At 38.6% G+C, this 72089-nt stretch overlaps 2 protein-coding genes across 2 annotated transcripts in view; both read left to right on the top strand.

Annotated features, from left to right (window-relative positions):
- The first annotated feature begins 15457 nt into the window (after positions 1 to 15457).
- Positions 15458 to 40676, top strand: LOC149193527 (uncharacterized). The gene is made up of 2 exons (XM_089407346.1): positions 15458 to 15991; positions 40497 to 40676. Exons 1-2 carry the CDS (start codon positions 15458 to 15460, stop codon positions 40674 to 40676), a joined length of 714 nt encoding a protein of 237 aa, XP_089263472.1.
- A 21132-nt stretch (positions 40677 to 61808) lies between these two features.
- The window catches only part of LOC149193526 (replication factor C subunit 2-like), a 326348-nt gene continuing 316067 nt past the window's right edge, over positions 61809 to 72089 (top strand). The window contains exons 1-4 of the mRNA XM_089407345.1: positions 61809 to 61933; positions 62138 to 62237; positions 62327 to 62405; positions 62551 to 62630. Of these exons, the coding sequence (XP_089263471.1) occupies positions 62194 to 62237; positions 62327 to 62405; positions 62551 to 62630 (203 nt within the window). The 5' untranslated portion in view covers positions 61809 to 61933; positions 62138 to 62193. The remainder of the gene's footprint in view (positions 61934 to 62137; positions 62238 to 62326; positions 62406 to 62550; positions 62631 to 72089) is intronic.

Genomic DNA, 72089 nt, shown 5'->3' with positions numbered 1-72089 from the left:
CTTCTTTGTTCCGATCTAGCTTTATGCATAGGGTCTAGTATTTCAGGAACTATTGATTCATTGTGTGGATTACTTTTCCTTCCCCATTTGACCTGGTTATAGATACAATCTCCTATTCCTTTTCTTGGTCAAACACATCAACAAAACTTGTCATGTCACAATTGTTTCAATCTACGAGAAGGGTAATATATAGTCACGCATTTAAGATGACCAAAATCTTAGTTTTCATCTTTGGTGTTGCTTCGTTGCTAGCAGGCATGTTTAGTACCCCAACGGAGTCACTACAGGAACACAAGATTTGCTTCATTGCCAGAGGGTTTGTTTAGTACCCCGACAAAGTTACTTGTTTCACCTCTATGCACATGAAGCCTTTCTCTTCTTTCACCCTTTATTTCTTGTATTTCAATATGCTCATTGGCATTTTTATTGATGTTTATATCACCAAGGTGAAAGAGAGATCCCAACTTATTGAGAGCAAGAAAGGTTGTTCCTTCAAAGGCAGTTATATATACCTCTAAAATTGATATGCTCACTATGGATTTTCCCCTTTCCCTTATCTACTTGATTGGATTGGTAATAAAACACTATTCAATTACTATACTGAGTCAAGGAATGAAGATCCTAAAATGGATGTAGACAACATGGTTCTACTTAACTCCTTCCGTTCAAATGGATCGTATTTTGCGTTCATACATCATTGCCCTTAAAAGATGTGTAGGCCAAAACAAAGAAGCAGAAGATTACCTTTTAAAAACTTTTCCACATCATCTTTTGAGCCAAATGAGAGCAGTTTTCAAGCATAGTCTTATTACACAAAACCAAAAGAAAAAGGCATGACAAGACAAGAGGGACAAAAGTAAAAAAAATAAGCAAATGCAAGACTAAGAAGAAAAGAAACATGCAAAGCACGAAGTAAATATGAAGCAAATGCATAAGCTAAATGCAGGGCAAATGCAAGGAGAATGCAATGCACAGGAAAACTAAATGTAACCAGGCCTACTCCTAATCTAATAGGCTAGAAGGTCAAGGTTAAGTATAGTGAAATTTCCAATGTATCCACCAAAGTTGTCCCTGACCTGCAAACAGAAAGATACAAACAATTAAAAACAATACAAGGAAATGTCCAAAGCTAAAGATAAAATCCCGAATACCTTGCACAGGAAAATGAAGTTCTCTGCTAAAGGCAAAAAAATGTGCCATGACAACTAACCTTAACCAACCTGCATCCTTACCTTTTGGATCAGAACAACAATAATAGAAACATTGAAAACCTCTTGTGAATGTACCTTCATTTGTGTTTTCATTCTTAGCAAACAACATGAAAGATTGAAATTTATTATAAGTGACAGAGCTTGTGAAGTAGGATGTTTCCATCCAATCATAGATTCGATCATGGAATTCAAAACAATCCTTTTGAAGGCCCTAAATTTCTTGGGTGAATGAACTTTCAATTAGGGTGCTCGAATCATGCGAAGAATCAACAAGATCAATTGATGTAAGCCAACTTTCATCAAATGTAGTAATCGGAAAATGATTCATCGAGTGAAAGTTGTTAAGGTTGGTGTTATGATTAGATTGATGAATTGGAATATAAACTTCTCGATTCTCCTTTGGTTCCCTAGGTATCCTATTATATATTATACCAACAATATGGACAACAATTATTGGCATTGTAAATTCGAGAAACCAATTAGGACACCAGGTTGACAAAAGATTAGAAGCATGTGTCGGAACAACTCTAGTATCCATATCAGCATAAGGGTTTTGACCCACTAAATCATTCAAGCAAATAACACTACTCAAAAGGATTGATTGGGCTACAAAAAACTTGATTAGCTTCACAACATTCACAACAAATATTAAGAGTTGATTGTTCATGAAAAAGTTTGACAGGGAGGAATCTTTTAGCTAGTGATAATATTTGTTTTGGTCACCAAAATGATAGGCTTCATAGCATTGTGCATCCATGAAAGATATACATTCCGGTCTTATATCTAATACAAGGGATGTGCATGAATAAGAATTATCCAAACATGAATCTTTTATCGGACCAATGATCTTGTCTTGAGAATGAAGAGAATCAACTTGAAAACGTTGAAAACCCTTCAAGAAAGTGCTTACATCCAATGAAGCAGTGCTAAAAAATAATTATGTGATAGAATTATAATCTACCTGACATAACCATAAACTAAAGTTGAAGTGCCTCGACTTCCTGACAAGTCCCTGAACTTTCAAATGTTGAATGATTGAATTTTGAAAGCATGGTTAGGTCAACATTTGTATGAAAACAACTATCACTTGTTCTTTCAACAAGGCGATTTCATCAAGTGGAAACTACTAGAATTAACAATTTCATCAAATTATAAAAATTATAAGAGAAATTTTCAATGATGATTGCATCATCTTCTTCATCATGGGTAACATTATCACCTTGTGTGGATTTCAAATTTAATTCATTATAATTCAGATTAGAAGAACATGATATATCAATTGATTCACTATACACATCTCCACATAAGATTTGGTGAGTTGAGGAAGAAATTCCTATGAGAAAATCTTCTATAATTAGATCAAATTTTGTTTCAAAGCTTCGAAAATCCAAGTCTTCTTGTGAAAGGAAAAGATCATCCAATAGACTTAGACCCTCATCATCATGCATATTAGCGATATCATTGTTATCCAGATGGCGGTTGCCCAAGGTTTTAGATTGATTCATCATCTTGATTGCATTTGATTGACTATCAAGATTACTATATTCTAGACCAGTCAAGAATGAAGGAACAACATATTGACATAGAGGATTTTGAAAAAGGAAAGAGAGATTAAAATCATCTCCACCCTTTTGTTCCTCTACCAGTGAAGTGTGACCACCCTATACTTGACTAAAACTTGGACCAGCGAACTGAGGATCAAGAGTATTTGAAGAACATGTTGGTGGAGCATATTGATCAAGTGAATTAGCGTACAAAAAGCTATGAGATGTAGATGATGGAGGATAACAAATTTCCTATGAAGATATCATTATTTCATTAAAATCATATTAAAGTTTTAAGTTATGGGTGTTAATGTCATCTTGAAAAATCAAGGGAGTGGTCTTCACCGTAGGCTTCATGAACCATTCCAAGTTTTCCTCAATAGGATCTAAATCATGGGAATTGGGTGAAGGTTGAAAAGACAAATCAACAATTTGATTCTCGTATTTCCCAAATTCAACATCATCTCAAGGATGCACCCATATTAGTACTAATAAAGGAGAAGGAGAAGGAACAAGAGGAATAGTAGGTTCCTCCTCTACAATTAGAGGTGTCTTGTGGTTAGCAAAAGTTGGGAGAGCACAATCACCCAAGGATTTAGATTCACAATGTTTCAAGGAGATTTGAACCAAATTATGAAAATTTTCTTTTAAGAATTCCCAAACCACATTCTCTTTAAGAAATTAATAACATAGGTGAAGAAATATATTGGAAAAATATTCCACTAATTCATCAGGCTTCATTCTAAGTTGATTAATTATCTCATAAACATCTTGGTAATCGTACCTGTCAAAATCTAGATGAAGCTCCTTGAAAAATTGTTCGAATGAATGAACGGAAGCAGATGGTAAGGTATGGCACCATCACTTAAATTGAACTTCAAATGCAAGGAAGAAAAGTACACAAGCAACATCTTCACAATTGATTTCATGAGAGTCACAAAACTTGAGAAAAAGAGATGTATGCTCAACTATGGATATACCACCCTCGTCATCTTAATTAAATTGAGACAAGTTATGAAAATGTTTCACGGGGATTAAAAGTTGACAATTGGACTTATTATAAAAACATCCCGAGAGTATGATTTGGGAATGAGCCATTGAAGAGAAGAGATTCGAAACATACTCAATGGACTTAGCTTGTCATCTACCCTCCTTCTATCACCAATTATTTATGGTGTTGGAAATTCATCAACCAAGGAGGTCTCCCCAATATGAAGTCCCAACTAGAACTCACACCGTTTGGAGTAGGATCCCCAATTGGAAATACAACTGGTTTCCATTGCTCATACGAATCTTCCTTGGTTGCAATTGTTAACATAAGATATTATAAAAAATATATATTTGAAACAAGCAAGTTGACACTATGAGGCATACAATCGCAATGTATATAAGGTGCTTTGACCAAAAGGAAAGAGAGAGTGAGCCTCTAGAAGAAACATAATAATACCATCCTAAAAGAGACACATAGAGCATAAGGGGATCATGAATATGACACATATGAAAGCAAAAGCACACAGAAGTGACAGTTGGGGAAATTCAATGGAATGACGATACATTTGCAACTAAGAGTGAGAGAATGGTTGACTCACAATATTACATGCTCACTATCAACTAAGAATGTGCACTAACTGTCAACCAGAATTGCACAACCATTGTCTGTATGAATTGCGCAGTCATTGTCAGTAAGGGTTGTGAGCTTACTATCATTGGGAGTTGTGTAGTTGTAGTCAATGGGCACTATGTAGTCACTGTATCTAGGGATTGTGCAGACACTACTTCCATAGACTGTGAAAGCACTACTTTAAAGGATTGTGCAATACTTGTTTTCAAGGACAATCATTGATTACTGAGCTTGTCGAAAGAGGGTGCCCTTGAGAATGCATAAAAAGGCTAAACATGGGCAAGAAAGTGGTAGCTACAATTGGAACCTTAGAAGAAAACTTGAACACTTAGAAAATCCTCAACCAACCATGAAGTGACTCTCATCGTCTTGGAACGACTGATCATAGGATCACAAGTAGGCTCCAAAATTCAAGTGTGAGAAAAAATTTGGAGGGTGTTTGTCGTAATGACAAAATGGTACTATATATTCAACTTTGTCACTACTCAATACAACTAAGTCTTGTTTCCTGCTCATTCATGTGATCATAGAGGTTCTCAAACAAATACATCCACCTATTGTACTTTTTCCATCAACGTCATTGCCTACCCAATCTGAATCTGTGTAGCCCAATAACTAAATATCATTACCTACAACGTATTTCAGACAATGATGTGTAGTCCCACGAAGATATCTCAAAATGTGTTTGGCTACTATCCAATGATCATGCCTTGGCTCCATCTAAAATTGGCTAAGAGTGTTTACCACAAAACATATATATGATCGAGTGTTCACAAGGACATCAAGGATCCAATCAATTGTCAATAGGATGCGGGATCAACAAAAATTGAGTTTGAATTCTTAAACTTCTTTAAATTAGTGATCATAGGACTTTTCATAGGTTTACTATCCATCATACCAAATTTCTGCAAAATCTTGATCACGTATTTTTCTTGACTAAGATAAATTTCAACAGGTTTATGCCATAGTTTAAGTTCGAAGTAATAGTGCATTAGTCCAAGATCTTTCATATCCAATTTGGCTGCTAGTTGCTTCTTGCATTCAAAAATATGATGCTCCACACCTATTATTAGTAAGTCATCCACATAGAGTAATATGATCACGGGTTCTTTCTTACCACCTTGATGTAGAGATTTTGATCTATAGAACTTCTGACGAAACCAAGTCTTAATAGATAAGCATCCATTCTAGCATGCCATGCTTTATGGGATTGGTTCAATACTTATAGAGCCTTCTTCACCCTGCAAACATGTGTTTCCTTGCCACGTACTTCAAATCCTTGGGCTTCCTTAATGTAGACCTCTTCATCAATTGTGCCTTTTAGAAAGGTTGGTGTTATGTCCATTTAATGAACGTTCCATCACACATTAGCTACAATAGAAATAAGGGATCTATTAGTTGTGTATCTAGTTGTTGGAGAAAAGCTTTATTTGTAATCAATTCATTCTTCTTGAGAGAATCATATTTCCACAAATCTAGAATCCTATTGCCCCAAATCTTGCCTTATATTTGTCAATACTTCTAACAACTGCATGCTTGATTTTGTACACCCACTTGGAAGTCATAATTGATTTGTATTTGGGGCTAGGAACAATTTCCCAAACATCATTATTCATTATATATTGTAATTCTTTTAACATTGCATTCTTCCATACTTGATGTTCGGTTTCCTTTTCATAAGTGGTAGGTTTTGCTTCAATAAGTTTCATCATGCAAGCTACATAACCTGGATACCTCTTGGGTTTTTTTCTTTTTCTAAATGTTCCTTTTGTTACTGCATGTCCTTTGACTTCCTTTAGAGTTGATCTTAACGAAGCTCGTATTTTTCGAGTTTCTGGAATGATGACTGGTTGTATGGGTTCACTCAGTCCTTCTAGTTCTTCATGATAATTAGTTGTAGGTTTTGGAGGATTGTCTTGCCTTGAATTCTCTTCAATGGGAAATATAGGTTCTTCGTCTTCATTAGATTCAATGGGGATATCCTTGGACTTCTTGTATGTAACGCTTTCATTGAAGGTAACATCTCTGCTTACTTCAATACATTGATCTTCCTTGATGTAGACTCTATATGCTTTGGATGAGGTGCTATATCCAACAAAGATACCATTCATACCTATCACGTCCAACTTCTTCATTTTGTCCTCAAGAATGTGAATGTAAACATAACATCCAAAATTTATGAGGTGATCAACATTCGGCTTCTTTCCTGTAAATGCTTCTTTCGAGGTCATGTCATCAAGAATTTTGTAAGGACTTCTATTTTGTATGTAGAATATTGTCGCAAAAGCTTCTCCCCATAAGAATTTTGGAAGGTCTTGGTCATGTACCACAGCTCTTACACATTCTTCAATGGACTGGTTCTTCCTTTTGGCCACAATATTTTGTTGAGGATTGTAGGGGACTATTAGCTCCCTCTTAATTCCTGCTTCTTTGCAAAAGGCCATAAGTTCTTTAGAAGTATATTCTCAACCATTATCTGACCTTAAGGTTTTGATCTTGTTTTCTGTCATATTTCCACTTCTACCTTGAACTCTTGGAACTTCCATAACACTTTATCTTTAGACTCTAAGGGGTATATCCAAGTCTTTCTAGAATGATCATTAATAAATGTTACATAGTATTTATGACCACCAAGTGAATTCTCTAACATGGGTCTACAAACATCATAGTGTATTAGGTCCAAAATTTCCTTGGATCTTGTGTCACTGCTAGTAAATGGCTTCTTCACATTTTTACCAAGCGCACATCTCTTGCAAACTCCTTCATGCTCTTCTTTTAATTGGGGTATACTAGTAACCATTTCATTTAATGATGGCGACATCTTGTAATGGAAATGACCATACCTTGTATGCCATAACTCACAATGGTTAACGTCTAAAGGAACTAGAGCTTGAGGAGGAGGAATTAAACGTCTATACAACCTCCCATCATGAATCCCAATAGTCCTTGAATTTTATATGCTAGATCCCTTTACCCAAAAAATAATTTTTCCATCAATAAGTGCTACCCTATCTCCTTTATCTTCTAAGCAATAAATAGAAATCATTTTTTTTCCAAACTTGGAACATAGAGGATATTATTGATATGAATATTCCCACTGGATTCCATCTCTAAGGAGGTATATCCAAACCCTTTGACCAGGTAGTTATTCTTGTCTCCAAGTTCAACTAAGTGAGAAGAGTTTTCCGTTGATAGGGTTTTGAGTTGACCACGTTCCCCTATCATATGCTTTGAAGCTCCACTACCAATTACCCATGTATTATCATCTTCAAATGAACTTGTAAGAGCGGAATAAAGACTTCCATCCATGACTTCTTTAGATATCTTTGAGATGGAATTGGTGATGCATCCTTTAATGGATCCAAAGAGACTCCTAAGAGTATTGAGACCTTCCTTCATATATCTTTTGATTGGAGAGGAAGAGAGAAGATGGATGCTACAAGATTGTCTTCTAACAAGAATGCCAACAAGATGTGATATTTAAGCTTCCTCCCTTCACCTTAGCTTTGATACCATGTTGAGAAACCAAAAGCAAGTAGATAATTTTGATTTCTCTTAACTTGATAATTGCTTGTAAGTATTTGTTGGTCTCTTATTAATATTATTTTATTTTCATCAAACAATTACCAAAACATAAAGATCACAAAGAGAAAAAGAACACGAGAAATTAGGCTCCAAGCCACGGAAAAAGTCCATAAGGGGGGGAACCCCAAAATCATGTTCTTATAGAATCAGATCAAAGTGAGATATCCAAGAACCAAGACCAAGGCTGCCACAAAGACCCGTGTCAACCCTCCTTCAAATCTCCTCCAACCAAGTCAAAGTCAATGAAAGACAATGTTGGTCAAACCTTGTCAAATCTAGTGAAATCACATAATTTATGTCTTGAAGTTTTGAACCTATAATTTCATAGATTTGCCCTAGTACCTTCGCATGTGTGAATAGAAACAAGCCAAACATATGAATTTTGTCTCTGCTTTGATTTTTATTCTCTCCTTTTTCTTTGTTGTCTTTCTTCTTGTATTTGGCACAAAAATCAATGTGTGTGATGAGTGAGTGAATGAGGTTGAAGTGTCTTGTATATATAGTTGTCTAGGGGTCGAATAACTGCCCCTTCTAGGCCGACTTGTCTAGGTAAGGCCGACTTGTCCAGGTAAGGCCGACTTGTCCAGGCAGGGTTGACTTGGTCTTATGGATGATAGATTGACTTTTTGACTCAAATAAAATATATTTTTTTGTTACAAGAAGTCCAAATGGGACTTTGACTCAAATACGTTTCTTTGACTGATAATGCATTTCTTTTGACTCAATAAACCCTATAAGCATGAAGAAGATGCTTTGACTAGAAATAAAATAATAATAATGAATGTAATAAATGAATACAAATAGTACATCACTGATACATTTGAATTACATTATGAAGACTGACACTAGTTACATTTTCAACAATAATAAGTACAAGATGATAAATGCATTTGAATGAAACTAAAATGTAACTTCAACCAAAAAATAATTAATAGAAATGAACATAATAGAAGCTTTAATGGGATGAAAATTAAAACACGGTGATTAGTCAAAACTCCATATTTTTTTCCATGTAAATATTATCATCAAGATTGCATTTGGGGAATACAGCAACCACTAACAACTCCTACAAGAGCTAGACCGGTTCTACTTAATACTTGTCATAGTGTTTATGGCACATACACCAACAAGCTAGATACCCAATACAAGAATGGATAATCTAAAGTTTTTTGTGAGTTCAGAAAGGGAATATGGAACCATTAAACCAACACATAATTGCTTGTGTCACCAACAATAAGAAATATGTAGGTTTTTAGTAAAACAGCTAATTACAACAAACATAAAATGATATACTATAGTATCATGATGGATACATTTCACCAAAATAGTGTTTTGAACCCCCTGAATATATTCCTATTATTTTTTGGTGCCATTGAATCATCTAGAAAACATATATAAGTGAATATGATAAATTTCTTATAATCTTAGGAGAGCTTTGCATACGTTGTGCTTATGTCATATATTTCTCTCACTGTTCACTTTATATTGACTTTGATGACAAAAGGTAGTTATCAATTGTTTCTTTGAAATAATGAACAAATAAACCATAAACTACTTTTTAGGATGAAAGCGTGACAATAAAAGAAAATATAATAATATCCAAGGTTCATGGCAGAGGAAAAGTCAAATAAGGTGGACCCACCGTCAAGCACAACTTAAAGTACCATACACTACCATGGGTTGTGACATCCTCGAGATGTATCACAACCAAATGTTGGAAAGAGAACATCACAACCATGTTCCCACCAAATTAATGATCACATGTAAATCACATGATACGTACCTCCATTTCAAAACTAAATAATGATATTATGTTCATGACATCTAAAACATTGCAAGATTCAAAGTATCCATAAATAATAACCTTAAATATACATATCCAATATAAAAGGCCACGTAAGGTGTAGAAGGTGCAGGAGGGGGGAGGGGGTAGTCTATCATCCCAAAGGAAAAATGAAAGTAACCTACACTTTGGGGTTTTGAAAAAACTTTGAACAATATAACAGAAGCATATGCACTCTTGCATGGTCTTTGTCTGGCTAAGGAAGCCAAGTTTAGAGCAATAATGGTTATCAGGAATTCCTTGATGGTAATTAAATCAAAGCTAGGGATAATATCTTCGTTGGATATTAGGATTGCATTAACCATCACGCTAAAAAATAAGGCAAGCATATTCAACAAAACCTCATAATATCATTGTGAAGCGAGAATTGAACTTAGAAGTTGACCTATGGGATAAGAAATCTGTTGAACTAAGTTTAGGAGAATGCCAGAAAAATGGGGAGGCAATCTCATTGCAGCATCCGTTAAGGTTTTGGTATGGGTAATGCACGTTAATAGGCATTAATTTTTCACACAATCCAACATAAAACACATCAACTTTATTGCAATGGGATGGGATTAACAAGGACATTATTTAGTCTTTGTAGCATGTGAGCCATTGTCATGGCTCTCCTTATTGAATTCCTTTGTATGTTCCACCATCAGCTTTGTGGGATAATGGAATGCTTGAGATTTGGAATTGGGGAAGAATACAGATTGGATCTCAAGTTGACTGACCTCCCAGTAACTTCTATCTCTGCATTTGGAACGCCTGTCTATTAAAGATTATTAGAGGAATGTGGCAAATGCTATCAATCTAACTTACAGTGATGGCACTCTCAATTCATTTAGGGGGAAGTGTTTATGAATTTTGGTATTTGTCTCCATTTCTATCTCTACTCTTCCTTGGGACTACTTTTTATTGAGCATATCATAGGGAAAATAAGTTATGATGATGATGAAATATTTAGACCTATCAAGAGGAGTAGTGATAGACTCCCAAATATAATTATGAACCAACACAAGAGGGAAAGAGGCTTGTCCTCATATATTTATCGGAAAGGAATCATGATTGGCATTATCCTATCATGCATCCTTCATAAACAACACAAGGTGGTTGAATCATGGAAGGCCATATCCATCCCTAGACAACTCATATGATATAAGTCACAAATTAGGTATGACTTAGTTGTTGTTGGCATAGTTCACTAGTGTTGTCATCCATGGACCACACTTTGTTGGTGTTTCCTTGAAAACTGGGATGGGAGAAAATTAAGAGAAAGAAGAAGTGTGCTACGCTACCCTATAAAGTAGCACAAAACTACAGAATCACCCTGTAAGTTACCAAAAAATAGACAAATATGCTAAGAATGAGGATCTCACTAGTGAAGATAAGGAAAAGAAAAGAAAAGAAAAAAAACCAAATGTTAGCCTCTTTCTCATAGACAATCATGGAATCCTAGTATGCCACCTTTATATATTTCACATCTTGGATATTCGTTTTTATCCTAAGTATTTTTCTATATCCAATTTGTCTCATCCCACCTTATCACTTTGTGACGTGTCAACGTGAGAGCAATTGATGTGGTTTCATAATTGTATTATATATTTGTACCGTTGAAGATGAATACTTAATGAGATAATGTGAGAATAGAGATTATGGCTTGAAGCCTTTTTTCCAATCTTCTCTTCTCTCTTGTGAGCTATATTTTATCAATTGGTATTAATTATTGTTACAAAAATAGGATGCTAAGAAATGCCCAATTTCATGTACGTAGCCATTTTAAAATTTATAATATAATGTTGTCATCATAAGAGGCAATAGAAATATTGTGGTTTTCTTTAATATACTCTAATCCAATTCTTGACATCTATCACAAGAAGAGTATAGAAAGATACCTTAACCATAATCAAGAGAAATTCACCATAAGTAGAGCAAAAAAAGTGTATATGACCTCGAGTAAAATAATATATGAATTCACTTGAATGATACAATTGTTACAAACAAAGGATTTGTTGTAATTGTACCACTCCATTAAGGTAAGGTGCTAACCCTAGGGAGGAGACTATGTTGAGCTTACCTTAAAATACAACAAAAATGTGATTAAGTGTAAAATGCATGTAAATGACCCACAATTCAACATGGTATGTGGCCACGAGGGAAGTTTACACATATGTTATTAACACTCACAGCATGTTCATATATAGTACATCCTGAGATATTTTCTCATATTCCAATTTATGTATTTTTGTGTTTATATAATTTATACTTGACACATTCAAATACGGTAAATAAATAAAAAATGAGTAGGCTTAATGCTACGCATTTGAGAGAATGACAATGAAAACACTAATTAAGGTGTTGTTAATGTTTCCTTCTATGATTCTATATGGAAAGCAAGGCTAATCAATAACTTGAAATGTAATAACAATATATCTAAGATATAAAATGTAAAGATAATAAATGCAAATATCGTAAACACATTTGAATGAAGTTAAAATGTAACTTCAACAAAAAAATCATTTAAAAGAAATGCACATGACAAAAGCTTTAAACAGACAAAAATTATAATAGGGTGATTATCCAAAACTCCATGTTTTATTCCATGTAAAGATTATCTTCAAAGATTATTCAGGGAATATAACAACCACTATAAATTCCTACAAAAGCTAGACCAGTTATACTTAAGACTTGTGATGATGTTTATCATACATACATGGACAAGCTGGAGACCCAACATGAGAATGGAGAAAATAAAGCAATTCCCGACTTCAAAAAGGGAATATGGAACAATTGGACCAACACATAATTGCTTATGTTATCATCGATAAGAAATAGATAGTTTTTTAGTAAAAAACTAATTCCAACAAACATAAAATAATATACTAGAGTGTCATGAGGGAAAGTTATTGTAATCTTGGCAGAGCTTTGCATACCTTGTGCTTATGTCATTTATTTCTCCAAGTCTTCACTTCTACAATGACTTTGATGACAACTTTTTGTTATTAATTATTTTTGAGAAATAATGAATAAATAGGACAAAAGTGTGGCAATGAAAATAATAATAATATCAAAGGTTCATGGCCCAAGAAAACTCCAATAAGAGGGACCCACCAATGGGGACAACTTTAAGTACCACAAACTACCATGGGTTGCGACATCCCCATGATGTCTCACAAACAAATTTTGGAAACAAAAAATCATAACCATGTTCCCACCAAATTAATAATTACATGTAAACCAAATCATATGTATATCCACATCAAAACTAAATAATAATATGTTGTTAATAATATCCAAAACCATGTAAAATTTAAAGTATCCATAAATAATAATCTTGAATATACATCTCCAATATAAAAAGTCATGCCATGTGTGTAAGGTATGATTGGCGGGGGTGGATACCCAATGATCCCAAAGGAAATGAAAGCCACATATGCTTGGGGTCTTGGACAAGCTTTGAACAATTAGGCGGAATCATATGCATTCTTGCATAGTTTTCATCTAGCCAAGGAAGCCAAAGCTAAAGTATTAATGGTTATCAGGGATTCCATGGTGGTCATTAAAAAATAATTAGGGATAATATCTCAGTTGGATATCAAGCTTGCATTGATCATCACTTAAGCTAAAAAAGAAGGCAAGTATATTTCATAAAACCTCATACTATCATGTGAAGTGAGAATTGAACTTAGAAACCGACCTATGGGCTAAGAACGGCAATAAACTAAGTCTAGGAGAATATGAGAAAAAATAGGGGCGGTAGTGTTGCAACATCCCTAAGGTTTTGGTATGGGTGATGCATATTAATAAGCATTAAATCCCTACATGATACAACATCAAACACATCAACTTTATTTCATTAGGATGGGATAAATGAGGAAATTGTTTAGTTTCTCTAGCATGTAAGTCATTATCGTGGCTATATTTATTGAATACCTTTGTATGTACCTCCATTGGAGCTATGGCATAATGGAATGCTCGAGGTTTGGAATTGGGTGCAAATATCCAAATCTCAAGGTGATTTACCTCTTGGTAAATGTTATTGTTGCATTTGGGATGCATATTGGTTTCATTTTCTATATATTCCAAATTTGAAAGACTCATAAAGGAATGTGGTAAAGGCTATTGATCTGAAATGGTGAAGGTGTTCTTAATTCATTCACGAGGGAAGTGTTTATGAATTTTGGCATTTATCTCCATTTTTTTTCTAGTTTTCTATCTCCATCTGCTATGCCCTAGGATTTCCCTTTGTTTGACACATCATGGGGAAAATCAAGTTAATGGTCTCTACTCAAGTTTTAATTTTCAAAGGATGAATGAGTGCTTGACAATTCCTTCTTTATTATGTTGGTTAAAGACTCCTTCTCTAACCTCAACATCCTAGTAGATTGAAGGGAACTCATTGTGTGAAACATGGATACTATAGAATTTAGGAGATCCTCGAGAATATATGAGGAATGCAAATAGTTTGATAGGAGTTCTTTGTTCTTAATGAAAACCAACGTGCATGAGAACAAGCATGTGTCTCCCAACATGCAACCTTCATGAATTTATCAGTTCAACAAAAATAGAGGATTGGTATCTTAGAAGCGAAATACAGTATGTTGTGAACTTAGCTCTCAACCTACAGGATAACTCTTTATCCTAATCCTCAAATAATAAGGTGTCAATTAACTATTCTTGGGCCAAACTCATTGAAGAAGAGATGGTCCACCAATCGAAGGAACCTATCTATATCGAGCAACAAGACTCTCTCCTTTTGTACATTGGTTAGGAGGAAGTGAATAGTCATCATGTACTTTGTTAGTTTCCATGTTTTCTAGTGTCATTAAGCTTTTGGGTGTCTTTGGTCAAACATGTTACTTCTGCTCTCTCCCTCCTTTCTACTCTCCCCCTCTATCCTTCTTGATTCATTTATTCTAATTATTCCCTCTATTTATTTCAGTTATTTATTAATTAATTTATCCTCATTTTAAAATTTTCAATTATTTATTTCTTAAAAAATAGTTTATTTAATTATTTACTAATTAAAATTATATTTTATCAATTCATATTGAATTTTAAAATATTATTATTTATTATTTTATTGTTAAATAGAAATACGTTATTTTAAATATTTAATTTTTCAAATTATTTTCAATTGTCAATTATAAATTCATTAATTTTTCCCCAACAATAATTTTATTGACTGGTTTAATTGTCATCTGTTGAATTCTAACTTTCCTTTTTGACCTAGCAAACCTAATGCTCCTCTCTCCTTTCCTTGCACCTGTATAATCCTATTACATTATTTTCTAATCATTCTGCTTCATTTGGTCCCTGAGGATGGGTAGAGAGTTCACCTGAAACGTTGGACACAATCCTCAATCCACTGCACAGTAAAGATATCCAAAAATAACGTTATTGTATTATTTGTAAGAAAAAAATGGAATGTTTAGTATGAGTATCCTTTACTTGTTGTTGAACAATCGCGCCGCTCTGCTCTGAGTCTGTGTCCTCCTTCGCTCCCAGCCTTTGGCCCTCCTGTTTGCCATGGCCCCTCCGGATGCAACCTCGGAGGTGGCAGCTGCCCAAATGGCCTTCTCCGCCCCAGTGTCCTTGTCTTGCAATTTCGAATTTTGTAAAGAAGTTGGATGGATTGCAAGAAGTAGTTCTTCCTCTTGCCCTTCCTCGTATGGCGACTCTTTCTCTAGCAGAACGAGGCCTCATCGCGCAATTCACTAGCCTGTGGCCCTCCCCAAAGACAATACAAAGGTGGATTAAGCAGAACTGGGCTGACAAAATAAGTGGCAAAATCTCTATTTGCTTCTGTGGGAAAGGATACTTCACCTTCCACTTTAAATCAAGAGAAGACAAGGATCTAATCTTCTGGAACGGACCGTATTTCATGGATTCTAGAGGATTGTATCTAAAACAATGGACTCCGGACTTCGATCCCGAACTTAATGTCCCTAGTGCAGTCCCAGTCTGGGTTTGGCTTCCTCATCTCCCTCTCCATTATTGGGGAGATGAATCAGTTCGAGCCATCGGTAACGCTGTTGGGAAGTTTATTGATCACAGCGATCCAAAGGACAATATGCAAGCTTGTGCATGCATCTGTGTTGAATTTGATATCGGCAAGGGTCTTCTGAAAGCTATCAAGCTCAAAGTGGATGAATGGACTCACATCCAGCAGCTGGACTATGAAAAGATCACGTTTAAATGCAAGGTATGTCACAAATATGGCCATTTTGCCAATCGCTGCTCTAAGTTAGTTGATGTTGAAAACGCTACACAAGATGAGCAATGGGAAACTGTTAAAAAAAGAAAAAAAGACACTTCCTCCGTTCCTAAGTTAAACCCTGAAGCTGCTCCTCCAAAGATTAATCACTCAGCTCCCCCCTCCACCTCCTGCCTGGATCCTCTCCTTAACATTTCTGCCACTGCTCCTCACTTTGAGACTCCTTTGGAATCATCTAACCCCTTTGATGCCCTTCCCCTCCCTGAAAATGATCCCCCCATCCCCATCCCCCTTTCGCAAACTTCTTCCTCTTCATCTCATGACCCTCCCCTTACCCGCACAACCAGGAGCTCCTCCAAAGAGCACGGTGTAAATCTGGAAACGCATAAAAACAAGGACCAGGTAGAAAATCCATAAAGTAGCAGAGGGATGAAAATGCCCAAAAAGACATAGCCATGGGTACACAAAACCCCATATAAACCTACATTCTGGGGCAAAATAGCAAAGAAGTAGCACCCAAGGAGCAAGGAGGACGAGCAACTCTCCATATACCCCATACTCAATGATAAAGGTCCCATCCTGGAACAGCAGGGGATTAGGGAAAGCCTCTAAAATTGCTGCCCTTAAAGACCTGATAGCTCATGAGAAATTAGGAATCTTAATGCTTCAAAAAAAAAAACAAGGACATCAAGAAATGAAAGGAATCATTGATCAACTCAAGCAGTATGAAGGTTACATCTGTGAATCAAGGGGCGCCTCCGGTGGAATCACCACCATCTAGAACCAGAGTACTTGGACATGCACATCCACTACATTCAGTCAGTATTGGATTAAAGTCACTCTAGAGAATCAATCAGATAGTAAATGGATAGTCATCTACAATTTCTATGCACCAAATCACTTCAGAGATAAAGAGCAATGTTGGGCTTCTCTCAAAACAAACATAGATGATGAAGATAATAGTAATATTATTCTTGGCGGAGATCTCAATCTCATACCCCACTCCAATGAGAAGAGAGGAGGTATTTTTATCCATGATCCCCACATAAAAAGCTAGAAATTATCATGCAGGAACACGATTTAGTTGACGTTGTTCCAAAAAACCGCAGATTCACTTGGAACAACCGCAAATTGGGCAAAGATAACATTATGGAGTGGCTATACAGGATTATGATAAATGTCTCTCTTCTTTTTGCTTACTCCATTGCTTACGATGTTGTCCTTCCCTATTCGGCATCTGATCATTATCCTACAGTCCTAGTCCTTGAGGCCCACTGCCCCTTGGGGCCCATTCCATTTAAATTCAGCTCACTTTGGAGCAGCATTCCCACCGCAGATCAGATTGTCAAACTCACATGGAGTCAGCACATAGAAGGATCGTCGGGATTCATTTGGGAAAGAAAGTTGAAGAGGACCAAATGTGCCTTAAAGGATTGGGCAAAGAATTATTACAAAGAACCAGAGAAGGCCAAAGCTGAAATAAAAAGCGAATTAGAAAGGGTCCATAGCAAAATAGAGGAACAAGGACTCTCCCAAGAATACAAAGCATTAGAAGGCAATCTCTATTTCCAGATTTATCATGCCAATAGAGATGAAGAAAAAAAATGGAGAATAAAATCGAGACAGCTTTGGTTGCAAGGAGGGGATAAAAATTCTTCCTTCTTCCACAAGCAGGCCACAGTCAAGAAAATTAGGAATAATGTCACCTCCATCACTGACGAGGAAGGCCATCTCCAAACTACTCAAGACGCTATTAAGAAGACTGCCTCAGACTATTACAACGTCCTCCTAACTGAGACAAAATCAGCAGAAGACTACTTAGATCTTCTTCAGCACTTGCCCATGGGAATTAGTGAGGAAATCAATACAAGCTTAATCAAAGAAATTGAAGAAGATGAAATTCAAAATGCCATCTGGACGCTCCAGCCAGACAAATCCCCTAGGCCAGATTGTTTCCCCATTTATTTTTACAGAACTTATTGGGGAACTATCAAGAAATACCTTGTCAAAATGATAAGATGGGCTCAGCGCAAGTGCAAAATCGGAGGATACACTAATGCCACTCATCTTGCCCTTATTCCCAAAGAGAATAGACCCTCATCCTTCTCTCGTTTCCAGCCCATTTCTTTGTGCAACTCTTCTTATAAAATCTTGACCAAAATCCTTACTTCGTGCCTCAAACCTCTCCTTCCCTCTTTCATTTCTAAAAACCAAGGAGGTTTCTTAGCCAACAAACAAATATCCGACTCCATCCTTCTAGTCCAAGAGGCCATTCATTCTAGCAAAACTAGAAATGAACAAGGCTTCAACCTAAAACTTGACTTAGCCAATGCCTTCGATCGAGTTAGGCACTCCTTTTTATTTGTTGTTTTGGACAAATTGGGATTTGCCGCGCCCTTCATTGACCTTGTCAAAGCATGCATTACTGGCCCCTGGATCTCCCCTCTCATTAATGGTAGACTAGGGCCTTCCTTCCAATCTTCCCGAGGTCTAAGACGAGGTTGCCCCTCTCTCCTTACCTTTTCATCTTGATGGTTGAATCCTTCAGCAAGGCCTTGGACTACAATTGTCGCATGGGACTTATTACTGGGATCAAATTTGGAAATGGAGTCAAGAACATAAACCATTCCCAATTTGTTGATGATACACTGTTAATGGGAGGAGCCTCCAACATCATAGCTCGCCGATTCAAATCCCTCCTAGATAAATATATGAGCTACTCCGGAGGTTTGGTCAACTACCTCAAGAGTTGCATCTATGGCTGGAACACTTCTGCTCAAACTCTGCACAACATTGCCAACACTTTTGGAGTCCCTTGCAAGTTGGATTGGGGGCACTTTTCCTACCTGGGCATGCCAGTGAGTGCTGGCAATCTGAAAACTGCAGTATATGACACTATTATTGACAAAATGAAAAGGAAAGTGCAGCAATGGGGCACCTCTTGGCTTAACCCAGCAGGGTGCCTAATTCTTCTAAAATCAGGTCTCTCCTCCTTACCCTTATATCAATTCTCACTCCTGCAAGCCCCAACTAGTTTTCACCACAAAGTGGAGGCCATCCTCCGTCACTTTCTTTGGCAAGGGGGGAAAATGAAAGAAAGAAATATAACCTTATAAACTGGAAACAGGTTATTCAATCTCAGGAGCAAGGAGGGCTTGGAATTAGATCACCAAAACTCCTAAATCTGGCCTTTGGTGGCAAGATTGTGTGGAGGCTCATTAATGGCAAGCCTGCTTGGTGGAAGAAAGTGTTAGAAACCAAATATCTCAATACCCCAAGGCAGCAACTCTTGGATCATGAGATCCCTAGCAGATCTTGTTCTAAAATCTGGGGGTTGTGTAAGAAAGCAATCCCCCTCCTTGCACAAAACATTTCCAAGGTTCCCAAGGGTGGCATTAATATTAGAATTGGAGTAGACAAGATAATGGGCCAGCAACCCATTAGCAGCAGACCCGGTACTCAACAGATCTTATCCTTTCTTAACAGCATGGGGATTCATAATTTGGATCAGATATCTCAGTGGGACGCCCAGTCTCAGATTTGGAAAGGATGGACCTTCCCAAATATACCCATTGAAATGGAAGCAAACCTCACCAATATTCAAACCCATCTTCATGGCATTGCCCCCACCAAACACAACAGTGATGATGGCTTTCGTTGGGACCCCTCAGGCTCCAACTACACAGTCAAAGCCACTTACCAACAGATCTACAACAATGAACACCCCATGCCCATTTGGACGCAGTGGAAAATAGCTTGGAAAATGAAGACCCTCCCAAAAATAAAATTCTTTATTTGGGTCCTCCTAAAAGGGAAAGTCCTCACCTCTAAGAATCTAAAAAAACGTGGGGTAATTGGCCCATCCCACTGTCCAAATTGTCAAGCAGCTGAAGAAACCATTCAGCATCTGTTCATAGATTGCCCCTTTGCCATAGCCTATTGGAGAGAAGCTTTCCGGAACATCAACCTACCTTGGGGTACCAACAGCTCTGTTGCTGAAGCCCTGCAACTATGGAAAAGAAACTACCCTTGGCAGCATAAGAAAAACAACGTTGCACGTAGAGTATGGAATTCTTTACCATGCTCTCTCTTGTGGAACATATGGCTAGCTCGAAATCGCATGGTCTTCAAGGACAAAGAAACCAGCATCAGGAAGTTATACAATAAGGCATGGAGTCTCACATTGGAAGCAATGTCTGCTAAAAGTCAAGGGAAACTTGACACAGCCGATCTCTATGTGGAAGAAAGGAACTTCATAGGGTATTTGCTGGACAAAAACAACAACGCCCACAGCAGGAGTAACACCAACAGCAGCAACAACTCTAGCTACAGTTGGAAAATTAGAATGAAAGATGAGGAGTTTTCTTTATGGCTCAGAAACTGCAACACCCATTATCTTTTCTTTGATGGTGCCTCTAAATCTAACCCAGGAATGGCCGGGGCTGGAGGAATCATTTGTAACACCAATGGAGACATCATAACTGCCTATGAATGGGGACTAGGCAATCTATCCAATAACAGGGCCAAAGTTCTTGCCCTCTACCAAGGTCTCCTCTAGCTTCAAAAACTTGGCATACACACAGCAACGATCATTGGAGACTCGGCTATTGTCATTAGCCTGATGGTACACAACCGAAGCGCCTCCAATGTGATCCTATAGCAATCAATCAGTAGATGCCAAGCACTTGCCCATCAGATGAAAGAAGCTCGATTCTATCATGTACTCCGCACTCTCAACAAGGAGGCAGATACGCATGAAAACAGATCCTGCTTCCATCCTATTGGCATTCTTCGTTGTAACGCCTTTGAGTCACAATGTTTTCTGCCATAATCAGAAATAAATCACCTCATAGATTATCTTCAGAGGTGTCCAGTTCCATCGAATCCCTCCTTGCTGACATTTGTATTATTCTCATGACTGATTTAGCTCACGGGTCACCTAAAATCTCCTCTGAATCTATTGCAGAGGATATCAATGTCATAAAATCTCTAAATTCAACCCAAATACTCAGCCTCCGTCTTTTCTCACAAGCACTCTTGCTGTCTTCATACCATTCCCGTGAACTATCTCTCACTTTTCATGCGAATGCATTTCCATACCTCCTTGATTCTCTGGCCAAGCAGTGATATTTAACCATGGTCCCCCTCGATCTAAATCACTCCTCCCTCTTCCCTCTTCCTCTCTTGCATTCCCCTTCTATGCGTTCACATCTCCCTCATCATTCTTCATCCTGATCTTTCGTCCCTTTGCTTTTTAAAGCCCCATGCTACCTCTCTATCCCAGATCTCTGCCCATTGGAGTTGCACTTTTACAGGCTTGTGCTACACTCAGGTTCAAAAAATTGCTCTCAAAGCATGGCAAGAAGTGAAGATTGCTTCCACTGTGCTGATCTCCAGGCAGAGCTGGAGCAAATATGCGCATAGCAAAAGATCTTGGATACCAAAATTGACACTCAGGCTCAAATTAATAAGGAGAAACATGAGGCTGACGTCAATCTCTTCCATCACAAAGTGTCTTCACTCCAGGGACAGTTCAATGACCTCTCAAACAGGTGCAACCATGTCAAAGAGTCTGTGGATATTCTGAAGTATATTCTGGAAAAAAATAATGCTCCAAGTACCAGCTCAGCAAATGCAAGAAATAGAGATGTTGAAGGCAACCCTAAAGAATCCACAGCACGTCAAATCCACCACATAAGCATTGATTAAGCATGAATTGCAAATATTGTCTTTTGTTATTTCAGTTTGTTCGAGTCTATACTAGCTCAGTTTTTCATATAGTTAAGAATGACGGAAGCAAAAGGGACTTTGTTCTCAATGTTGTCCTCCCCTGCTCTGCTTCTCATCTACACTGCCCTGTAACAATGGAGCTTAGTCTCCCCTATATTTTTTGAATATAAACAGCAGCCGACTTTGTAAAAAAAAGTAAAAAATGGAATGTTTACTATTAGTCTATTGTAAGCTCTTTTATGTAGAATTAGAGGGATGCTTATTTTGTCTAGTGAAACTGTGGAACAAACTTCTTGCATAATGTCGTTAGTTTGGATACAACCTTTTAATATAATATAACATTCATGTTTCGAAAAAATAATAATAATAATAATTAAAATAAATAGATAATAATAATAATAAATCATGTCAAATACAATCTTCCCTATGCACATAACTTCTCCATGAAATGCAAGATAGTTCTCTCCCTCACCCCTCATTTAAAAACAAAGTAAATGATCCACATTTACGAAGGGAATGAAACAAAATACAAATTTATAACAAAAGCATAGAGATACAATAAAACTTGACATCTATTAAATAATTGAATGTGTTGAAACTATAAAAATATGGTTTGGAATAGACTCACTTGAATGGTGGTAGTTTAGCTCTAAGGAGAGATGTGATGGCTACGCACATTCACCAGAGTGCATTACACTGAGGCGTAAAGGCCCATTTTAACATAAAGCAACAATGAGGAAACACTAAACATATAAAAACATAACCTTAGGAGATGAAACACCAAAGCATTTGTAGTTGCGATGGGGTTAGTTGAGACATCAACTTCCCGGGGTCGTAAATTTTGCATATGATCACTGTTTGGAGTGCTCGGTAGGTTGTTGAAAAGGTCTAGCAAAGAAGTACACATTTTGACCAAGTTTGGGACATGATTCCTCGGCCCCTACCATGTAAAAAAAACATCTTTTTAGGGCCTTAAAACAACCCTAGAAGCTGAGGACCTGAAAAACTGCCCAGATGGAGAATTATGCTTTAAGCTAATGGAAGAGATGGGTGATCATTGATATCAACTTGGATCGACAAAAAACAAAAAACACCTCATATTTCAACCAAACCCAAAAGCAAAACTAATAACCATTTAGCCCTATCACTCCAACATTATGTCTCCAACTCAACTAAAACATTGCAAAAATCTAATATTCATGCAAGGAAGTGATAAGCTCGACATTGTTGCATTTAGTTTTATAATCCAATCAATAGAATACAAGGAAGGGATAATACACTATGAATAGGAACTGAGGAAAAAGGGTAAGGACCTTCTCGTTGGCTAGCAAGTTTAACTCATGATCATTAACTCGAAACAATTTTGCATTGTATTAACAAAGGAATACTTGTTTGTGTAATAAACAAGTCTGCAATTTTGTGTAATTATGCACTTGAAATAGTTAACCAACAAGCATTTATGAGTAGGAAATTAAATCTCATGATTTGTTGAGTTGGAGTCATCCAAGGCTTGTACTTTAACTATAAGGCACATGCCACATATAATAGAGTTGATGTTTTAGCAAAGGGACCATTTTTCAAAATATTGAGAGAAAAGTGATAGGCCATAGAGTGCTAAAATGAATGCACACATTTTGCTAGAACACACCAATATCAAATGGGTCACAGCTCCATGTGCGCAACAAACAAAGTTACCAGAACACATGAAGCCACAATGTTAGCTAGGAAGGGGTATAACTAAAGGTTAATTGAAATGTCAAGAGGTTGAACGATGGGATACAACAAAACCCATCTCTATTTTATGAGAAATGTAAGACATAGTGAGTAGATAAAAGCCAAAATAAAATAAACAAATTACTATAACAACATTCCATTAGTGCTAGGCTTGTAAAGCCATTGATAATTGTAAAATGGGCTAAGGGAAAAACTTAAAACAAATTGGGAGGCAACATATTTACAATGAAGAATGAAGGGTAATGATGATGGCTTGGTGTTTAAAGGATAGGTTTCAAAGTAGGGACAAGCACCAATGGCAACAACCCATAATTATAAGAAGTTCACACTTAGAGTCAAGCAAGAAACAATGGTATATATAGGTTGGGATAAAAACAAATGAGAGTCTCACCAATAAAATACAATATAAAACTTGCGTCACTTCAACCAAAGAACCTCAACAATTAGAAAAAAATTGCAAAAATAAAAGTAAACCTGCCTCTTTAACCCAAACATAGGCAATCGAGAACTAAGGCTCTTAGTTGAGGTTGAGACCGAACATAACTCAACACAATTCATTATCAACCAAACACAATGAAGCGAAGGCACATATATGGCACTTATAAACTCTAAAAATGGTTATAATCTTGGTGGATACAACTGTTAGCTCTGCTATGCAGTGTTGACTTTCTAATATCATAGAGAAGCCTAGTCTATTTGGTTGTGTCCCAAAAGGGGCTTACATTGGTCACCTTTCCCTTTCTTCCCTCACCCCTCTCACCTTTAACCTTCCCCATTTCCTAAACGAACCTTCTAAATCCGACAAAATTCCCTTTAGCCTCAGCCCTAAGCGCGAAGCTAAACTAACCATAAAACCTTATCAATATGCCTTACGTGCTCGTAACCCATCGCACCGCATCCCCACCGTTGATCAGCCCCTGCCAATCCAATGGCTCACATCACACCTGATAAAGACAACCCGCTCGGCGACTCTCCACTGTCAGATTATCTCCACCAGATCCGATGGCCTTTGCACATATCGCGCGGACAACTAGATCAAGCGATAGCGCACGATGAGGGTGGTTTTTCTCTCTCATCCGCTGCTACGTATCGTTCATTGAGTGGAATCGCGCGGCCCCGAGCAATTACTATTTAGTGCTCAAAAGTTGTGCGATGAAAACCATTACCGCCCAAGTAAACCACCCTCACCCATTAGCGCCCGTGCAAATCCATTGCCCAATGACCATCTAATTTGTCCGCTAAAGATCCAATGGCCCTGATGCACCCCACTCCCACCTCGGCCGATAGCCTTCGCCAAGCCATCTCCGCCATTCATCTCCCCGATCTGATAGTCATCTCTCTCTCTCGCTCATCCCAACTGTCCACCTACCCATGCACCCTACGTCCTATGTCCATTCTGTTGCCCGAGGAAGGAGATGACCAGCTCTGCTTGACTGATAACAGTCAGATCCCCAACAACCACATTAAACAGAAAGCATGGCCAAAAGGAGAAAAGGACATAGCACGGCTCTGTAACAAAATTTATCAGTCATGGACTTCACTGCTGCGAGCATTCCAACCGCCTAAAGGACAGCACAACAGTTGTACAGATCAGATTTACACAGTGAAGCAAGCAACCTCATTCAGAGACTCCATCAGGCAGTTAAATGCAGTTGGTGGTCAATTAAGACCCCTCCATACCTAAACGGCCAGGTGCCATTGTAATGTAAACTTATAAATATCCAGAAGAAAGATGTAATCAGGGTTGGCATTGGATGTAAGGTTCAACTTCTGGAGACTGTAGACACTTTGTCGCTTGCAGCATCTCATCTTCATTTTCAGCAATACAAGCTTCTTTTGCTGTTAATTGCTCACTGTCCATTTTCCTCTGTTCTAAGCTTGTGCCTGATGTGTTGTGTTCTTGATCTCTTAATGTTTAACACTAGATAACTATCATCTTATCTCTATGTTAGAATGTTGAATGCATCACAGAATAGGTTACTCAGGTTTCTTTCTATCTAATGCAGGAGAGTTGTCATCATGTCTTTTCATTAATAGATTAGATTTGCAGGTTTCTGTACTAGTTGCAGCCGACCATCACATGGTCTTGTGTATCTGCTAGTGTGGTTAGTATTCTCATATTCACCTAATATCTAAACCATGAGCATTGGTGGTCTAAAGCCTTGTAGTCTGAGGGTGTTCATGCATGTCTGGAATCCTAACATAATTGGCGTCATTGCTGGGGAGAGGAGATTGAAGCTTAGCTTCCCTAGGAGAACGACATAGATCCAGCTTTGATGATAGACAAAGTCTGGACACATTTTCGGTTGTAATCATCTATCTAGCGACTCTACTGGAGGTCGAACCTCTTGGCAACTCCACATCACAGTTCTGGCTCAGTTTGTGAGGCATACTCGAAGAAATCATCAAAAATCACCAGCTAACCTAGTACCTAACCCTGAAAAGATTATCAAGCAAAGAAAGACATCACAAAAGGGAGCATCAGGATCAGGTAAGCCTAAACAAGCTTATGTATCTCTCCCAGAAAGGCTTGTAACAGAGCATCTACATGTTGAAAATATAGCCTCTAGTACTAGCAGTGAAGAAATATTTTGAGAGATTCATAAAGCTCCCTATTTAGTAAGGTCCCCTTTGGATCTCAGCCCAAAGGAAACCTCCCTTCCAGTCCATCAGTTTCCCTCAGCCCTGTCAGTTATTTCTCAACTCCCTACCTTTCAGACTGCCAACACTCTTCCATCCACCCCAGCCATGGCAGGTCCACAAGCACCCACCAAAATGGAAAGAATCATAGCTGTTAGGTATGAACCCTTGGTCCTGCCTATTCCTTTGAATGCCATGCCTGTAGGAGAATATCAAAAATACATGCCTAAGTTCACTGGGACAGAGGGAGTAACAACTGAAGAACACCTTGAGTCTTTTTATAGCTATGCTGATAACCTAGATATCAGTGAAGATGATGTGTGGATGACAGTATTTGTCCAAAGCCTTGATGGAGAGGCTAGAAAGTGGTTTAGAGAGATGACCCCTAGGTCTATAGCAGATAATGAAGCATTAGATGATGTGTTTTTAAAGCATTGGGGAGATAAGAAAGACCTGCTATACTACCATACTGAGTTTGGCAACCTGAAAAGGGAAAATGGGGAGTCATTGTTTGATTTCAATAAAAGGTTCAATCGTATGTATAGCAAGATACCAGTTGAAGTGAAGCCTACCCCCACCTCTGCCAAACTCACCTATGCCAATGCCTTTGACTCTGATTTTTGCCTGTTGTTAAGAGAGAGAAGATGTGCCTCTCTAGCTGAAATGCAAGATGCAGCCTTGGAGGTGGAATCCAATATCATGGCTATAGAGAAACTCAAAGGACATGCTGATAGAAGGAGGCAGAGAGGTGAGTCTTCCTCTTCTTCTTCATCTTCAGATCCCAAAATGGACAGAATGTCTAAAATGATAGAGTCATTGGCTGCTGAAATCTCCAAGCTGAAGGTTGAGCAGAGTCTTGGGAAAGCAAGGCTTCCTAATTCATTTGCTCCAAGAAATCCAAATCCATACAAAAGAGCAAATGAACAATTGCAGATCATTCAGAGGGGCAAAGAGGCCAGTGAAGAACAAAGGGTTAAGACTCCTTTCCAGAATGTAGTCATGGAGGAGGAGCAGTTTGATGAAGAGGATGAGATTCACTGCATGGAAGACAAGGGCAGTGCTGCCTTTTTTACATTAGCTGCCTATGAGGAGTCATTACTCAGGGACCAGACCAGTCAAGAGTGGGACAGAGAAGTTGTTCTACAGACTGAAGACCAGCAGAGATATAACTTGAGGTCAAGAATGAGTAATGTCAAAGAGAATCCTGCCCAAAGAGTTGTTGTCCCCACAGAGCAGTAGATAATCAAGCAGAAGTGACCGGCAGCTGATCCCACCATCCTGAAAGCACCAGCTCAAGAGGTAAGAGGCCCTGACAAGTCTCCTTCCCCTTTCAGTTTTGAATCAGAAGTCCAGAAGTTAAAAATATATGTGCCTCTGATAGAATTAGCAAAGAGTGAGGCCTTTAAGAAGCCCATCTTTGATGCCCTTGAGCTGAAATCCACATAAGCATCCAATGACTATGTGAATTTACAAGATGATAAACCTGCAATTGTGCTTAGCCCAATGATTGAACCTGCTGATGACAATTCCCCATCATTTTATATCTCCTTGACCATTCATGAAAAAATCGTCCACAACTGTTTGCTGGACACGGGTGCCAGCCATAATCTGATGCCCAAAGCTGTCATGGAAGAGTTAGGCCTTGATATTACCAGACCTTATCATGACTTGTTCTCCTTTGATTCGAGGAAGGTGAAATGTTTGGGGTTAATCAAAGACTTGGCCATCACCCTAACTTAGCTGCCCATGAAAAGCATGATGATGGATATTGTGGTAGCAAATGCCCCCCCTACGTTTGGTATGCTACTTTCCAGAGGGTGGATTAAGAGGTTGGGTGGGACATTGCAAAAGGACTTGTCTTATGCCACCATCCCAGTCTTTGGAGGAGAAAGCAAAATACTATACAGGGAAGCCCAGTTGGCCTATATCATCAATGATGAGAAGAATCCCACTAATCATCCCATTTACACTGTGGAAACTGATTTTGGTGCATGTATTCTCCAAATTGAAGAAGCCCAGAGGGCCTCGGTGCAGCTCAAGAAACCAGTATGCCATGCCAAGGAAGAGGAAGGGACACAGGCTTGGGATATGTTCTTTGATGGAGCTTGTTCAAATGAAACTACAGGAGTAGGCGTGGTGCTGGTCTCTCCAAAACAAGAAAGCACACATTTATCTTTTAAGCTGACTTTTCAGGTCACCAACAATATAGCAGAATATGAGGCTTTGATATTGGGGTTAAATGTTGCCGTAGACATGGGAATCAGAGACATAAAGGTGTTTGGAGATGTTGATCTCATCATTCAACAAGTGAACAAAACATTCCAAGCAAGGCACCCAAGGTTGAAAGCATACAGAGATGAGGTATGGAGACTCAAAGACTCTTTTGACAACTTTTGTATCTCATATATCCCTAGAGTAAAAAATCAGCTTGTTGATTCCCTTGTTGTGTCTGCTAGCATGTTCATCCCTCCCATGCCCCCTAGATTGGCTTATCAAGTCCAGGTAAAATATAGACCATCCTTGCCTGATAACGTTCAGCACTGGAAAGTTTTTGAGGATGATGATGAAGTAAATAGGTTTCTGCAAGTCATTGATGAATTCTCTGAAATGCAAATTGATCAAGAGAATGAAACCTTGGAGGAATGTCCCCAGCCCCAGCTAAGGAACAGAATTGGCCAAGACAACATTGTACAGTTGCCTAGCAATCATATACCTAAAGGGCTAGTGCCTCTAGAGAAGCTGTTTGACCATAATGATGTGCCTCATAAGATTGCCCAAAAAGAAAATCAGTCTGCAGTCCATAGGCATAACATAGGGAGTCCAGATCATTCGAAGTATATAAATATGTCCACCCATTTGTCTGCTGCCCAAAGTTCTGAGTACTGCACCTTAATTAAGCAATTTGCTGATGTCTTTGCCTAGGAATACATTGATCTTAAAACTTATGACTAAAATATCATCCAGCATAATATCCCATTGGAGAAAGACACCATTCCTTTCAAACAGAAGTTGAGACCCATAAATCCTTTGCTCCTCCCTCTGATCGAAAAAGAAATCAAGAAGTTGCTGGCTGCCAAAATCATAGTTCCTCTGAGATATTCAAAGTGGGTAGCCAACTTGGTAGTGGTGAGGAAGAAAAGTGGAGAAATCGGGCTGTGTGTTGATTTAAGGACCCTGAACAAATGCTCTAAGAAAGACTACTATCCCCTGCCCAAAAGGGAACATTTGCTACAAAAAGTCTCAGGAGCTAAAGTTGTCTTTCCTGGATGGATTTTCAGGGTATAACCAAGTTGCTGTACATCCAGATGACTAAGAAAAGACTGCCTTCACCACTCCTTGGGGAACTTTTATGTACTCTAAGATGCCTTTGGGACTGATGAATGCTAGGGCCACCTTTCAAAGAGCCATGGATATAGCGTTTGTAGGAGAGAAGGATAAGTTTGTCCTTGTCTACCTAGATGATATAACAATATACTCCAGCAGCCATCAAGATCATTTGCAGCATTTGAAGAAAGTGTTTCTGAAGTGCAGAAGGTTTGGGATATCAGTGAATCCTAAGAAGTCACAATTTGCTTTAGAAGAGGGCAAGCTTCTAGGACACATTGTTTCTGCTGCAGGTGTCAAGATTGACCTAGAGAGAGTGAAAGTGATACAGACCTTGTCTGTCCCAAGATCAAAAAAGGACATCCAATCCTTTCTGGGCAAAATAAATTTTGTAAGGAGGTTTATTCCTAATTTTGCAGAATTGGTAAAACACATCACCTCTATGCTGAAAAAGGGATCAGAGATCAAATGGACTGATGCAACAAGAAGATCTTTTGAAGCCATCAAAAGAGCTATTATGGAAGCTCCCACTTTGATCAGCCCAGACTATAGCAAGGAGTTCCATATCTTCTCCTTTGCTTCCTGTGACACCCTTGCAGTAGTCTTATTGCAGAAAGATGATGAGGATTCAGAGCATCCAGTGGCATTTTTCAGCAAAACCTTAAGGGATGTTGAACTAAGGTATGATATTATCGAAAAGCAAGCTTATGCTCTTATCAAATCTTTAAAAGCTTTCTGAATCTACATTCTGCACTCCAAGGTAATTGCATATGTGCCCTCTGCTTTAGTAAAGGACGTCCTAACGCAACCAGACATTGATGGAAGAAGGGCTAAATGGATTGCAAAGCTTATTGAATTCAACATAGAACTGAAGCCCACCAAGCTTATTAAGGGTCAGGGCCTTGCCAAGCTGATGGCTGAAGAAAATTGTAGGATGTTGGACATGAATTGGATAAGCACAAACTCAGATGACAGACAGACAGGGGGAGAAATAGTTGAACGAGGGCAGAACCAATCTTTGGTTGAAAATCTGGCCTCTTGTGAATGGTATGATAAAATAGCTCACTTTCTGTTGAAACTAGAAGTCCCTCCAGGTCTTAGCTCGAGCCAAGCCAGGACCGTTAAGCTAAAAGCAGCCAAGTATTGTATTCATGAAAACTTTCTTTATTGGAGGGATCCATCTAGAATCCTTTTAAGATGTCTGGACAAAGGGCAATTTGTAGAGGTCATGCATCAGTTCCACTCTAACATCTGTGGAGGACATCATTATTGGAAAACCACAACCCACAATATCTTGAGGGTTGGCTATTATTGGCCCACTCTTTTCTCTGATGTCTTTTCATTTGTAAAATCTTGTGACAGGTGCCAGAGGTTTGAAGGAAAACAACAGTTGAAATCCTTACCCTTGAAGCCAATACATGCCAGTGGCCCTTTCCAGCAGTGGGGCTTGGATTTCATAGGGGAAATTAATCCACATTCTAGTGGCCAGCACAGATGGATCTTAGTAGCCACTGATTACTTCACTAAATGGATTGAGGCCATCCCTACTAAGAAAGCTAATCACCATGTTTTCATGAAGTTCTTGACAAAAAAATTTCACCAGGTTTGGCTGTCCACACAAATTGGTTACAGACAATGCAACAGCCTTCAGGGCAAAAGAGTTGGTGGACATGTGTGACTCAATGGGCATTAAGCTAGTGCATTCCACCTCATATTACCCTCAAGGCAATGGTCTAGCAGAATCATCCAATAAGAGCCTGATAAGGATAATCAAAAAGCTGTTGGAAGACAACAAAAGGAACTGGGATTCCAAACTGAAGTTTGCATTGTGGGCTGACAGGGTGACCACCAAGAAATCCACAGGGAATTCTCCGTTCAAGCTGGTATATGGCACTGAGGCTGTATTCCCAATCCAGTTGACCCTCCCTGTGGCCAAGTTCTTGCAGGAAGAGCAGAATGAGGAAAATGACATGGCAAAGAGGATTAGTGACTTGGTTGAAGTGCATCAAATCAGAGATCAATTGATTGAGAAGTCTGCAACACATCAAAAGAGAATCAAGGAAGCCTTTGACAGAAAGGCAAAGATGGACAATTTTCAAATTGGAGACTTGGTTCTTAAATGGGATGCATTGAAGGAAAAGAAAGGCAATCATGGCAAATTCGATGCTCTATGGACAAGACCTTTTGTCATTGCTTAGGTCCAGGGGAACAATAACTTCATGCTGCAAAGTATGGAAGGAGGAACAGTTTTTGATGGTCCCGTTAATGGGCGGTTTTTGAAGGTTTATGTTTTTTAAGGCCCTTAGGCCCCAACATTGTAAATATGTTCTTTTACAGTTTTTAGTGTAGGCTTAATTAGACTCCATACCCAATGAAATACTAGGAAACCTTGCTGATCTTGTTTCTATATGAAAGGCATTGGTCTACGGTTCTTGAAACCTCACAGGGAGGATTTCATCCCTAGAAGGAGCCAGTGTTAGCTCTGCTATGCAGTGCTGACTTTCTAATATCAGAGAGAAGCCTGGTCTGTTTGGTTGTGTCCCAAAAGGGGCTTACATTGGTCACTTTTCCCTTTCTTCCCTCACCCCTCTCACCTTTAACCTTCCCCATTTCCTAAACGAACCTTCTAAATCCGACAAAATTCCCTTTGGTCTCAGCCTTAAGCGTGAAGCTAAACTAACCATAAAACCTTATCCATATGCCTTACGCACTCATAACCCATCCGCATCCCCATCGTTGATCAGCTCCTGCCAATCCAACGACTCACATCACACCCGATAAAGGCAACCCGCTCAGCCACTCTCCACCATTAGATCATCTCCACCAGATTCGACGGCCTTCACACATATCGCGCGGACAACTAGATTGAGCGATAGCGCACGATGAGGGTGGTTTTTCTCTCTCATCCGCTGCTACGTGTCGTTCATTGAGTGGAATCGCGTGGCCCCGAGCAATTACCACTTAGCGCCTGAAAGTTGTGCGATGAAAACTGTTACCGCCCAAGTAAACCACCCTCACCCGTTAGCGCCTGTGCAACTCCATCGCCTGATGACCGTCCGATCTGTCTGTTGAAGATCCAACGGCCCTGACGCACCCCGCTCCCACCTCGGCCGATAGCCTTCGCCGAGCCATCTCTGCCATTCATCTCCCCGATCTGACGGTCATCTCTCTCTCTCGCTCATCCCAACTGTCCACCTACCCATGCACCCTACGTCCTACGACCATTCTGTTGCCCGAGGAAGGAGATGACCAACTCTGCTTGACTGATAATAGTCGGATCCCCAACAACCACATTAAACAGAAAGCATGGCCAAAAGGATAAAAGGACATAGCACGACTCTGTAATAGAATTTATCAGTCATGGACTTCACTGCTGCAAGCATTCCAACCACCTAAAGGACAACACAACAATTGTACAGATCAAATTTACACAGTGAAGCAAGCAACCTCGTTCAGAGACTCCATCAGGCAGTTAAATGCAGTTGGTGGTCAATTAAGACCCCTCCATACCTAAACGGCCAGGTGCCATTGTAATGTAAACTTATAAATATCCAAAAGGGAAATGTAATTAGGGTTGGCATTTGATGTAAGGTTCAACTTTTGAAGATTGTAGACACTTTGTCGTTTGCAGCATCTCATCTTCATTTTCAGTAATACAAGCTTCTTTTGCTGTTAATTTCTCACTATCCATTTTCCTCTGTTTTAAGCTTGTGCCTAATGTGTTGTGTTTTTTATCTCTTAATGTTTAACACTAGATAACTGTCATCTTATCTCTGTGTTAGAATGTTGAATGCAACACAAAATAGGTTACTTAGGTATCTTTCTATCTAATGCAGGAGAGTTGTCATCCTGTCTTTGCATTAATAGATTAGATTTGTAGGTTTCTGGACTAGTTGCAGCCAGACATCACATGGTCTTGTGTATCTGCTAGTGTGGTTAGTATTCTCCATATTCACCTAATATCTAAACTGTGAGCATTGGTGGTCTAAAGCCTTGTAGTCTGGGGGTGTTCATGCATGTCTAGAGTGAAACAGAGTAGAAGTGGTTATCTGGCTTGAACCAAACCATCATTCCTTCCATTAAACCTTACAACAATAGTTGAATTTATATGTTACTAGGCATCTCCGAGCTACAACCTAGGAGAGTTTCTTGGAATCCAAACAACAACAACTGAGAAATGCACTTCAGAGGAAAATTTCGGAAAGTGAAATTCCAAACAAGAAGCCACAAAAACCAAATCACAAAATGATTGGTAGCAAGAAGGCGACAATAGGGAAAATTGAGCTCTTAGAGCAATGTCCACTATTTGATCTAAAAATGAAGGGATTATATAAAAACTTGACTATGCATACACACAAGACATAGTCAATGTCAATGTGTGAAATGATGGGTGGTCCATCTAAAATCCAAAGAGCGTCAACCCTGATCCAAGTGCAATCAACAATCGTAATTGTTGTCATTGATTAATCCTAAAAGAGTCAATATGTCAATGTTATATAACATCAACCATCAACCATAAAACATCAAATGTTGGGATCAACACATGAGCTAGGTATGACACGCGTGCATGTGTGCGCACATACACACACACATGCACACACCCACACGCGAATGTGCAGATGCACACAATGTGTGGGTGTGTGTATTTGTGTGGGAGTGCACAAATGTATTGATTAACATATAATATAAAAAAGATGTTTTCACATGGTCCAAAATTCATCAGACAATCAAAATTACAAAAAGTTTGATGCAAAAAATATTACACCATCCTCCACAAATTATTTCATTTTTTTTTTGCTAGTATAAACTTTGAATAAGACACTTAAGATCAATATTGTTTTGTATAACATAAATAAAACTTAAACTAGTGGAAAACATGTTGTGCTTCATCCTAGTCAACATTGGTGGCTTGTGATCCCTAGTTTTTGATGTCCATATCTTCCAACATTATGTGGATTGTTTCCTCTTCTTTTGACTTACCTAAAACAAAACCTAATGACATTTTGAGGTTAGAAGCCATTGATAAAAAAACCCTTGTTTAAATTACAAACCATATTTCAGAGCAGGAGTATTTCACTTCCAATGCTTGAATTTGTCTCTTTTGTTGAAGAAGTGTTTCCATTATCAAAATATTTTAGGTATTGCAAATTTCTTCTTGCTAATGAATTTTTATTATAACAAAAAAGATTGAACTCTTGTTTCCAATAAGAAGTTCCTCATGTCGACATAGAACCCTGTAAAGGTCAAGAAATTTTTTGAGGTGATTCCCATGGTTTCCAAGGTTATCCACGTTCCCATGCTTTCGAGCATGCTTAGCAAAAAGTTATAGGATGAGACAAAATAGGTGGAGCCAAGTTGTTTCTTCCAAACACATAGATATGAGGGTTCCAACTTTCCCACTCAAGGGTAAATTTCCTAATGTCGAACCAATCCAAAGTTAAGAGAATAAGGTGCTCATTATCCCTACCAAAATTGCACATGGGTACAATGCATAAAAGCCTTGGACTTTGGCAAATAAACACAAAGGATACCCATACAATTATTTTTGAATCCTAGGGATTGGAAAAATCCATCTCCAGTCTACGTTAGATTCTTAGAGATAAAGTGAAAGTGCAACAAAGTTATGTCTTGATAAATTGCTTGCTTAGAGATCTGATAAAGCCAATTTGGTAAAGAACAGTCGAAGAGGATTCATTCTCACTACACTGGAGCTATCATAGCCTTTTCCTATCACCAAAATCCCACTCGCATTCTAACTTTAACTCCAAAATTATTCAAATTACATGTCTTAAGGTATCATGGAATTAATTCCCATAATGTTGGGGTCCCAACTATATCCTACATCCTACCCTTAAGAAAGTGACAAGGGGACATGCATTCCTAGTTGGACTTGTAGAAAACCTATGGTACAAGTGGGATGATACTCCCTTTTTTTTGTAGCGCTCCTTCATTAAATTGTGAGGATATGGTGGACCATTTGCCTAGCAATTGTGTTCTCTCAAGACATGGTAACGCTCATTGTTTTTGCAGCAAAATGTTCCTTTTGGATTCTTGAAATTATCCTAACAAGTTTTCCATCAAGTGGGGCATTCAAGTTGTCCACGAATGTTATAATTACAAAATAATCCCCAATTGCAATTATATTCTTGACACAAATTAAGTCTAGGATTTTTAGCCCTTGGAGTAGTGTTAAGGCCTATTCTTGGCTATTTGTTGTGATCCTCAATCCCCATTTGTTGTTCATTTCTTGATTTCCACTAAAATCAAGGATGGTCTCCCCTAGCCCATTTCCCATGGTCTAGGTGTAGCATATGACTGCAGAAACCATGTAACAATACATTGCCAGCACCTTTTAACAAAATATGCCACCCTAAAAGTTCACTATATGACTATGTAATGTGAACACTAGAAACATGCACCCCGTGCAAAGAACACTAGCATAGTCAATCATTTGAATCACCCAACATTTACATCATAACATTTTAATAATTTTTTACATGTGTATGTGTGTGAATTAGCGATCATGTGTATTGCATGTTCCCATCCATCATCAAAGTGCATCGAAGTGCCCAATAGAGTGCCATTTCCTTATAACAAAGCCAATGTCACCAACAACATAATTATTCATGTACAAAGTGAAGGAAAACTTATCATTAACAATACCATATGATGAGATCATAACATAATAAACACATCCATGAAAGATATTACAATGTGCACCATAAATTGCAAAATATTATGAAATTATCAATAAACAAATGTTTTCATGGTCGAGTTGGCACACTTATTATTACTCTAGTGCAATTAGATGGTGCCCTCCAACAACCCGTCCCCCCTCCCCCACCCCCCCCCCCCCCCCCGACCCCCCCCCCCCCCCCCCCCCAACTTGAGTTTTTTTACAATGGCCATTAAGAGGGACATGGTTGATGAATGACATAGCTATGATCAAATTTGAATAATGAGATTATGTGCTTGAGGGATCGAACATTCAATATTTTTAAATCTAGGAAATAATTCACAATACTTTGATTGAGCATAAACAAGGTCAATTGTAAGTACCTCGACATTTGAGTTGAGAACAAGGTAAAAAAATAAGAGGAGAGAAGTGATATAAAAATATGATATTGAGCTCAACAAGAGATCTGGGAAGAAAGATGGGAAATCAAGGTTGAGAAAAGTGAGCAACACATTGTAATAAATTTGCACTCTAAGTGGAACCAAAGATCTCGACTTTGGGTGTTACTATGAAGGCTCATGAGATGCACATGTCTCTTCATATTTGACTCAATAATTTGGGCATAAGATAAGAGAACCTATATGGAGTTTGATATGGGGTATGTAATGACTTCCTACGCAACTAAGTATGCTCTTTAATGAAAACGACAATATAAATTTGGTCTTCATAGTGAATATAGGATCTCAAAGTGCTAGTATCTCTAAATATGTAACAATATTTATCTTGAATCCTATAATAGGCCAAACAAGGAAATGGAGCATTCTTTTGATTTAGGCTCGTTATTACAACTATTACATATACATGGATTGCGAGGTATACATTCAAACTCCATTCATTATTGATGACATCAAAGGCTAAACTATCAAAGACAAAGCCAAGGATATAAATGAGTGGGGTTCTAAAATAGCTAAGGTTAATTATATAGTTATTCTCACTCTTGAGATAAGTACAATTTAGTAACAATGTTTATGAGAGCATAGGTCTTATGGCAAAATCTAAGTATTTCTCATATATGCATTATGGAGCTCTCTCATAATTGTTTTTTGGATCGTGAATAAAAACACTGAATGGTGGAAGGTTGTTAATATATGGGTTAAAATAGTTCATAAGAGTCTTAACCTGTGCGTACCAATAAGTATAATAGTCATGCTTACTTTGGTATATGGAATATTGGAACACAAGAAAATAATGCATTTTCTAACAAATGTCACAATTGTATAGGCAAAGAAACTAGTGTAGAAAGATAGTATTGTGAAACAACATTTTAAGAATAAGAGGGTAAATTTAGAACTCCAAGAAATTAATGCAAGAATTTTATTCTCTTAGATTTAATGAAATTAGAAAGCATGGATATAAGGACTCTCTCAATACAGGTTCATTCTATTTTTCAAAGTCTAAAACACCAAATAGGGGCACATCCATAAAGTGATGGCATTGATACAACCTTGTGGGAAAGGATTATCTCATACTAGACATATTGAAATTGGGGATGAAAACATTGTCTTTCTAGGAGACTAAAGTGACATAACACTTGTTCATTTGGCTTCGAAAAGTGAGAGCCGCATTGAGTATTGGTTTGATAAACATTAAACCTAAATAAACCCCATCATAGATCCATCTTAACTCTAGATTTATGAAGCAAAACAAATCCAAGTACAAATCTATCAACACTTTAAGGATAGAGAGATAGGATAACATCATTTTAGTTTTTATATATGCCTCTACTAATGATTGACATTTTCTTTTAAATTTCTATCTCTCTCTCTCTCGAGGTGTGTGTGTGTTTATTACATAATGCATACATATAATCACTATTAAACCATCATAGATCCATCTTAACATTAGATCTATTCAGCATAAAGCAAGATAAAAATAAATCAAAGAACAAGTTTGTTAGTGTTTAAAAGATTCATAGTGATGGAGAAAGAATGGCAAAGGAGAAGTGGTCGATGGCACTATGAAGGGATAGTTTCATAACCACCTCGCCCCTGCTTGGAGATGTTGAGAAGAACTATGCCCACAAATCCTGATTGTGAAGCAAAAGGTGTCAGATTTGTGGGGTTTTGTTGCCCCTGTGCCCAAGCAAAATTGGATTTGGGTTGACATTTTAGTCACAGAAGCTTTGCGTTGTTGTGTTGAGAAGTAGTGGCTTGAAGCCTAAATCTAAGTTTTGAATCTTGTCGTGTTGTTTCCCCTTAATTGCTAGGGATATCTGTGCTTGCATGTCACTTGCCAATTTTACAATGCGCATTCTTGAATCTAAAAAAAGCAAATGTGCCAAGTAGGTAAAATCCATTCCCAAAATGGATTTAGGAACTTTCAAGGCTACTTGGAGAGAGGCTTAAACGATAAGTTTATAGGGCTTTGGCCTAGTCCTCACATTGTCTCAGAATGGAATGCTAAGAATTGGGGTGATCAAGACCTTATTGCCCTGTTTTATTGTGGTAAGGCTTTCTTGGTATTCATTGTTGACAACAAAAAACCTAGGGACTTGATCTTCATATCTAACCCTTTTTTCACGGGTTTCAAGGTAGTGTTTCTATTGCATTGAATTCTTGAATTCAACGTTGACATGGAAATATCTTCTACCCTTGTCTAGTTTAGAATACCACACCTCCCCATTTTTCTCAGGGGTGAAGTTACCTTCAAAGCAATTAGAAACAAGATGAGTCATTTCATAACCTATGTAGAATCTAAAGGTGATATTTTCACCTATGTTAGAATATGGGTGGAAATAGATTTTGGCAAGGGATTGCATGAGGCAATTTAGCTTGAATTAGAGGGTTGGAGTCATCTTCGATCTCTGGACTATGATTTAGTTCCTTTCAAATGTAACACTTGCCATGAGTATGGGATCTTTGCAAAAAGTTATCCAATTGTCAAAGATCTCTATCATCTTCTAAGCCAAACCCAACCCCTTAGAATAATGATGATCAAGATTTTAAGCTAGTTTTAAGAAAGAAAAATAATCATGCCCAAAAGGAGTTTCAATCTCCCATCAGGCCTTAGCCTCCCTCCAAGCTCGATTCTTGCTCCAATAATTGTTATGAAACTCTACAATCTTAGGATGAAGTATAAGAGGTTAAAAATCTCAATGGTGATAGGCCGCCATAAGCTTGAGTACATCAAAAAAAAAATGATCCTCCAAAAGCCGATACAATTCGCATTTTGGGTCCTTGGAAATCTTCATAAAATAAGGCCCTGGTTCTAGAAAAATAAGATTCTCCTACAAAAAAGGGATAGAGAAGGATGACAACATTATCCCCACCTATCCCACCTTTTTAGATGTGTTACAAAAAAACTCTTGTTCCTCTCTTCTACTGACAAGAGCAAAAAAAGACTACAAAGAAAGAAGTTCTAGTTGCCAACTTTTTGTAGACTCCCTTGGTATAAATGGGGGGTGCATTTTGATCAATTCTTGATTATGCTCTATTTTTTAATCAATGTGTAAGCAATTTGTCATAATCTACTCTTGTAGTCATGAAGTGGTGAGATTAAGTTTTGGAAGATACAAAGTTGGATTTTTTTAATTTTTTCATTGTCATGGGAGAATACCTATTTTTTATTTTGGCATCCATCTTTGCTTTGACTTTCCAAAACTGACATTCCTTGTATCTCTCTTTCGTGCATTTGTTCTATTTTCTTTAATATGTATTTATTTATTTCTTAGTTACTATTAAGAAAAAAAAAATCATAATTATGATGGTTCCATACTAATTTATAAACATTTTTTAACCTTTTTATATCATACATACACATACACATTTTTCCATATTGATTTATAAGTAAGGATATTGCACATATCATCCTCATTGGATCACATAATACACATCACTTATCTTAATACAATAAAATGTGATAATATCCATTAACTTTTCCTTTATAGTAAACACATAGTCAAAGTTGAAAAATGTTAAAAAATCATAACATTACTAGCTTTGAAACTAATTTCTTTTGTATGGAAATCATATAAATCACTATGAATATCAAACTACTTTTAATGGTATAAGATATAAAGATGATATCATTTAGAACCAACAATGGCAATAATAATATTTACGCCGTGGGGCGTTTCCCTTTGAGACCAATTCTCTCAAGTGTCATCGTGTCTGGTTGTGGGCCATCAATCTTTATGTTAGACAATTAAAAAACTTTACGTCGTTGGATCATCACAAGCCATGTAAACTTAGGCAAGAATCAGGCACTAACCGCCTCCGATGATTACGATGCGGTTTGGAACTATTATACCTATCCCTTTACAAATGGACCATCTTCACCTTGCTGCCATTTAAATATGGCTATAAGCCTGGTTCTTCATTATTTTTCTAGTTTTGGGGGCAGTTACATCAATTCAAGGTGCTGGAATCGACTGCTGCGCTCGACTACATTACAGTCAACGACACAACAGCTACAACACCGAATTTCGGTACTCTAGGTTTCAAGATTTCGGAGGGATTAACGGATATGCCACCTTTTGATATTGATAAAGATCGAGATGAAGCAGAATAATTAATCATTTTTAGAATACTATATATTTTATATTCGTATGTTGTTTCTTTGCTTGGTAGGATGTCATTTTGACCATCGTATTATTTGTGAATTCAAATACAAGTTGAATAGCTTCAGCAGAGAGTAGTTCTTAATGGACTGCTTGAAAATAACAAGTTGTTAGCATACCGTATTATTGTCAATTCCAATGTTGATGTTAATACAACATATAAGCAGGCAAAGGCCAATTGTTGGAAAAGCCTACTTAAGGCCCAGTGCATCCGATCGAGCTGAGTCTTTATTCGAGTAGAGCCAAGACTAGGGAAAACGCTTTCTGTTAGTGTTATGAAACCAACTCACAAAAAGATAGAAAAGATAGATCAACGCCTTAGAAACAAGCCTCTTCGAGGGGGAAACCTCCTTTGCATTACACAAATGAACAATTCTTGGATGATTCAAATGACAAAACCTCCTTTCTATATATAGGAGTCTAAGGGGTCACAATATAACCAAGCCGACCTAACAACAATAATATAAAGGCATTTGCCACAACATTTTGCTTCCCTTTTTTGTAGACGATTTCAAAGTCATAACCCAACATCTTTGTGACCCATTTTTGTTGCTCTTCTGAAGACAATATTTGTTCTAAGAAGTATTTAAGACTATCACGATCTATTTTTACCTTGAAGTGTCTTCCCATTAGCTAGGGTCACCATTTCTTAAGTGCATGTAGTATTGCTAGCATTTCCTTCTCATAAATATCTTTTCGTAAATACTTTCCTTTGATTGGACGACTTTCAAAAGCAATGGGTCGGTCTTTCTTCTTGCATTAAAACAACACCAATTCCATTTCCTGAGGCATCACATTCCATAATAAAGGTTTTTGTGAAGTCCAGCGTAGCTAAGGCTGGTGCTTGGCACATTGCCTCGTTAAGATGTTCAAAGGCCTTCGTTGCTTCTGAAGTCCATGAAAATGCATCTTTCTTCAATAATGATGTTAGAGGTGCTGCTATTCTCCTATAATTCTTAACAAACTTGCGATAATACCCTGTCAACCTGAGAAATCCTCGTAGATGTTTTATGGATGTGGGGATTTTCCATTCCTTAATGGTTTTAATTTTGCTGGGGTCTACCTTAACACCTTCATGAGATACAATATGACCCAGATATTCCACCTCTTGTACTCCAAAGAAACATTTGGAGATTTTTGCATATAATTATTTCTCCTCCAATAGTTTGAGCACCATGTCAACATGTTGGACATGATCCTTCCAAGACTTGTTGTAGATTAGTATATCATCAAAAAATACTAACACAAATTTTCTAAGGAAGGGTTTGAAAATGGAATTCATCAAACCTTGGAATGTAGAAAGTGCATTAGTAAGGCCAAAAGGCATGACCAAAAATTCGTAATGACCCTCATGAGTTCTAAATGTTGTTTTTGGAATGTCTTTAGTCTTCATTCTAATTTGATGATATCTTGAATGAAGATCCAACTTGGTGAAGTAAATTGATCCATGCAATTGATCCAATAATTCATCAATGACAAGAATGAGAAATTTATCTTTAATATTGAGCTTGTTGAGCTCCCTGTAATATGGACACGTGCGCCATGATCCATCCTTCTTGTGAACCAATACTACTGGAGAAAATAAAGAACTTTGATTAGGTTGAATTATACCAGCCTCTAGCATTTCTGCAACCATACGTTCAATTTCACTCTTTTGGACATAGGGATATCTGTAAGGCCTGATGTTTGGAGGAACACTTCCTGGAATCAAATTAATAGCATGATCATGATCACGAATAGGTGGGAGGCCTTTGTGAGTCTCAAATACCCTGGAATGATTGTCCAAGACTTTTTGGAGATTTGGAGAAATGGATGATTTCAATGTGGGAACCTCTAGTGAACATAATTGTGCAATTATGCCTCATTGTTCTTTCTGTTAGTGTCGGTCTTGAGCCCTCCATCAGTGATCAATAGCTCTTTGCATATGCATAGGTAGGTGTCTCATTAGTGTCAGTTTTGCATCCCGCTAGGCATGCCATAAAACTGAATGGAGGGCTGGTCTTTGTTCCCTTCTTGGCTTTGCTGGATCAGGTCATACCACAATGAAATTGAGTCATGTTTGTTTTTATTTTTGTCTTGAGGTCCCAGGTCTTAGGTCTAGGGTTTTGAGTCAAAATCACTGCAAGGTCATGAGTTCAAGTTCAGTGAGTGCCCAGCAAGCCAGAAGGAGGTATGTACATATGTTTCATTGTTATTTTCATCAGCTACAGGTCATTTAATGCCTTGGATTTAAAAACCCTGTTTTTAAGTTCAAGGTCATGAGAAATTTGTAAAAATAAAAAAATTTTCAAAAGTTTTCAAAAGTGCCGGCAACAACCCTGGTTCATTCGCCACAGTCCATCAGATGGTCAACCTGCAAAAAGAACGGAGTCAAACGCCTCAAAAAGCTAATTTCAGGACAAAATCAACTCAAAAACAGAGTTAAAAAGAATGCAAAAGTGAAAACATTATAAAGTGGGTTTTTCAAGTTAATTTTTTCAAATGTGAGCATATAAAGGCCAATTCCCTCTCAAAAGAGACTCATTGTGCATTTGAAGGCAAGAAAACACAAGGAGAGAGGCCAGAGGACGAATTTGATAAGTTTTAGCAGTTTTCAGGCTTTTTGAGGGTGCGCGACCACTCCACCAGGGTGCGCGACCACTCCAGCGCCAATTCTCTGTGTTAAATTGGTCGGGTGCGACCACTCGAGGGGGGCGCGACCACTCGAGGCTGGTGCGCGACCACTCGACCAGCTTGCTCCAGAACCCTCCAGAAACGCATCAAAACTTCAAATTTCTTCATGTTGGCTCGTGATTGGAGTGAGGTAGGCCTCCCTTACAATGTCTATTGCCATGGATGGATAACTTATTTATGGTCATTCTTTATCATGCAAAATTATGAAAAGATAGGTTAAGTGATTTTTTGTTTTACAAGCATTATGCTGGGGTTATTGTTTGTTCTTCAAGGTTTTTTATTCCTTCATTTCCCTCCATGGTTTCCCATCATTATGCACAAATGTCAGAGTGTTAATTTATTCAATCTCATTTGCAAGTAATGCTAAACCCCAGTTCACTTTCCTAAAAACCCTAATCCCTCCCTAAAACCCTATTCAAATCCTAATTTCTCCCATGCAAACCTACCAAAACCCTAGTACTATGTCACACAGCAAATATAGATGTAAAAAACACAGCAAAAAATGAAAAGAAACATTTTGAAAAGAAAAAATATGATGGCAAGAGGCATGCACATGAATATCATAAAAAACAGAGTAATGTAATTATGCATAGCCTAGTAAAAGACATGAGCAAAAAAGGATATGTTGCTGTATAAATATCAGAGGTTAGATAGCTGTGGGAGTGTCCATGACAAAGTTTATCAATGTACTAGTGGTCAAAATGAACAGTTTGTTGTGCTAGGGTTTGCACAAGGGCATGATACATCTCCCTAATCCCAAAACTCTGTTTTTCTACCCTTCCCTTCACCAAAATCCTAATTCAATTGATCTATCTCTTCCTAAAAGTCCCTATGCAATTGAAATCCCTTTCCCTGTGTCAAAGCATGTAAATGAAACCTTATTTCACCTATGACAAAAAGCATTCACGAAGCTGCCAGCATTGTTAAAAGAACTGTTGTTATAAAGTATAGTTGGCAGAGATTGTTAATGTGTTCCCCAGTCCCAAAATCCTAATTTCCTTTCTCCCTCCATCTCCCTAATACCCTTGATACAAAACATCCCTTTTCCCTTTCAAACTGTCATAAAAACCCTTCCCCTCCCCTATGATCAAATAAGTAAAGATCCCCGTTTCCCATTAAGCATCAATGGCCATTTTAAATGTTGAAAAAACAAAGTATGCTCATGAAAGGCATTCAAAGACAAAATAAAAAAGGAGCGGCCTGTTAATTGCTTGTGGTTGATGCTACCTCATACCCTGATGATCATGCCCTCATTCTCTCCATGATGAAAATTTATATTGTCCTTTCCCTTGGTGATCATAACACCTATTTTCCCTAATAAAGTATTTATTTGCAAATGATGAGAGATAGAATGACATATTTGACATTATGTGATTATTTCCTTCAAAGTTCCCTGTTGTTTATATATATTTTCCCTTTCCTTATGTAAATTCCCTCCCCTAACATTTCCCTCATGATTTTTCCCCTTGAAAACAGCATACTTCTCAGCATTTTTGCAGGCAGGGCAACAGTCCTCTTGGCTTATTTGTTCCACCTTGCTCAATAACATCATGTCAACCACTGAGACTAATGAGCAAGGTGATGACCGATCTTCATCCACGGAGGTTGAGACACAACGGAGGCCTCGTAAGGGTGGCAAGGGTGGTCACCACAAGAGAGAAGAGCCGACATCCTTGGCAGAGTTGCAGGCTTGCCCATTGGCAGTGACTGGCTTTCAGTACATGTCATGCTATCAGTTTTGCGAGAGGCTTGCACAGATTCAGCATCATAGGGAGCTGGCCCGGTTATTTGTTCTACACCTTCATGACGGGCAGGTCACCCTTGCAGGGGTGAATTTTGTGTTTTCTCCAGAGGCTATTTCACTGGCTACCGGGATACCCAATGTGGGTGAGGTGTGGCCAAAGCGCAAGTGGCTGGATTTTGTTTACTTTGAGCCATATGTCAGGCCAACATACATACACAACTTGTCAGGGAACTTTCCTTTCAGATTCCTCCGAGAGGAGTATCCTCCGATCATGCGGCTTATCATGCATTACTTCACATGTGAGGGAAGGTTTTCACGAGTCTTTGCTTGTCACATTCGCCTGTTGATGCACTTTACCCGAGTGAGGATGATGAACATCCCGGTTTACTTCTTCCAGGATATTCAGAGGATGGTGTTCGTGTTTCAGAGGCAGTCCCCAGCTCAGCAGCTCAGGAGCTTGTGTCATCATGGTCTCATCCAGCTGGTTGTTTCCCATCAGCTGAGCCAGCAGGGCATTTCTTGGGCAGATTTTATCTCCCGTGAGTTCTTCACACAGCCACAGCCACAGCCACAGCCAGAGGTCATTCATGAGGCGGGAGGTCCATCACACCATCCCGAGATTATTGTTCCGAGACATGTGGCTTCTTCACCTCATGTCACCTATCAGAGAGGTCCTAGGACCTTATTTGCAGCAGCTCGACGAGTATTTTCTCCACAGCAGGTGGAAGGGGTCTCGTCATCTTCTTCAGATCAGCGAGTGTTATCTCCACACCAGGTGGAAGGGGCCTCGCATTCTTCATCAGCAGAGGCAGTACGGGAGGGCAAGCAGCCCATGATTGAGGATGAGAGAGCTGGTGATACACATGATGATTTCATTGGTCGTGATGCCCGCTCTCCTTCTTCAGATTTTTATGAGATTATCAGGCAGAGAGAGGAGGAGAACCTCGTGTTGCAGCAAAAGCTCCAAATGGCTCAATGGACCATCACTTATCTAGAACAGCGCACCAAACAATTAGAAGAAGAAAAAGAACTTGATGAGCTATGGAGGATCCGCAATGATCGAACTTTGAACCGTAGGAGGCCCGGTGACCCATTGCCTGCTGACCGGGAGTCCATGCTTATCCGTGTGAATGCACACTTGGAGAGATTGTTGGAGAAATCAAATCGTGACAAAGAGCTGCTACGCAACATGAAAACACACTATTGGGCAAGATTGCATGTTTGCAAGGCTAAAATGAAAATTCTCCGAAGGAAGCTGTCAGAGGCCCAGAAGAAGAAGAAAAGGACAAACCCACTCCGTATCTTGGCTGAGGCATCCCTCACTCACCATGGTACTCATTAGCCTTCATCCAGTAGCAAAATCAAAAAAAATTGAGAGTTTTGGAGCATTTTGGAAATTTTTTGGAAATTTACAGGTTTTTGCATGTGGAGTGGTCTTACCCCCCGCGCGACCACTCGGGAGGACTGCTCAGAATCACAAAAAGTTGACATTTTTGGAAAGGGCATGCAAAAACTAGAATTACCTATACTTGGGGTCAACTTGATTTTGAGATTTGGGCCTCCAAAAGCTCAAAATACATCAAAATTTGACTTTCTGCCCACTTTTTGAGTTGCAGAAAGTGACCTTGGGAGAATTGACTTTTGAGGGGTCAAATCAACTCCAAATACAGAAATTCCACTTGGGATGGAAAGTAGACACACAGAGCTTTCCAATGAGCCATCTTGCACTTGATTTGGACAACTGGAACCCACTCAAAAAGTGCTGCAAAGGGGCGCGACCACTCGAGCAGGGGGCGCGACCACTCAGGGAAATTTTGCCAGTTTGACCATTTCGGCTTGCAAAACTCAGTTTTTACCTTGGTTGATCATTTGTACTTGTAAATGATGGATGTATGGATAATTTTCATGGCACATTGATAGATTTAATCTCTCTTAACCCTTCTAGAAGCTTCCTTGATGTAAATAGTGAATATTTAATGCATGGATGAGTTAGCTAAGTTTTAGAGGCAAGTTGTTTTGACTGCCTATTATCTAGTGCTAAGTTTAGAATTAGTTCAAACTGCTCCTAGGAAGCTGAGCTCGACCCCTAGAGGTGGGGAAAGGAGTTAGATGGTCTATATTATGCCTTCTCTTGCTCATTTTCATGGTTGGACTCTTGTGGGAGAAGCATTATTGTATATTGTACATCTATTACTGCAATTTAAGGAAAAGGAAGGCCAGGGTTTTGCAGACATCATTGTGGATTCTTGTGGATTGTTGTGTTGATGGTGTGTTTCCTACTTGTCATTGTAAGTGTGTTTATGTGTTCCATCTCTTATTCTATTGCTGCTAATTAAACAAAAGAAGTGATAAAGTTTGAATTCATGCATGCCATGCTCAACTTTCAATTTTGTTTAATATTTATGTTTTCCACTGTCTAAAGAGGATTCAAAGTCATTGTTTGCCCTCTTTAGCTCCCTCTCTTTCTTCCTTGATCATCCATCACAGCTTAAGGCATCAGCACAAACTCCTTCCTTGCCCCAAAGACCCACCTGCAAAAACTGAGCCCAATCCCCGCACCCTGAATTGCACTCCCTCCAATTGCCACCAAAACCCCCAAAAATCTTTAAATCAACCTCCCTTATCAATTTACTAGCCTAAAATCTTTATTTCTAATTGGTCAGCTTATCATATTGAAAGATCTACCGAATCTGACCCGAGAGAGCCTTCTCATACCTCGTAGGGCTAGCTACGAGGTGAAATGGTTTGATGTAGCCTTGAGAGTTTGTCTATCTCAGCCTAGGTGAATTCCAAGCGCTAACACTTTCTTTAGAAGCTTTGTCATTCTGTTAGAGCTGATTATCTTTCCCAGTTTCCCTGTGATACCCCTTAATTCAACTTCCTTTCCTTCTGAAGAGAATTTTATGAAAAGTTATTGAAAATTAAAAGCTATTGTACCCAAGGATTGTAGCCATTGGACTCCTAGTACAACATCAGCACCACCCATTGGAATGGAAAGAATTGGGCTATTCAATACATATTCTTCCATGGATAGCTTGATATTATGGCACTTTCCTGAGAAATTTATGGTTCCTCCACTTGCAACCATCACTTGACACTCTGGTGCTGGATACAAGAAGCAATTCAATTCCTTGGCTATCTTACAATGAATAAAATTATGGGTACTTCCCGAATCAATCAACACTATTACCTTTTTCATCTTGATATGCCCTTCTATCTTGATAGTTTGAGGACTGGTAATTCTAGCCAATGCATTACAAGATATGGTCGGATTCATTTCTTCTTTTTCAAAGGTTTGTTCTTGGTGTATATCCTCTTCTTTTGACGTTTCTTGTTCCTTTTCTTCTTCCTCTTCACAATCTATGTAAAATAATTTCTTCTCGGCACACTTATGACCTTTAGTGTATTTGTTATCACAACTGTAAAAAAGCCCTTCTGCTCTTTTTTATTTCAATTGTTGTGGTGTCAACATTGTAGGTTGTGGATAGCTAGGGGTAGTAACACTTCCATATTTATGATTATGAGCGGTAGGCTTCCTTGTTGCCATAATTTTGCTTTCCATTTTTCTTGCCAACCTGAATGCCTTCTCCAATGAATCTGGTTCTCAAAGGCAAACCTCATGTTGGATGTTCACTTTTAAAGTCCCTATGAACACATCAATCCTATGCTCCTCTAGAATATCTTTTACCCTTATATTCAATTTTTGGAAGTCCTCAATGTGCTCCATCATTGAACCCTTTTGTTTGAGATTTATCAATTGGCTAAAAAAAGTGTTGCTTTTTGTATCCTCATAATGTGCTATAATTTCATCCATAAAAATAGCCCAACTGACAATTTGTTTATGAGAGCAAAGCCATCGATACCATACAAACTGATTTGATTCCAAATATAAAGTTGTGATGCATACCTTTTGTGTGTTTTGCACATTATGGAGATCGAAAAATTGCTCCATCTGTAGTATCCATGTTCCAGGATCCTTGCCATCAAACTTCCCCATATCGATCTTTGGAACATGGTGGTTCTTCGATCCAATGTTAGATTCTATGAAATCATGATTAACATTTATTTTGTTCTCATCATGAGTTTCCTTTACTACCCTTTCGCCATTAGTAAGCATTTCTTGTAGAAACTTTGTCAAATCTGTCTTCAAATCTATCTTCAAATCTTCCATGCCTGTCTTCAAATCTGTCTTCAAATTGTCCATCTTAGCTTCCATGCCTTCCATCTTAGCTTCCATGCCATTCATCTTAGCTTCTACGCCTTTCTTTAAACCATCCATATTAGCTTCCATGCCTTTCTTTAAACCATCCATCTTAGCTTCTACGTCTTTCTTTAAACCATCCATCTTAGATTCTGTTACTTTTTGTGCGAGTGACATTTGTTGCACTTGGTCTTGTAATTTTGATATATCATGTTGCATTTCTTCCTCTTCTTCATGAGTCATGCTAGAGCTTTCAGGTTGCTTACTAGGTGTTTCCATTTTCTTTCTTCGGGGCATCAATTACCAATAATAATGCTTCACTATGCCCTTTTAATTCCTTCAAACTAATTATTCAAACCAAGCTTATGCAAAAAAATTAAAACACCTTTTTTTCACTTTGTAGGAGCTTGATATTGAATCTGATGTATTTATGTAATTTTAGATCTCCAATGTCTGAAATTTCTTCCTGCGGTAACCCTCTGAGTAATATTTCTAACTCCGCAAGTATGATCAAGACTGGATTCTCTAATGAAGAGTTATGCCAAATCTCCCACGATAACCCGAGTATAGACTTGTTCAGTAGAGTGAACTTCTACGACATGCTGCGGGTCACTGTTTCAACCTTAGGATATGAAAATGGTACCCAAAAAACTACAGTCAGTCATATTTCTGTAACTTCTTACGAAAATTCAATCTAATGCTCAAAGAGAAATTTATGACGATTTTCCCAAGATTACTTGTTTGGAATGTAATTCGGGGGTCTCCAAAAACCCTAACTTCCTCAAATTATATCTCCAAAAATATAGCGAGACAGGATCTGAAATTCAGATCCACGGTTCAGACCAATTTCTTCTCAAATTTGGTTTTTTTTTTTTAGCTTCTGAAACTTTGTAGCGAAAGAGATAGCGCAAATTCTACGATGAACTGTTTTAGATGAAATTCTAGAGCTTGCAAAAACCCTAACTTCCTCAGATCATATCTCTGAGAATATAGCGAGACAAGATATGAAATTCGGACCCGAGGTTCAGTGAGATTTCTTCTCAAATGGTTTTTTTTTAGATTTTGAAGCGTCACAGAAAAAAAGGTTATAGCGAAAATGCCACGATGACCTGTTTGGAGCAGCAAAACCCTATAATCCAAAGCTCTGATACCAAATGTTATGAAACCAACTCACATAAAGATAGAAAAGATAGATCGACGCCTTATAAACAAGCCTCTTCGAGGGGGAAACCTCCTTTACATTACACAAATGAACAATTCTGAGATGATTCAAATGACAAAAGCTCCTTCTATATATGGGAGTCCAAGGGGTCATGACATAACCAAGTCGACCTAACAATAATAATATAAAGGCACAAAAATAACAATAGAGAGATTCTATGGGGCGCAATAATAACAATATGGGGACAATAGGGGCACAACAATAACAATAAGGGATACAACAACAATAGTAATGGGGGAATCACTAGTATTATAGGGACCTAACAGTCAGTGTCTGCAAATATTTCTTTTAGGTGGTTTCTCCTTTTCTGTTATAAGTTTTTCGAAACAAGTGTCTCCACTATTCCTATTATAAGTTTTTCGAAGCACGTCTCCTAACACCTAATAACACGATTAGTATTGAATACAAATCTATTTGAATTGATGATAAATAATCCACGAGGTGCTCAATAAAGTAGAAACACATTCATTCTTGTAAATTCAATAATTATATACAAATATAGTATTGTACCGAGTTAGTTTATAGGTTTTTAAAAGCACCACTCATAATGAAGTTAGTTTTATTCCACTACACTACACTAATGAAATAGAAACTTGGTTGTAATGTATGCGATGGACACATAAATGAATTAAAAAAAAATGTGCATTAGTGGAGAAATGTCTTAAATAACCTACCTTGTTTGAGACTTTATTTCTATATATTATTAGAGAACTTTTTAGGTTCTTCACTAAGAGGATAAAAGATCAAATATATTTTACTTTATTAGCCCTCCATTGTGTAGTGGTTGATTTTTCATGGAAAAATTCAAACAAGTTTATAAGTAAAGTAATCATGTTATTATGGACAACAATATTTTTTTTTTAATAAAATGTAAATGTATAATATAAAATACAATGCAAAATGTAAATCTTTAAATCTATATAAATTAAAACATTGATTTTGTAACTATATTTAAATTTACTTAATAAGCATGTAAAAACTTAATACATACAATAAACTTGTGAATATCATGCATATTCACCCCACTTTACCATGGATATTATTAATTTGTGAGTTACAATACCATTGGACAATAATTGGTCAATACCATGGCTTGTCAATACCATATGCCCAAAAGCCATATTTAAATTTAACTAATAAGCACATAAAAACTTAATACTTACAATAAACTTAAAAAATAACAAGACTTTTAACCATGGATATTCACCCCCACTTTACCATGCATATCATTAACTTGTAAATAAGCTTTGCTACATTACCATGGCCCAATTCTATGGCTTACCAATACCAAATGCCTAAAAACTATAAGTCATTTCGCAATCAAAATAATTTCATTTTGTAACATCTTTTTTTAATTAAATCTAAAAGGAAAAAAGATTATAATTACTTTTGAGACATATTTAAACCCTTTTCCTCATCACTATTAAAAATATTTTGTTGATATTCTAGAGAAAGAGGAGATAGAGAGGGAGGGAAGAACATAGACATAGAGATAGACGTGGAGAGAGAGGGAGTGACAAGGGAGAAATGAAGAGAGAGTGAGGAAGAGAGGAGAGGACAAGGAAGATAGAGAGAGGGAGTTTAATTTTAGATGTCAAACATGGACACATCCTAATGTTCACAAACATTTATAGGGGAAATTAAATTAGTTTTGTGATGCTAGGTAATCATGTGACCAGGTTACAATAGTGTGCATGATGAAGGTTACAATAGTGTGCATGATGAATGTGTGCACACTCTTGCTTTTGTTTCGCTATGTTTGGGTTTATAAGTGGAGAAATGGAAATTTGGTTTTGAGTATAGAAAGGGAAATAAAAATCACGTAGTCTAACTAGCCGAAGGAATTGCCCAGAAAGTTATGGAAATTCCGGGCATATTTAGAGAAAATCCGGCAAAGATTTTTGTAAATCCAAGTTATAGTTGTTAAACTTCAAAATTTTAGGTGTCCTAGACGTTTTTGATGGTGCTAATCCATTTCCACCATCAAAAACAAGATTCAAACACTACCTCTACAAGATTTTTTGAAATTTTTTTGCCCAGATTTCGGCCACTTTTGGCCGTTTGGGCAATTCCTTCGCCTCGGTAGACGACTCCAATAAAAATTATTTGGAAATATATTTTTTATGTTTTAAAATTGTTTTAGGTATTAATAGGTGGCAACTCTAAAAAAAAATTAATTAGAGATATTTCTTGTTTTTTAGTTTTGTAAATGTTACTAAGTAGAAATAAAAATGGTTTTAGATAATTTTTTCTACTTAGTTGCTATACATGTTTAAATAACTACATTATATTCGTGAAGTTACTTGCTCAAGAGAATTAGTGTTAGTTAAAGGAAAATTACTTGCATTTAAGTTGAGAAAGGTTAAAATTGTGAGTAGAAATATAATAATCCTAATTAAATATTTTAATAATTTTTTGATATTATATTTTTAAGTAAATATTTTTAATATTTAGTATAATAGTAGAATTTTTTTGGGCAAATAATGACTTGTTATTTATTATATTTTTAAAATTGTTTTTTTTTAATAGTGTTAATTAAAAATAGTTTGTTTGTTTTTTTTGTTTTTAAGTAATATTGTTCTATTGATATGGTACCAAAAGAGGTTATAGAGAGGCTTGACCTCAGAGTTTTTGAGCATCAATTATCATCAAAAATTGAATCTGTTTGTTTTTTATTGCCCCAACATAGGGGAAACCAGCCCATTGAACCAGAAAGAAAAAAACCATACATGGGTAAACATTGTTTTTCTAAAAAGACAGAGAGAAAAAGCATGTCTAGCACCAAAAAACAGGAGTCCTAAAACACTGCGCAGACTTAAACACATCCACCTGGCAGCAAGAAGCAGTAACTGGTTGCCACGCGTCAAGTCGATGGATCCTTTGGGGCTGGTTCCTCCTCGATCCTGCACGAAAATTGGTACCAGTCATCATCTGCGTCAGACATGCCTCGTCCCTGAGTTGGTGGAGCCTCCTCAGCGCCACCTGTGCCCATCTGTGTTTCAAAAGTGTCGTTCGGCCTGCTTCCTGAAGCCTTCGTGCCATTATGCTTGTCGTCCTCAGCTGATGGACCGCTAGCTATAGCCTTGACATGCAGAGCTGCTCTGCCTTCATTTTGTTGTATGTTGCCAGGGATGTTGATTCCTTGGCAGCCTGAACCCTTCCTGCTTTGCTTGTCCTTGAGCTCAGATGGAGGAGCTTGCAGCTCAGACTCTTCCGCGAAGGAAATTGTGACAGTAGCAATGATTATAGGTCGAATTAAGGTGCTGCAGAAACAGAACTGAGTGCTGTGAGGAGCAGGATAAGGAGGAAGAGGGAAATCCACAGAGCGAACTGCTACGTCTCTCCCCTCAGTGGCTTGAAAGCTAGCACGACCCCTGCCACTTCTGGTATTCGGGTAGCGGCGAGAGGGAGAGTTGAGAGGATTGAGCGTCTCAGTGGAGGAGTCAGGGGAGACGGTGGCGGAGCTGGTTGAAGCCGGTGTGCGGATGATGCTTCTATGGGTTCCATCGTGCCTACTGCGCATACGATGCCTGATGCGTGCCATAGGAGGATTATGAGTTAAGTTGACAACAGAGGAATTGGAAGTATTTCGACGCGGAGAGTGAGCAGGGGAGGTCTGGGCCTGGTCTAAGATACAGAGGCTAGAGTGAGAGAAATTAAAACCATTGCCAAGATCCATGCAAGGAAGTAACTAGCAATGACTGCCGGTCATAGTGCAAATGCACGGTTCACCAGCTTGCAGAGGGCACACGCCACGGGGAAGATGAGGAATTGCATATTGTTCTGCAGGGCCATGGCTATGAGGTAGATGAATGTGACTCGGCTTTCGAAGTCATTTATTGCCTTCTAAACTCAAGCCCATCTACTATAGTCCATGTACTATTCTGAAGCAGGTTGGTGTGAATGCATGTCATTTAGATTTTCCTTGCCAACTTTACCTCCACAATGTGGTTAAGGTTAATCATCCCAAGCCTTATGAACCTCCTATTTTGGAAGAGGAAGTTCAAGTGACATCATAAACTCAAGGCCATTTACTATAGTCCATGTACTATTAAGCAAGTTGGTGTGAATGCATGTCATTTAGATTTTTCTTCTCAGCTTTGCCTCCATAATGTGGTTAATGTTAATCATCTCAAGCCTTATGAACCTCCTATTTTGGAAGAGGAATTTCACATTTTCCACTTCTGGATTTTTAGCAGTTGCTGGAGGAAGACACATTGCTAGACCTGTAGCAGTAGGAGGAAGACACACTGCTAAACCTGTAGCAGCAATTATGACGTACCTTGATGGGCACCAAAGCCAGCTTCCTTCTTAGGACAAATGGTTGTCCCGGGTTTCTTTTGAACATAGCTTCTCGCCCATTATTGAGAAGGTGGGGTCATTTTTTCTAAAAAAGTGAAGAACTAATGTGCCACATATTGAAATCATTTTTAGCTAGTCTTAAAAGTTAGTTGTAGGATAATGAAGGCATGGTTAATATTGAGCACAATGCATGAAGAACTAATGTGCCACATCTCAAAATCATTTATAGTTAGTCTTAATAGTTAGTTGTAGGATAATGAAGGCATGGATATTCTTGAGCACTATGCATTTTTTATTTATATTATTTCTTAGTTAGCGTTGACTTTGTCAAAACAGCTAATCAACTAATCAGATCTCATCTTAAGTAAAATCTTATAAAAGGAATTTGCTTAGAAACATAAGAATGTTTTGGGAATCAATATTCTTGTGCTTATGTTTGCAAGTTTTCGTCTTCAACATTTGAATGTTATGGCTTATCAATCAGCCAACCACTAATGTAGGGAGGCATATCGAGTGGTGTAGTAGTTTGCAAATGGAAAAGAGGTTGATATCACCTCCAGAGCTCTCAAAATATGCAATGATTTGGGTCGTCAGATCCAAGAGGATGAATTAATGACAAAGTATGCACACGACGTTTATGCTTAGCTCACATCTCTTTTTGCCTGCTACTATGTAATCTATTTTGGCGATTTTCCCAACTTTATGGGCACATACAAAATGATTTAACAAAAGGCAGTAAAACATGACAGCTATCTAAATTAAGGAATTAGTTCCCATGATTCTTGTCCTCCTCTAAGTAAGGCTCCAGCCGTAAGGAGGGCTGCTTTGTTGGCTTCGATGTCTGCCTCCTTATTATTAGCTCTCAACACATGATAAAAATTCAACTTCTGGAAAGAGTCTCTAAGATCTGTTACTCTGAAAATTAGCCTTGCAAGCCTTAGATCTGTTGGCTTAGAATGAGTCACCATAATGTTAATTATTACCTGGGAGTCCCCAATTACATTTGCCTCCCCGATGTTCAGCATTTTCATAATCTTGAGTCCTTGGAAAAGAGGCAAAGCCTCGGCTTGAATTCTAGAAGCTATGCCCAGGCCCCAGAAAAAACTGTGTATCCTTATGCCATCGAGATTCAAAATGACGCCTCCAGCACCAGCTCTTCCAGGATTGGCCTTTGCAGCCCCATCAAAAAAGAGGGAGAATCTCTATTGATTTGTGGCCCAATCCTTGAAGTCATTTGCTGAAAGTCTTATTGCCAATCTTTGGGGAGGGAGATACTGTTTGCACTATTTTGGAACTGGAGTTCGAGAGAGGAGCCCCAATTTATATCTTGCTAGCTGAGAATTAAGTCATCTTTAATATCTCTTAGACTCTCTTTAAGTTGGCTTTTAATCTTAACTGCCACAAGCTTGGCCTCCTATTCGTAGCTTCTAAAAATCCTTTTATTTCTCTCAAGCCAAACCTGCCAACATATTATTTTAGGGAGAGCAGTCCAAGCAGCTTTGATAATTTTGTTTTTTGGGGGAGTCCCGGGATACCTTTGCAGCCATTTAGTAAAAATATCGGGGATGGAGGAAGGCAACACGATGCTGGAACTCAGAGTTCCCAACAATTCTATCCAAATCTGCAAAGTAAAGGAGCATTCAAGCATCAAATGAATTACACTTTCCTGGTTTACCTTACAAAGGTTGCACCTTGAAGGATCGTGAAAACCACGTTTCTGGAGATTATCATCTGTCAAGATTTTGGAGTGACATAGCAGCCAATTGAAGAAGTCGATTTTAGGCAAGGTGGGATAATGCCATATCCCTTTCCAAGGCTCAGGGTTTGTGGCCACATGGGGGCGCTCACACAGCTTGGCGTAACCTTGAGCAACAGTGTATCCGCCAGTCTGCGTACCCCATCCTCTTGTGTCCCTTTTTCGAGCCAGTGAAGGAGACAGGCCGTGGAGCTTGGAAATCAGAATCTCGTGCTCCATAGATAGTTCTGGGGGTGTTTGAAGATTCCAGCCAGCCCAACGTGAGTTTTGCCAAGCTGAAATGTCCCACAGAGTTCGCATTCCAGCCTCATTCATCCATCTACGCAGCGTTTGGAGTGAACGACAGTCTCCCAGTGGCTCGTTATTCAAAATTTTATCTGTCCAGAGGTTGATCCTTTTTCCATTACCAGGAACCCAGAAGGCATGATCTTTGATGAGAGAGCAAGCTTTGCTGCAAAGCTTTAGAAAGGGCATATTTGGATGCATCTTAGGGTGATCTAGGCAATGAGAACGCTGGCCTTTGAAGTATTTTTTCCAAAGAGCTAATTGCGCCCAGCCAGGTTTAGGGGCAATAATTCTCCAGATTAATTTAGCTCCCATTTTTACAATATGGTAGCCAAGATTCTTGAAGTTCAAGCCTCCTTCCAATAGTGGTTTGGAGATGCATTCCCAGTTGACTAGCGGAATCTTTTTCTCATTCTTCTTGCCCTGCTTCCAAAAGAATTTTCGAATGGTCTCCTCCATTTTTCCGAGAATACCAGTTGGAGCGAGAAGGACAGAAAACTGAAACAAGGGAAGGCTGGAGAGCATAGATTTAATAAGGACAAACTTACCAGCAATGTTAAGCTAGGAATAACCCCAGGCAAGCAACTTGTTCTTGAATTTCTCCAATTGGGGGAGCCAATCTCTGTTGTAAGCTTTTTTGAGAAAAATCGGGAGGCCCAAATACTTGAAGGAAGTCCAATTTGAGGATGCTGCAAAACCAAAAGTTCTGGAAATGGAGTTGAGCAAGCTGGAAGTGGTGTTCCAGCAATAGATATGGAATTTTCCTTTGTTTAGACTGCTTCCCAATACCAAACAAAACTCATCCAAAGCTTTTTTAAATCTGGAGGCAATAAGCCTAGAAGCTGCTCCCAATAGCAGCGAGTCATCTGCGAATAGGGCATGATTAATGGTTTTCACACCTCTTGCAATACAGAGTCCAGCAATATCCTGATCTGCTCTTTTTTTGTCTAGGTAAAAACTGAGAACAGAGGCTTGAAGAACAAATAAAAGAGGTGAGAGAGGGCACCCCTACCTGAGCCCTCTCGTGGCTTTGAAAAAATCGGCAGCTCTGCCATTTATTAATGGGGCAATCCAAGGCTCTGAGATGTAAGCTCGAGTCCAATTTATAATTTTCTCACCAAATCCAAGCTTATGTAAGACTTTCAACAGAAAACTATGCCTAACTCTATCAAAAGCATTTGCTAAATCAAGTTTGACAACCATACCTTTTTCATTGCGACTCGAGCTTGAATGGATTGCCTCCTGGACCAGAATGAAGTTGTCCACAATCTGTCTACCTTGAATGAATCTTCCTTGGCTTTCCGGAATGATAGTGGGGGAGGATGGGCTTCAGTCTGTTAGCGATGACTTTGGTGATCAATTTGTAACCTATATTACAAAGCGAAATCGGACGAAACCTGTTGAAGGAGTTGGCTCCCTTCTCTTTGGGGATGAGAGCAAGAAAAGCAGAGTTCGTGCTTCCTCTGATTTTCTGGCAAACTTGGGATTTTAGAACCATTTTGTAAAGATCCTTTTCCACAATGGACCAGCAAATTTGGAGGAATCTGGCTGAGAATCCATCCGGCCCAGGGGCTTTGTCTGGGTTCATGGCAAATAAGGCAGCCTTGACTTCATTCTTGGTGACTTTAGCTTCAAGGAGGTGATTCATTTCAGCAGAAATCAGGGAGGGGATCCCGTCCATCATCTCTGAGTTTTGATCCAGAATTATATCTTCGCTATACAGACTTTTAAAATGAAGAGAAGTTGCTTTTTGATGTTTGCATTATCCTTGTGAATGATGGTACCATCTTTGATTTTGGAAATGGAATTGGTACATTTCCTTGCCTGAGCTTGTTTGTGAAAGAAGGAAGAGTTCTTGTCCCCTGCTTTGAGCCAAAGACTGTGAGAGTTAAGTCTCCAATATTCTTCCTGAGCTAGACATGCCTTATGATAGTTTTGCTTAAACAGGGCTTCTTTATCTAGAATCTCTGTTGTTATGTCCGCTGTTTTGGCTTGGAGCTGGTGGACTTCTAGCATGTGTTGGATTTTTTTTTTCCTTTTGTTGGCTGGATTTGGTAGAGATTTGGCCCATATTTTCAAAGCCCTTTTCATTCTTTTGAGCTTTTCTTCCCAGACGAAAAAGGGGGAGCCTTTGACCGGCTACAACCAAGTGTCCTTAACTAATTGCATGAAGTCCGATTCCTTAGCCCAGAGCAGGCTAAATCTAAAAGGTATAGGTCCAAGGTGAAGCTGAAACACGAGTTCCAGCATGATGGGTTTATGATCTGAAGTGCTACATGGGAGAATATGCACTCTAACCTCTAATCCAAGCAGAAGAAAAGAGCTTTGAATTAAGAATCTATCCAATCTAGCAGCAATGTGGCCAGGACCAATTCTTTTATTAGTCCAAGTGTACTTACCAAAGATTGGCTTGATGTCCAGTAGGTCCCAGTCCTGCATAAGGTCCTCTGCCCATTCCCTTGCTGGATCTCGAACAATGCTGCCTCCTCTCTTGTCTGCTGATAAGAGAGTGAGATTGAGATCTCCTGCTATGATGATATTCTCAAGATTAACTAGATCTGCTTGGGTTCTTATGGAGTCCCAACAGTCCTTTTTTTCCACAACGTTCACGGGGGTGTACACGTCGAAGAGATTGATTATCTCTTTTGAATCTATATGCTGCAATTTTAAGAGCAGCTAGTGAGTATTGAGGGTTTCAGAGACGAATGTGAATTTGCTAGCGTTCCAAAGAGTGCCCAACCCTCCGGAAGCCCCTCGGGCTGAGATTGCTTTCGCCTCACATTTGTTCCAGAGTTTCTTACTTGCCTGAAGGAAGACAAAGTCTTCCAGTTTGGTCTCCTGGATGAGAAGTATGTCAGGAGTTTCTGTTCTTATTAAACTTCTGATGGCTTCTTCTTTGATTATGCTCCCCATACCTCTACAGTTCCAGGAGACTATCTTCATCATTTGTATTTCTGGTTGGCTCCTTTGGAGCCTTGGGACTAGTTTCTCGCCATCTTTGCTTTTGATGCTAGTAACTTCTCAAGGGTTGGCTGGCTGCCTTGAAGCTTATCCTTGAAAGTTTCCTGCTCTCTTTTTTCCCGATCTGATTTGCGGCCTCTTGTGGATCTCCTTATCGAAGCTTGGGATTCTCCTATTTCCCCTTCTTCCTCTGAGCACTCCGATTCATGCTCATCTTCCTCTACTTCGACAGTGTTTCCTTTGGAGCTCTCAGCCATTGCCATATCTATTGCTGGAACACCACTTCCAGCTTGCTCAACTCCGTTTCCAGGACCTTTGGGGGTACCTTTAGAGGGAGGGGTTGATTTTTGATTTTCTGGTTCCTGAGATTCCTCTATTTGCGAGCTTAGAGGGGCGAATTTATTTTCTTGATCCATTCTGGGAGGGGGTTGCTGAGGGGGGGCCTGAGGACCTCTTCCATTTGGACCAACCTGCTTTTGGATTTTCCTGGTGCGCTTGACCTGGTTCCAACCTTCTTCTTTACCCTTATCTGATTCCACATTGGTTGGGCATCCTCTGGCGAAGTGGCCATAGACATGACATTTTCGGCATTTGAAAGGCAGCTGCTCATAATCCAGCTTCTGCAAATGGGTCCAGTTTCCTACTTTGATTTTGATGGCTTCCGGGAGACCCACCTCTAGGTCTACTTCTACGCAGATACGAGCACAGTCATATTGATCTTTGCTGTTTTCCCTATCTATGAATTTCCCAAGGGCGTTTCCGATGTGTTTCAGCGAGTCCCAGTTCCAGCAATGGACTGGGAGATTAGGGAGTCTGACCCATACAGGGATAGCTGAGGGGACATCGACTGCAGGGTCGAAATCTGGCGTCCATCTGTTGAGGTACAAACCCTGGGGGCCCATGAAATAGGGGCCATTTTGAAAGATCAGATCCTTGTCTTCCTTTGAGGTGAATTCGAAGAGGAAAAACCCTCGTCCTAAGAAGTAAGAAGTGATGCTGCACTTGATCAGAGGAGCCCAGTTCCTGTTTACCCAGGACTCCGTGGTCTTAGGAGAAGGCCAAAGACCTGGGAATTGGCCCACGAGAGCCCGCTCAGCTAAGGAAAGGGCGACCTGAATCGGGGTCTCTGGTGGCAGGGTGATTTCAGGAATGTCTTCCACCCTCTTAACAAACTTGGCTGCTTCGCTCTTCTTCTTCTGCGGCAAGCTAGCCAAGAGCTGAGAGAAAGCTTTGACAGATGAAGGCGGGCCTGCCTGGGGCGAGCTCGGGGCCTCCATGAGGGTGAGCCCGGCTTAATCGTCCCTCCCAGCAGAAGATGTGTGCTCTGAATCTGCAGAAAATCAAAAGGAATGCAGAGGAGGAGGGCAGAGGGCCCAAAGCCACGGGGCGCAGAGCAATAAGGGCACGAAGGTGCCGAGACGCAGCTAGGGTTCCATGGCTACTCCAGAGCTCAGTCGCAAATCCTCACACCACCTAATCTAATTACTTTTACCTGGGTATATTAAGTTATATGTGCTCGCATAATGTATTTTTATATGTCACAATTCTTCCCCAATTTATGCCTTACAACATTTTCTTTGCAACATCTAGTGCAATTGTTAGTTTAAATAATACAACTTTTACTTAGTCAAAAACTATATTATTTACTACGATGACAATACTACTATAAAAAATAAATTAATAAAACTCGAAATAAATGTAAAAGAATTAACTTTGCTTGGTCCCCATCATAGCTTATTTGAATGGGTTTTTCCGAGAGTGAAAATTCAGAATACTACTTTGTAACCATGAGTTGACGTTAACCAACTTACTTAATTTCTCTAATTCATATTAATCAAACATAATGAGAAAGAAAACATATTTTTGCTTACAAAGATAGAGAAACCTTATTTAACGCTAACATCAATCCCAAATAAAACGCTGAGATGCTGAACTGGATGAAACCTTGTTTAATACCAAAACACCACCAAAAGGAAACGGGGATGGTCGCACCTCCTGTAACCCGAACACCATTTTAAACCACATCAAACGTTCACTTTTCCGAAAACCGTTTTGTATAAAGTGGTGAGAGCGGAATCACACCGGAAATGCCCAAATCCGTAGATTGGTGATATCAAAGAAATAATCCCGTTCGTGCATACCAATAAATGTGGATGCTTTAACTTCTACATTATCATGCAGCGGAGTTTGGGTAACCTTAGTTTAGTTTTATTCTGTTTTTTCCAGTTAAACACAAGGCGGGAAGCCTGATGCCTCTATTATGAACAGGAGGAGTTGTATTCCCAAGATTTAAGTAGGGCATCATCGAGATTTCGCAACAAAAAATGGCTCCAATTCACGCTAGTTCTCAGCAATGGGTGGAGAAGTAGTAAGTAAATTCACCGGATAAATTAAATTTCTGCTTCTAAAATTTCAGTTGCGTGATGCTGAGGGTTGTGTGTTATGGGGGTTTTGCAGTAGGCCGAAGCAGGTAAAAGATGTTGCCCATCAGGAAGAAGTTGTGAGGGCACTTACGAACACACTCGATACTGGCAATGTAAGTTATGTACCTTGAATCCTTTTTCTATTTTAATGTACAGCAAGTGGTAGCTGTGTGAATTAGCTTCTTTATTTTGTTTTTTTTTTTTGTTTTCTCAATACTTTTATGGTATGTGATTCCTGGTATTGTTTATTGTTTGCAGCTGCCACATTTGCTTTTCTATGGCCCTCCAGGGACAGGGAAAACTACTACAGCTCTTGCAATCGCACACCAGCTTTTCGGGTAAGAATCTTGTTGCTCTCGTCTTCAATAGGAATGAAATTACATTTGTAATTGGTGTATGAAGGTATCTTTCTTCAATCCTCATTTTGCACTTCCCATCTCTTTACTTCAATTCTTCGTCCATGGGAGTGATTTCATGGCCATTAGTCATGGCTTCACCTATACGAAGCTAAGTGGGAACAATCTAGCAAGGTGAATGGCGCACAAAATGGGATAGAGGCACCCTCCAGAGCCATTCGAAATTTGAACCTATTGCTACCGGAAGAAACGTTGTCACTAAACCAAGAGCTAATCATGGGTGGGATTTATTGCGACCAACATTTTCTTGCCTGAAGGAAATTGGGCTTAGTTGGGTCACCACTTGCTTTTTTCGTCCGAAACATGTGCATACACATAATATTGAATTTTGATTTCCTCCATTGGGTGGAAATTGTGTATGTGACATTTTCGTTTTCTCCTAATGTACCTTTTACATTTACCTTTTTTATAGTAGTGTTTTGTGTAGAATTTGAGCTGTGTCTTGTTTTTGGGCAGTTGTTGTCTATAATGCATGTGTTGAAACCATCATTGCCACTGTAGGTCCCATGTGTTCTCTTTCCTCTTAATTCTGTTGTTTCCTAATGTTGCCATTCTCTACTCGTCCAATTTTGCCACCTTCATTGCTTCTAATTCACGTGAATATAGACTTGTTTCAATCGACAAAATGTCATAAGGGGTAGTTGTTTTTGTTTTGTCCGAACTAGTTGGGAGAATTAGTAACTAGGTAGAATATCACTTGCTTGACACAAGGTTGAAACTCATGGGCTGCCATTATAACCTCAATCTTTTCACACAAATGCTGTCATCATGTGCCAAGGGTTATCCAGGATTTGAACTGAGATGGGTGGCATTAACACCGTATGTCCCAATCACTTTGTTTGGCCTTGATGGGCATAAGAGGTAGTTGTTTAATCTTGAATGAGCTTGTTGTTGAACGTGTTTGAACTTTTCAATATGATTCCTCGGTCCTCCCATGGTTGGGAATGTTTGGTTTCCATTCCTCACATTTGTACAAAAGTACTAATTTTGAGGAACCGGGGATAGGTATTGTACCATGTTGCAATCTCGAAATTTTGTTGTTCCGTGTCTCTTTTAAAGCAGGAAGATTGCTTCACATTCTTGATGTAGTCTCTTCCTTATGTGTGTGTCATCGCTTAACATTTTGTTGATTAGTTCCAAGTATTTGTAATTTTGCATTATTCTAACTATTTGCTCTTGAAGTTGATTTGTACTTGATTTGGTATCCAATTTAGCAATGAGGTAATGGGAGTTGATGTCACATGTGTGGGCAATGGGAGTTGTACTCGCTCCACATGTGTTGGTAGGTAGGGTTGATGCTGCATCCATCAGGTACTACAATGGTTAAGTATAGGTCAACTTCTAGGAGGCGTAACTCTTTCATATGAATTTCAATTAAGGTGACTTTTGGACCACTAGAAGGATCTTAACGTGTATAATAATGTCGAATGTGTGAAAATTCCTTGAACTACAGCAATTGAGTATTATTCTCCTAATTTAATAGTTTATTTGCCTTATGTAATTATTATTACGACAATTAGCAAATAAACCACATTGCAATTCTTCACAATTAAAATACGTTGCAGAAATAAAAATGCGGAACTGAGAAATGGATGCACACACACTAAATAATGACATCGTTGTTTTTGGACAATTGTCCCTGGAAAAATCCCCGCAGGGAAATTCGATGCAACAAATGAGGGTTTTATTATTATGCAACAATTTCGGAAAATAATTACAATTGGTTGCCCAACTGGCAAACCTTCGACAATACACTTGCAAAATATACTAGAGACACCCTAGTCTCCTCTGCAACTAATTTGACCTCTCTTTGGGCAACTCACACCCTTATTTGGAATTCGTTCTCCCTCCATAAATGTGCACTGTTACTTAGAATAATTTCGCATAGCCTTGGATTTGCCTGGATGTCTAGTCTCCCTTTGCCTCTGGAATGAATTCACTCTACCTTCTGGACACTGATCCGTCCTTCGACAACTCAATCAAACCTCTTATGGCAACTCGCACTACTATATTGGCTAACTTACATTGCACAAATCGACCTCTTCTGGGGACAATTCAACCTCCTTTTTCTTGCCTCTAGACACTAGAAAACTCAAGAAAATCTCCTCTGGATCTTTGCTCCCAAACCTCTGCTGCTCCCTCTCTTTGATGCTCTTTCCCTAGGTCGAACTGCGCCCTCACAGAATACTATGAACTGAGGAATTTGATCTGTGTTGCTCACAAACTGTAAACTGTGTCTATCTCTAACCCCATCGTCTTTTTCTTATAATCTCTCGTCGAGCATCAATGACCAAGATCTAATCACAATCAATGACATAGATCATCTTAGACTCCATCAAGTGACTTTTCTCTGGAAGTCTCTAGAGCAAAATCAATTTCCTCAATTAATGCCCATTAATTAATCAATTTTTCGAAGTTAGACCCCTAACACGGGCCTAATAAAGCCACAACTCTAGTTTTTCATCCCCCATACAACACCATATTGGATAGCAAAATATAATGATGCATTTTGGACTAGCTAATATTTGATGTGGTCAAAATGTCCATCATATTTGGTAAGGCAAGAGAGATCAATGATTGATAATGAAAACCATTTTGTTTTACTTGAGTTTGAAGTTTCAAATGTATGACATTCCTACTCTTCTAAAGTTTGAAGTTTTTGTATGTGTTAGATTTTCTTAAAACCTAGTAATTGGTTCACAACTTTCTAAGTGTAAAACCAGAAATACAAACATCTGCTGCCTTGGAAACTTAAATTGCAAATACACTAAGTTTTCTAACTTAGCATTCACAACGGAAAATAAATAATAAATCTGAAGACAAACACATTAAACACACATAGAACACAAGATATACTTAGGAAACTCCAACTCTGGGGAAAACCTTTAACTTTGTGTCTTTTATTATCTTTAGCAAAAGCTTTTTTATTATTAATTTTTTATTTTAAACAAAAAATTGTAGCAAGGGAGAACTTCCCTTTTACCACAGGAAAACAACGGATCAACCTCCAAGATAACTTGATCTTCCTTTTGCGCATTTGATTTGCAGAAAGACCATGTGGATCTGCTTATTTGCGCACACGTGTGAGCTCATATCTCTCCTCCTTGCACACATGTGCAAATTGGAGACTGGGAAAACGCTGTTTGAGCTGAGGCAATTCAACCCTCACTCTATCTCTTCCTCCTAGATGCCAAATCATTAGGATCTGCTAAACCTTAGTCTTTTCTTCTTGCTGGTTCGACACATTGCTTGTGCTCAACTGACTTGCCACTTACTCGCTCTATCTCCTCTTATAATTTCGACCTTAACCCTAACATCTCTCTTAACGACTGAGATTAAATCATAATGAAGGACTAAGTTTAAATCATAAGTTAACTTAGGAATTTTAATTTTTCCTAAGTCCAACTTTAGGAAATAGTTAAATAAATTAATATTATGCTAAAGTGGTTGTCTTGTGGGTCCCTCTGCTAGCCTTAGCACTTAGGCAAGCAAAACCCTTACTTCTCTACTCCAATCAACACTCCCTCTTAGAGAGGAAGGTGTTTTGCACTACACCCAACTTCTCTTTGAGGTAAACAAACTTGGTCCTTAGCAAGACCTTGGTGAGAATGTCTGTTGTTTGCTCCTTTGTTGGTACATATTGGAGTGTAACTATACCTTTTTGGACAATATCCTTGATGTGATGATAACATATGTCGATGTGCTTTGAGCGACTGTCAAACAATAAATTCTCAAAGAGCTTGATGTAGCTCTGATTGTCACAATGGATCACAGTAGCCTCCAACTTCTGTCTAAACAAGCCCACTGGAAGCTTCCTCAATCGATACCTTCGCACCCTTCCAAATTGGCAGTCATGTACTTTGCCTTCGCTGAGCTAAATGCAACTGATCTCTGCTTCTGGCTGAACCATGAAACAACCGCTGATGCAACATTGAATGTGCATCTTGATGTTCTCTTCTTGTCTATGAAGCTCCCTGCCCAATTTGCATTTGTGAAGCACTCAAGCCTCATCTCATCAACCTGTCTATACCACAATTTGTACTCTATTGTCCCGTTGAGATATCTCAATACATGCTTGGTAGCAACCCAATGTGCTCTGGTAGGCTTGACCCCTATGTTGCTGGATCCGGCATAGTAAGGGTGAAGATTGGCGGTTCCGCGGATCTGAACTGGATCCGGATCCGGATCTGCCAAAATACGGCTTAAATACGGATGCTTGCAGATTTGTGGTTTTAGGAAACGTCTCATTCTCGGACGAAATGGATCTCGAGCCAGTTTGGCAAGTTGCTGGAATCGCCGAAATGGGTTGATTGTCACTTTAGGTTTTTTTTTTTGTTCGTTTTAGGTTTTAACTTTTAACTTTATTAACTTGTGGTCCCTCCCCTTTGTCGACACTCACACTGAATATCCCCCTGCTTCACACAACAACTGTTAAATGTTGAACTCGGCCCCTGCTTCACACAACAATTGTTAAATATTGAACTGGGCCCCTGCTTCACACAACAACGCAGTGTTTGGAGGTTGGAACTCGTGAGCACAGCGACAAGAAGTTGGAACAAAAGGATTGTACAACGACAAAGCCATTGAGGAAGTTGTGGCCAGTCGGGATAGAGCTGTCGAGGAAGCCGTCACTTAGTCGTTGCCGCCAACTTGCTTTGTGAGAGGAACTCTCTGCTGTCGCCAAGAACGCTTAGTTGCTGCCAGGAATGCTCAGCCGAAGCCTTCGTTGTCCATCAACCGACAAAGGTAAACCCACAAATGTTAAATACTAATTTTTTGTTTTGTTTTTCGTTGCCAAGGCCCGATAGTCGTTCTCTCCATAGTGCCATTTTTAAAAATACATCATAAAATATTGAATTATTTATTATTGTTCTCTCCATATTAGTTTATTAAATAGTTTATTAATAAACTATTAAATTGTCGTTTATTGCTTATTAGTAGTTTGAACTTTGTTGTTTATTAAATTATTGTTCTATCCGTATTGTATATATTTTCTCCATATTATATATCTTGACCTTGATCCAATATATATTAACAATAAATATTATATACTCTCCATTAGGCATTGCCGCATTTATAATTTTATTGTTCTAATTATTTATCATGTTTTGTTTTTATATATTCTCTCCATTAGGCATTTATAATTTTATTGTTCTCTCCATAATATATATTATATATCTTTATAAAGTTATATTTGTCATCTTTAGCATGTATATGTTATATAATAACATAAGTAGAGATGAAAGATCATAAATGCCTAAATATTATTTAGCACACTTTTTAATTCCCCTTTCCAATTTTTTTTTTCTTCAATAAAATTTCTTTTTAAATTTTAATGTATTTAATAAATTAATTGTGTATTTTAATTTTTAATTGTTTATTGATAATATATTATAATATGAATTTTATATGCAGTAACCTAACCATTATCATTATGGAACCATCACAACATGAGCATAGTGAAGGGGAAATCATCAAAAGAAACCCAAAATCTCCTCTATGGCAGTATGTGGAGATTATTGGAAAAAATCCTGGAGGTGGTTCATTTAAATGCAAGTGCAATGAATGCCAAGATATAAAAAATGGCTCATATACTAGAGTGAAGGCCCATCTCACTAGTCAAACTAACACACGGGTGCAAGTATGCACCGGGCCAAAAGATGCAATTGCAAACTTGGCCAAGGTTTGAGTCCTAGAAAAATGAAATTCTATGCATTTTTACAAGAAGCTGCTGATAGAAAGCTTGCTAAGGGAAAACACCCTGTGCAAAGCTCTACAACTAGGCCTCCATTGCCATCTAGGCCCGCTGCCACAACTAATAAAAGGCCCTCTTGAAACGTGTTTCAATAATAAAGGTAGGGACATAGCCGATGAACATGTAGCTCGTTGCATCTATGCAAATGGGTTAGCATTCAATTTGGTGCGTTCTTCTTATTGGCAACAAATGATTAAGTTAGTTAATGAAGCACCAAAAGGGTACAAAAGCCCTGGATATGAAAAAGTCCGCACTACTTTGTTGGCATCACAGTGACAATCCGTGGATAGACAGCTACAGGCAATCCGAGATACATGGGCAGAAATAGGGGTGTCCATTTCTGATGGATGGAGAGCCCAAAGAAACCACTCATTAATTAATGTTAATGCAGTATGCCCCCAAGGGACAATGTTTTTGAATGCTGTTGATTGTAGTAGAATAAAGAAAGATGCATCTTTCATATCCACAATTCTTATTAATGCAATAGAAAGTGTGGGGCCACATAATGTTGTCAAAGTCATTACGGACAATGCACAGATTTGTAAAGCTGCAAGTTTTATTGTGGAGGGTCAATATGAGCACATTTTTTGGACTCCATGTGCAGTACATTCATTGAACCTTATGTTTGCCAAGATTGGTGAGATTGAATGGATTAATGATGTAGCATCAAAAGAAATCCAAATGTTCATAACCAATCATTCAATGTCTCAGGCCATATATCGAGGTTTCGCAAAGTTGGAACTATTGAAGGTATTAATTTTTTAATCAATATTATTTCAAATTTGTATTGGAAATTTTTAATTTTAACTAAAAATGATTTCTCATTTGAGATTTGACTTTTTGTCATTTTGAAACTTGTAGGTTGCTGAAATTCGTTTTGCCTCCCACACTTTTGTCATAAAGAGGCTTGTGGAGGTGAGGCAAGCATTACAAGCAATGGTCATTGACTCTCTTTGGGAATCATGGAGGACTTCCACTTTTGATAGAGGGAAAAAAATCAAGTCCACCATTCTTGATGATGCATGGTGGGTCAAGGTCCAATACCTTCTACGGTTCACTGAACCAATCTTGACCTTGATTAGGGCATTTGATACAGATACACCTTGCTTGGGGGAAGTTTATGAAAACATTGATAGTATGTTGGAGAGGATAAGGGAAATTATCAGGGCAAGTGAAAATGACCCTTATGAAACATTCTATTATTTAGTGAAGGACATAGTTACAGAAAGGTGGAACAAAATGACCACATCATTACACATTTTGGCATATGCATTGCCCTCTAAATACTATCATTCCAAAATTTTGTCTTTCCCTGGTAGAAGAGCGCCAAACAAGGATTTTGAAGTGGTACAAGGATACAAGACAACTTTGAGGAAAATTTATAGAGATATGGGAGTTGCAATGGAAGTCCGCCAAGAATTTGGAGAGTTTGTACAATCTACTGGCAACTTTTCAGATCCCGTAGCTATGGACGATCGAGGGCATCTTGATCTTATTATTTGGTGGGGCTTCCATGGTGGGGATAACGTTCATCTCTCTACTCTAGTCACCAGGTTCTTATCACAGGTTGCTAGTTCCTCATCAGCTGAGAGGAATTGGAGTACATATGGCTTCATCCATTTAGTGAAGCGAAACAAGCTGGGAGCGGCAAAGGCTAAGGATCTTGTGTATGTCCATTCCAACCTCCGTCTTCTATCACATGTTGAACCAGAGTATAAAAAAGGTCCGAGCAGGATGTGGGATGTGGAGCCTGAGATCTCTAACTTGAACCTAACACTAAATGCCATGACTCATCTCAACCTACTTGAGGATATTGTTCCACCACCAGTCCAACCTACTGATGTAACTTCCTACATTCTAGGACCCTCATCATCTATTCATGATGTAGAGTTGCAATATGCAGAAGATATAGATCCATTTGAGGATATGTAAATGTATCTAGTATTATCATTTATGATATTATGATCCTTTTTGTTACTTTGTATGAGGGAGGATGCATCATTTCAGTGTTTTAGTCTTCATATTTATAATATATCTAATGGTTTCAGTTCTAAAAGTGTTTGATGGTTTCATGGAGTATTTGATTTTTGAACTCTAAAGTGCTTTTTAAAATTTAAAAAATATTATTATATTTTATTTATTTGTACGTGACATATCCTTGCCATATCCTGATCCTGGATTTTCAAAAAGATAGCGGATTCGGATCCGTATCCGTATTCAAATTCCGGTAACATAGCTTGACCCTAAACTGGATCAAAGAGTTAACTGCAAAACATATGTCACGCTGCGTGTTTACCAAATACATTAGCGACCCAATCAACTATTAGTAAAGTAAAGGATCTACTCGCTCCGATCTGGATGTATCCACCTTCCTTCAGTCTGTGACTAGAGGCATCATCATGGGCTTGCAATCTTGCATGTGAAGTCTTCTCAGAATCTTTAGGGCGTACTTGCCCTGCCCCAAGAAGATGTGAGTAGAGGATTAGTCACGGGCTTGCAATCCTGCATGTGAAGTCTTCTTAGAATCTTCAGGGCGTACTTGCCATGCCCCAAGAAGATCTCTCCATCACCCAGCCAAACTTCCAGTCAAAGGAAATCGTGCATCGGTCCCATATCCTTCATCTCAAACTCGCTTGCAAGATTGCTCTTGCACTCTTGGATGAGCTTATTTGCGCCTGTCAAAATTAGATCGTCCACATATAGCACCAAAATAAGCGGCTCACCTCCAACAATAATGTAGTAGAGGTTGGGGTCCACTTCACTCTTGTTGAAGCCCAATCCTTGAAGGTAATTGTCTATCCGAGCATACCATGCTTGTGGAGCCTGTTTGAACCCATACAAGGATCTCTTGCGTTTTCAAATGTGAGTATCCTTGTTGCATGTCTCAAATCCCTCCTGTTGCTCAACATAAATGTCCTCCTCAACAACCCCATTGAGAAATGTTGTTTTAAAGTCCATCCGATGGATCCTCCACCCCATCAGTGCTGCAATAGCCTTGATAGACGAATATCTAGCTTTTGGGGCAAAGGTCTTGTTGTCGCCCGAACTGTATACCCAAGGCAATAACGCTCAGGGAAGGGGTTGTCACTCATATCTTTGCCTTCTCCATTTAAGCTATCTCCTAAATGCAGGCTAAGGGGGGTAGTCCCTATAGATGGAATGATGAGGAACCCGTTGGAAACCAACAAGTTTAGGAGATACAACTGAATGTCCTAGCAACTTGAATTAGAATTATGTGACAAGTAAAATTATTAAGCACAATCGATTAGATTCTCAAGATATAAGTGATAGACCAGTGCCTTGAAATTAGAAAGTACTTGCACTATAAAGATTAATATATCGAATGAACTGTTGCTGCAAGATGCAAAATATGTCTTAGATGAAGTGCATGATCTATCCTAATGTGAGATGCAAGATATTGGTTATTTTTAAATTAAATGCCTAATCTAGGTGAACCCTTCCTCTCAATTATTTTGAAGCTAGTCACAAACGCAAGTTGTAGAGAGAAGTCCACGGGAAGGAGTGTTAATTTTGGCATGTCAGTGACAAATTTGAACCATGGGACGAGATTCCTCTTTTTGAGAGGACTAATTATGACTATTGAAGCACTCAATTTGGATAAGGGA

The sequence above is a fragment of the Pinus tabuliformis genome, chromosome 2_2, assembly GCF_031772625.1.
Source record: "Pinus tabuliformis cultivar Carrire ecotype Pingquan chromosome 2_2, CPIR1, whole genome shotgun sequence".
Classification (NCBI taxonomy): Eukaryota; Viridiplantae; Streptophyta; class Pinopsida; order Pinales; family Pinaceae; genus Pinus; species Pinus tabuliformis.
The sequence above is the reverse complement of the archived record's forward strand: the minus strand, read 5'-3'. Positions and strand labels throughout refer to the sequence as shown.

What these genes read in the sequence shown, in the direction of transcription:
- LOC149193527 (XM_089407346.1), top strand. Translation starts at nt 15,458, where the DNA reads ATGGCGACTCTTTCTCTAGCAGAACGAGGCCTCATCGCGCAATTCACT. An exon ending in AGATCACGTTTAAATGCAAG is followed by an intron (nt 15,992 to 40,496) that starts GTATGTCACAAA and finishes TTATTTTTCTAG; the next exon opens with TTTTGGGGGCAGTTACATCA.